Genomic DNA, 59,670 nt, shown 5'->3' with positions numbered 1-59,670 from the left:
GGAGAAAGAAGAGAAGAGAGGAGGAGAGGAGAGGAGGAGGAGGAGGAGGAGGAAGGAGGAGGAGGAGAGGAGGGGAGGGAGGAGTGCTGGGGATGTGGCTCCTCTGTGGTCGAGTGTTTGCCTGGCATGGGTGAGGTCCTGGGTTCAATCCTCAGCACTGCAAACAAAAAAAGATAACTCAGAAAGAGCCTCAGGGATTAGGGTACAGGTAGAAAACTATCACAGAGGTGGGGTTACCACAGAGAGCCCTTACTAGGGCAATGCCTGGCAAAGTTGTGAAGTCGGTGCGTCTGCAGAGTTGCTACTAGCAGGGCAATGCTTAGTGAAGCCAATGCTTAGAGCTGCAGTTAAGATCCAGAACTCTAGAGCCACCTTTCTGTACTTTTAAGTCCTAGGAGCTGCTGCTAGTCTGCCCCATGCTGTTGGTGGGACTGCCTGGGGCCTTGGGGACCCAACTTCTGCCTCAGTGTGCCTGGAAGGTGGGACATAAGGTTCAAATTACTTTCAAACCTCAAGATTTAATGTTGTTTGCCTTTTGGGAATGTTACACTATTGTTTTGGGTTTTTTCTTCTTTTTTTTTGCTACACTGGAGATTGATCTTCTTTTTTTTTTTTTTAAAGAGAGAGTGAGAGAGAGAGAGAGAATTTTTTAATATTTATTTTTTAGTTATTGGCAGACACAACATCTTTGTTTGTATGTGGTGCTGAGGATCAAACCCGGGCGGCACGCATGCCAGGCGAGCGTGCTACCGCTTGAGCCACATCCCCAGTCCTGGAGATTGATATTCTAAGGGTGCTCTACCACTGAGCTACATTCCCATCCCTTTTTATTTAATTAATTTAATTTATTTATTCTTTTTGCAGGGCCTCACATATTTTAGACAACTGCTTTTTCACTGATCTCCATTCCTGGCCCTTTTTATTTTTGCTAAGTTGTTGAGGCTGGCCTAGAACGTGTGATCTTTCTGCTTAGCCTCCAGAGTCTCTAGTATTATAGGCATGCACCACCACATCTGGCTAGACTTTAAATTTGATGCTGAATTGAGAGAAGAAAAAAATATTAAGTAGTGTTCTGGATGGGATCTTGAAGTAGAAAAGGGGAATTAGGTAAGATCTAAGGATCTGAAAATAGTATGAACTTGAGCTAATAATTTACTGGAATGAAATTAATATATTTTGTATGTGATAAGGACATGAATTTTTGGGGTCCTGGAAGAATGCTATGGTTTAAAATTTATATGTTGTGATTTAAACACTGATAAGATAGTATGAAGAGGTAGGTCATTAGTCTGGCCCACTATTTGCTTCAAGCCTCTGTATTTTTTCTAAGGAGGGGTTCCCCAAGGCCTCTTCCATTGTTCTTAGTGTTGATCTAACCTTTTCTAAAGTTCAGTGTCCTTTGCAAAGACAGCATCCTCCCCATACTTCCCCCATGAGAGATGGGGGTTAACTAAAGGCTTCCCATCTGAAAGCTTTCTGAAACCACTGTGGGCGGGATTAATTGGTTTTGAGTTTTGGGTCTTGTTCTTTTTTTTTAAGATTCCAGGATTTATACAAAGTAGAAAGAGGAAGAGAAAGCTGCTTTGTCAATCAGCAGTCACTTTGGGATTAATGTAGAAAGAGCTGTACAGAATTTAAAAGAAAAGGATATTATCCTCATCCTCTAATTGGAGACAATCCACAAATCTCATAGTTTTCTGAGGAAGACCTTGTACCACACTTGCAGTTTCCAAACTATAATTAATAGCAATTTGAACCATAGTATCAAGCTTTTTCTTTTACCTCTGAATCCTTTTTTCAGGTTTATCTAGCCCAGAAAATCAATATGCTACACAGAGAAAAGTTCTGGTGGAAAGGTGACAGACAGGTCCTTGAGGCCCAGTTCTGTTGGGCTGTGTGCTAGATCTCTCCCACATGGCCCCTGGGACACAAAATCAGGGCAGGTGATCAGTCATTCATCATTCACTTAATCATCTCCCACCATTCAGCATTTATCGAATGCCTGCTGTGTTTGGTGCTGGGTATGCTGTGCTGAACAAGACTCCTAAACTTCATTCCCTCAGTTTATGTTCTGGGGCAGGGACCATGGAGAGAGGCAATCATCATGGAAAGTCAGTGATGCTCAAACTTTAATTTTTATCAGAATCATCTAAAGGGTTTATTAAAATATGCCTCCTGCCCAGAATTTCTGATTCAGTAGATCTAGACTGGGGCTCAAGAACATGCAGTTATAACAAGTTCCTAGTGGATGCTAATACTGCTGTCCAGGACCACACCCAGTTTTTTTTTTTGTTTGTTTGTTTGTTTGTTTGTTTTTTGGTACTGGGGACTGAACCCAGGGGTGCTTTACCACTGACCTTCATCCCCAGCCCTTTTTCTTTTGTTTAGGATCTTGCTGATTTTCTGAGACTGGCCTCAAACTTGAGATCCTCCCTCCTCAACCTTCGGAGTCACCAGGATTACAAGGGTGTACCACCGTATCCGGCTGAGGATGCCATTTGATCTGAGCCCTTGATGATAAATAAGAACCAGTCATCTGAAAACCAGGAGGAGGGCTTTCCAAGAAAATGACATAGCAAGTACAAACTGAGTAGGGAACAAGCATAGCTTATCTGAGGAACAAAATAGGACATTCAAAGTGCCAGTATATCTGCAGAGCATTTTGAAGTGGGAAAAGTGACAAAAGATTTTCAAACACTTAGAAAGGAAGCAGCGCGCACCTGTAATCCCAGTGACTCAGGAGGATGAGCAAGGAGGATTACAAATTCGAGGCCATCCTCAATGACTTATTGAGGCCCTGTCTCAAAATAAAAAATAAAAAAAGAGTTGGGGATGTAGCTCAGTGACAAAGTGTCCCTGGGTTCAATCTCCAGTACTGAAATAAAATAAAATAAAAATTTATTTTTAGGCAGGTTCTTAGGCAAGGCCTTGAACTTGTGATCCTCATGCCTTAGCTTCCAGGTCTGGAGTGTGGCACTTGAGCACAAAGTGCCTCTTGCTGAGCCACCATGCCCAAGGATTATTTTATATTTTAAATACAAATTATTTGCTATGAAATATCCTTTGGTTACTATGTGATAGTTGTGGGACACAGAGTGGAGGCAGGGGACGTGGGATCAGGGACACAGGATTTGTGTGAAAGCAACTGTAGAGTCTGAGACACCAGTTAGGAGGTTCTTGCAGTGTCTTTGACAAGATTTGATAGGGAAAGGGAAATTGGCAGTGAAAATGGTAAGAAACGATAGGGCTTGCTGTGGAGAGCAATACCTAGCAAATATAATGCCTTACACCTATTCTCTACCTTTCTCAAATGTCATGATTATACTCCTTCACTTTACTGAAGTGAAGATTATTTTATTATTCCCCAAACTGGATTTCAATTTTTAGTTGGTAACAGGGGTTTTATAGAAGTGTGTGTGGGTGGATGTGCGTGCGTCACTTGAATTTTTTTGGATATCATATCCCCCTCCACTCACTAGTTCACTTTTAAATATTGCACTCCTATCCCCTGCCTTTCCCCCCAACACACACACACACACTTGGAATGCAGATTTTCAGCAGATCCCTAAGAATGATTTTTTTTTTCCTTTGTAAAGCAAATGGAGCGGAGGCGGCCTGAGAGCTTGCAGTCTCTCAGGAGATGTCAGGGGTTGGTTGGTCTCCAGGGACTCTGGTTGCTGGGAGAGGTATGTGTTCTGAGTGGTGAGCATCTCTTTCCTGGAGCACTGAGGACCATAATCAATTTCTTTCTTTTGATCTATTGCACTGACTTATTTTCATTGTTATTTCATCTCTCCTGGAACAAAGTGCAATCAACATATGGATTTAATTGACAAGGACAAAGGGCCATGAACAATTGTAAACTGTCAAAACTGTGAGCAGACAACAGCCCTGATGTCTGCAATAACAAAGATGAGCCCAGCAGCCTGTTCTTGTACATCAAAGGGAACTGTCACACTGTTCAACTGACAGTGCTTGTTAGCTGTGGAAGAAGATATCTGAAACACAACTCATTTCTTAGAAGGCCAGCAAAACGTTTAGCATTCCCTGGGGAAATAAACCACTGTTTTAGCATTGCATTTCAAGATGCTTCAATAGTAATAAAAGCAGAAAACCTGTTTTTCTTTGCAGAGATGATATTGAAGTTCTTGCACCAGCCAAGAGGATTCAAAGGTCAGTTTTAACCTGCTTTGTCTGCTAGGGCCCTTGAGGTCTGAAGTGTGGCACTTGAGCACATGGTGCCTCCTGCTGAGCTGCTTCTCAGGCTCAAGCCACTTAATTTCTCTGCACATTGCCCTTTCTCAGTGCCGCACTATGTGATGTCCTTGCGTAGCTTTCTCACATCTTTCTTTATCTCGTGTTTGCAAACTCATTTCCCTCTCTCTTTCGTAAACCTATATCTATATGTATTTATTTATTTTGACCTTTTGGGATAGGGCTTCCTAAATTGCATAGACTGACCTCAAACTTTCATCTTCTTGCCTCTGGCCTCACCACTTGTAGCCAATTTGGCTAATTTTGTATTTGGCTAGATATAGGTATAGATAAATATCGATACAAATGGCATGTGGATATGTCGGTATGATGGCGCCTACCTGTAATCACAGTGACTCAGGAGGCTGAGGCAGGAGGATCACAAGTTCAAGGCCCGCCTGGGTAATTTAGCGAGACCCTATCTCAAAACAAAAAGGACTGGGGATGTAACTCAGTGGTCAAGCATCCTTGGGTTCGATCCCAGTACTCCCCAAAATAAGAGTAGCTTTATATCTGGGTGTGGTGGTGCACACCTGCAATCCCAGTTACTTTGGAGGCTGAGGCAGGAGGATCACAGTTGTCTCCAAATAAAGATAAAAAGGGCTGGGATGCAGCTCAATGGTAAAGCAATTCTGCATTCAATCCCCAGTACCATGGGGGGTGGGGAGTGAATTTTGTCCAAACATGATAGCAGGGGCCCCTTCCCTCTGAAGATATGCTAGAGTAGCTTTGTGCCCTTGGTCCCTATCATCTCTGAATGCAATCTTTGTATTTACATGGGCAGATGGCCCCAGTTCTGGTGCTTGATGAAGGGTAGGCTCACTGTGAGTCACTCTAAATAACATAGGACTGGAACTGAAATTCTCAGAGTTCAGTGACTGTTCATTGTGATCACCTGAAGGTGCTTATTTAAAATGTAGATTTCTGGCAAATGCCTCTAACACTGATTTAAACCTGTAGGGGTTTCTCAGGATCCATTAGAAATCCAGTACACCCAGTGATACACTCAGGAGACTGAGGCAGAAAGATTGCAAGTTCGAGGCCAGCCTTAGCGATTATTAATAATGAGGCTCTCAGCAACTTAGCAAGACCCTGTCTCAAAAAATAAAAAAAGACTGGGGAGGTGGCTCAGTGGTTAAGCGCCTCCAAGGTTCAATCACCAGTACCAATAAAATAAAATAAAAAGCACTAGGGATGTAGAACAGTGGTAGAGCACTCCTAGGTTCAATCCCAACTACCAAAAAAAAAAAAAAAAGAGAGAGAGAGAGAGAGAGAGAGAGAGAGAGAGAAAAGGTAGACAGACCCAGGCTGATGTAGCAGTGCAAACCCCTTTAGGGAGCTGAGCGTCCTTGCCCTTACACACTATTAACCTTTACACCCTGTGTTGTTTCCTCAAGGTTGTGACTCGGCTGCTGCTTCTCTAACAAGCCTGACACACTCCCATTCCTTAGTTTGCATTTGTGTTTTTTCTCTGTTTTTCCTCCAGATATCTACATTGTCCACTTCCTTCTTGATCAACTTCAAATTTTTAATGAGAACTTTAAAACTGCACACATGCACCCCCACCTGCCTGGCATGGGGCACACCCACACCAGTGACCCCACTGCTAACTGCAGAAATGAGTGGTTTTAAAATAGGACCGGAGCCAAGTGCAGTGGTGCACGCCTGTAATCCCAGTGATCTGGGAGGATGGAAAGCTCAAAGCCAGCCTCAGCAATTTAGCAAGGCCCTAAGCAACTAGGGAGACCCTGTCTCAGAATAAAAAATAAAGGGCTGGGGATAAGTGCCTCTGGGTTAAATCCAAAATAAAATAAGATAAAATAGGACTGGGGCTCTGAGTTTGATCCCCAGCACTACAAAAAGAAAAAAGAGGGAAGGAAGATGGGTGTGTGGGGGGTGGGGGGAAGGAAAGGCCCATAAATTAAGGGTCTGGAGATCTGGTCTTATTCTCAACCATGTCTATGGAGACAGATGACTCTGTCCCTGGTTTTTACTACTTGTGAAACATGTAGGGGGACAATCAGTTTTCCTGAGGTACTTATGGGCTACAGAAGTAGTATGACACAAAGCAAAAAATATGGACTCTGGGGTCCAGAAGTCTAGCTTCATCACTGTGTCTTTAGCCAAATTTGTTAGTTTCCTTAATTCTTTGCTGGTAACTAGTGACTATAATTCCCACCTGGGAGGATTAAATAAGCTGTGTGTGTCAAGCACCAAACACAAAATACCTGGCAGATGCCTCCTAAGCAGCAGAATTGCCCCAGTCCTGGAACTGTTACAGCTTGGGCTCCCGCCTGGTCAGAGGCAGGAAGTCCCTCCAAGAAAGCATCAGAGCAAAACAACAGGCTCACTGTTTTGTGTTTTGCACCAGGTGAACCTCCATGCTCCCCTGGGAGTCAGGGATCAAGGCTTTGGGTTTGTTTTTTAGCAGCAACTATTTTTCATTTCCTATAAGACCAAACTATTACAGGGAGCCACTTATTTTAGTTTTTTGTTTTACAGGCTACAGATGGAACTCAGGGTCTCACACATGGAAAGTAAGGGCTCTACCACTGAGCTACACCCTCAACCTAGACTTTTAAGTTATTTGAATTCAGCATCTACCATAATAAGCCAGGCAAACCTGTGTATTTCCTGCTTTAATCCCTCTTGGCTGACAAACAGAGGAGCAGGGGGAGATGACATTAACAGCTAAACTGGACAATACCTAGGTAGTTCTGAAATCTGCTAATAGTTCAAAATTAACTGGTTAGGAACTGCTAGAACATGAATGGCTGCTGCCACAGCCCTGGTACAGACTTCCCATGAGAGCCTGGCATCCCCTCAGCTCTACTGGGCAGAAAGTTATCTTTTTTTTTTTTTTTTTTGATACTGGGGATTGAACCCAGGAATGCTTTATCACTGAGTTACATCCCCAGTCTCTTTTATTTTGGGGAATAGGGTCTCACTAAGTTGTTGGGGCTGGCCTCAAACTTGTGATCCTCCTGCAGGCATCACCTTCCAAGTCACTGGGATTACAGATGTGCCAATGCACCAGGCCAGATGTCCCCTCATTTAGTAGTCAGTGCTTTTCCAAGATGCTGATAACTGCAGCTGGGTTCCAAATACTCTTCAACACTCACAGGAAGAGAGGGAAGGAAGGAAATGAACAAGGATTAAAAGAAAAAAAAAAAAGGAAAGAGAAGCAGGCAGGTATCTCCGCAACGATACTCATTCCTTTATTGTCAACTGTTGATTTGAACAGGGCTGGGACCTGCAGGCTGCTGGCAGCACCAAGCTGCAGTGCATTTCTGCTCAACCAAGAGGCCTCCATCCTGAGCCAAGGGGACAGAGGGTAATGTTTTATATATATATTTATATATTACATATGTCCCATATAGTCATATGTATAGAGTGACAGAATTGGTCACTGCATTAACTGTTGTCCTAAATAAAGACCATAGCAACAGACATGGAAATTTGGTCCTAATCAAGTCCCTTACTTTGTCAATCAAATGTTTGATACATCAAAAGGAAAAGGAGAAAGAGAGAGACTGAGACTGAGATATAGCCACCCCAGTGGCCCTGTTCCCAGCGTATCTTACGTTGAGTGTAGTCTCCTGTACAACACACACACACACAAACACACACATACACACGTACACAAAACTGCAGGCAGGAGCTCCTCCTCCGACTACACCTTGGGCCCAGCCCACAGACTGGGGGTGGTGAGTGGGTAAATTGTGCTATAAGACTGTGAGGGACAAGTGACCAGACAATGTAGAGTCAGTGTGTCCAAGTGATGAATGGGGTGACACGTGCTGTTTCATCCACAAACAAGAAAGAGGTCAGTGGGGGAGGTCCCCTGGAAGTCCCTCGTTGCGCAGGCCACCTGGGGATATCTACACATAGCTTCTGTCCCAGCCATAGCCAGATCTCTGATCTGAATCCTGAGTCTCAAATCATCTTGGGCTCTGATGAAACTGTGATTTTCTTGAAGGACAGGAACAAATGGTAATTGAGTGGCTCAACCATCTAGTCCAGTAAATACAGCAGAAAAGACAACAATTGAGTTAAATCAAACCAAATCATCATTCAGAGAACTTAAATGGCACAAGAAGGGCTTACTTCCTGAAGGGAAGAGAATAGTCCCCACTGCCACCTGCCGCAGCACATCTGTCAGCCTCACGCTTGACTCCAGTGATGGTCAAGAGACAGGAGACTCGCACTGCAAGACTGTCTGAAATCCTAAGTTACTTGTCTGCTCTCATGATTTCCTCGTCACCCTTCCACCAATATACCAACTTCAAAGATAAATCAATGGTAGCCAGGCGTGACAGTGCATGCCTGTAATCCCAGCAGCTAGGGAGGCTGAGACAGGAGGATCATGAGTTCAAAGCCAGCCTCAGCAATGGCAAGGCGCTAAGTAACTCAGTGAGACCCTGTCTATAAAAAAAAGTCAATGTACTTGTGTTATGATCCTTAGTATTAGAGAATTTTCTATTTTTTAAACCAACATATAATTAAATAATAAACTATTAAATGTTTACAGAAAAATTACAATTTCTTCTCTAGGAAATCTTTGCATTTATCAGCATCTTTTGAGTAGATCCAAGGCTTGGAAAAAGATAGACATAGGATCATGGACATATTCCTAGAGGCATATTAGGGAAGCATAGGGAATCCAGTGACCGTTATGGAGTAGAACTTTGCAATTTTAACTCAAATGTAATTTCTCATGTAAAATAACTTTATGCAAGCAGGGCATGGTGGCAAACGCCTTTAATCCCAGCAGCTGGGGAGGCTGAGACAGGAGGAATTCAAAGCCAGCCTCAGCAAAAGCGAGGTCTAAGCAACTCAGTGAGACCCTGTCTTTAAGTAAAATACAAAATAGGGCTGGGTATGTGGCTCAGTGGTCGAGTGCCCCTGAGTTCAAACCCCAGTACCAAAAACAAAAAGAAAAGAAAAGAAAAAAAAAGTAACTCTATACAATTTTGTGGCATTGAGTATGTGCAAGGACTTTTTAAAAAATAATGAAAGTTTTATATGATTTAAAAAAGTCAATAAAAATTAACTCTTTTTTGGGGGGGGTAGGTGTAGAAATTTAGTTATTACTTGTGATACCTGGGGTCATTTTGGGCTGTCACAATGGAAGATTCCTGAGGAGGGACCAACTTGCACACACGGTAATGGACAGATCAGTTTTCAGCAAAATCGTGCCATCAAAATATGACTGAGAAACAGAAGTATTAGGCAAGGCTAGCAATGATTGCGCCTGGGTCTCCATCTCCTGGGCCAAATACAGGAGGAAAACCACAGATTTGGATACCTTCATTTAGCCAGGAGCAGATCCCTCCCACTATGAACTGAGATGGGGCAGGGAAAAATGATGGAAGCAGGAAGAAGCCAAGGTAGTTGCACCAGGCACAATGGTGCACACCTATAATCCAGTGATTCCAGAGGGTGAGGCAGGATTGCAAGATCGAGGTCAGCCCAGGCAAATTAGACCCTGTCTTAAAATTAAAATAAATAAATAAATAAACGGACTGGGTGTGTGGCACACTGGTGGAGTGTCCCTGGGCTCAATCCCCAGTACTGACTACAAACAAGAAAAAGGCGGGGAGTTGGTTGGAGAGTTCCTCAATCATAGGAACTTCTAGAGGGAGAGAAACAAAGGGACTCAGAGGAGGAACTTCCCTTGATGACAGTCCACGATGTCTCAATACTGTTCCATTTCCAGCAGGTCCTGAGTTGGCTACAACTGGTTGGTTCATAATTCCCATCCAAGGGCTGGGAAGGTGGTCAGGAAGCAGAGTTTGGGAAGCTGTGAGTTCTTGACAAAGCCGAAGAGCACAGGCTGAGTTTTGGTAAAGTCGTTTAAGTCTTTGAAAAAGAGCCCAAGAGGCCAGAAGAGGTTGTCAGAGGCCCAGAAAGTGGAGAGCAGGCTCTGTCCACCAGGAACACAGGCCCAACACTGTCAGCATGTCTCTTGTCCTCAGTGGACACCCTGTAGTTTTCTAGTCCCAGAAAGTGCTTAGGGACTGCTCACCATCAGGGTAGGAGGAGATGGGGATTATGGAATGAGGTGGGTAGAAAAAGTACTGTCTTCTCAGGCACTAGCCATCTTCCTCTCTGAGGGTGGGAGACACAGGAAGGAGCTTGAGGTCTGACCAGGGGTCTCCAGGCAGAAGAAAAGGAGACTATGCAGTGATGGCCACAGGCCCAAGCTGCTCAGGCGAGGGCACCTCCCCCACATAACTGAGCTCCACGAATAAATAACATGAATTAAATAAAGGAGGCGCAGAATAGCAGGCAGAGGCAGCATCTGCCAGATCCTCACCCCTTCACACATACACACACGCACATGCACGCACACTTACATACACACACACACAAGCGGCAGATGAGATGAGCCCAGGTTGGCTGCCCCATCCTAAAAGTCTGTTGGATGGGCAGTCTGACTGTGAAGGCTGTCACTCATGGTCCACCACTGTCGCAGGGTGCAGAGAAGCAGAGGCCAGGGAGGCATGTGCGGTGGAAGGTGGAGGCCGCTGAGGACTCTGGCACCTGCAGGGGTGGGAATGAGACAGGCAGAGTGGGAGGTTAGGGACACAGGAGATGGAACAGCGAGGCCTTTCCTTTCCTTCCCTCAACCCATTAGAGTGCAAACAAAACCCTCTTCAGCCTCAACCAGCCCATGCAGTTCCCCTGCCTCCCAAGTCCAGTGCTCAGTCTGACCATGGTGGTACTGACCAGGATCGGGACTTTCGGACTTTAGATGTGGAAGGTCTTTCTAGAAAGCTGTCCAGCCTCATGAGCCTCTCCATGTGTAGTGCACGAGGGTCTTGTTCTTGGTCATGAGAGAATTCCATCTCAAAGACGGCTGGAGGGGACACGTCCAACTCCAAAAACATGATGTTTTCAGCCTGTGGTGAATCATGTCAGATGAGAACAACAGCCTCAGTGACCAGCACTTAGTCAATCTTGAGTATTGCAAGAGTGATGGGTACTTTAAGGGAGTAGAGGTGGTCAGCATCCCCTCTCCTTGGGTTCTCCCCCACACCCCCCATTTCTGTTTCCCAGCTTCTTACCCTATACCTGGGGTGGGACCCCATTGCCATGGCAACCCGAGCATACTGGCTGATAGGCCTCTTGTAGCCCACTGCAGATGTTGGCCGCTTCTTCATTTGGCTGTTATTCCTGTAGGGAAGAGGCGATATCAGAATGAATTTCCTTTTAACACAAAGGGCAAATATCATGAGGAACTAATTATCATTCTTGGTAGCCAAGAGACCCTGCAGTTGCAGGTTTTGGAATATTCTGCTCCTACTTCTAATACAACCTGATAACTTACAATTATTATAATTTTTTTTTGGTGGGGTGGGTGAGTGAGTGGGATACTGTGGTTAGAACCCAGAGGCATTTACCACTGAACCACATCCTCAGGCCATTTTATTTTTTATTTTGAGACAGGTTCTCACTAAGTTGCTGAGGCTAGCTACGCACTGGGATCCTCCTGCTTCAGCCTCCTGAGTAAGTGGAAATACAGGAGTGTGCCACCATACCTGGTATACACAAGCACATATTTCTTCAATATTGTTGCTCTAATTTTTTTTCCACAGTAAAAAGGGCTATCCAGGTGCAGTGGTACAAGCCTTGGCAACTTCGCAAGACCCTGTCTCAAAATAAAAAATAAGAAGGGACTGAGGAGCTGGGTTGTAGCTCAGTGGTAGAGAGCTTGCCTTGTACATGTGAGGCACTGGGTTCGATCCTCAGCACCACATAAAACTAAATAAATAAAATAAAGTATTCTGTCCATCTACAACTAAAAATATTCTGTAAAAAAAGAAGGAACTGGGGATGTAGCTCAGTGGTAGAGCAACCCTGAGTTCAATCCCCAGTACTGCAGCAAAAAAAAAAAAAGGTTGAGGGCTGGAATGAAGAGGAAAATCCAGTCTCATTTTAGTTTTCAGATTTATACACTAATTTCATACACTACACAAAATTGTTGATGACTGATAGCTCTGCTTTCATTTTCCTTCACAGGATATATATAATAAAATGGTTAAAAACTAGCCAGCTGGGTAGTACACACCTATAATCCCAGCTACTTGGGAGGCTGAGGCAGGAGAATGCACACTCAAGGCCAGACTGGGCAATTTAGGGAAACTCTGCCTCAAAGTAAAATAAAAAAGGGCTGGGGTGTGGCTTTGTGGGTAGAACACTTGCCTAGCATGTTGGAGGCCCTGGGTTCAAGTCCTAGTACACCACCAAAACACACACACACACAAATATATGATGACCACATGAAAAGAAGTTCAACATCATTAGTCACTAGCAAAATGTAAATCAAAACCACATGAGATGCCATGAGGATGACTATAATTTAAAAAGAGACAATAACATGTGTTGGTGGAAATTTAACAGTTTGGTAGTTCCTCAAAAAGTTAAAACATGTGCTGGGTGCAGTAGCACAAATAATCCCAGTGATGTGGGAGGAGCAAAAATTTGAGGCCAGCCTCAGCAATTTAGCAAGGCCCTAAGCAACTTAGTGAGGATGTGTCTCAAATTTAAAAAGGGCTGGGGAGGTAGCTCAGTGGTTTAGCACTCTTGGGTTCAATCCCAATACCAAAAAAAAAAAAAAAAAAAAAATTTAAACACATAATCTAGAACTTCCACTACTAAGCATATACTCCAAAGAACTGAAAACATGTAGTTGGGCGCCATGCCACTCGCCTATGATCCCAGCAGCTCAGGAAGCTGAGACAGGAGGATGGTGGGTTCAAAGCCAGTCTCAGCAACGGTGAGATACTAAGCAACTCAGTGAGACCCTGTCTCCAAACAAAATACAAAATAGGGCTTAGTGGTTGAGTGCCCCTGAGAGTTCAATCCCTAGCCCTCCCCCTCCCCCAAAAAAACATGTACACAAATGATCATAGCAGCATTATTTCTAATAGTCCAAAAGTAAGTTTGGCACAGTGGTGCATACCTGTAATCCCAGTGACTTGGGAGGCTGATGCAGGAGACCTAGCAAGTTTGAGGCCAGCCTGGGCAACTTAGTGAGACCATGTCTTAAGTAAATAAATAGGGTCGGGAGTGTCGTTCGGTGATAGAGCGTGCCTGCATTCAGTCCCCAGGACAACAAAAATAAATACGCAAAGCAGAAATAACCCAAATACACATCAACTGATGAATGGACAAACAAAATACGGCATGCCCATAGAATGCTATATTACTCGTTGGTAAAAAAGGAACAAAGTACCGATACATGGTAGGACATGGACAAAACTTGAAGAAAACACTTTGCCAAGTGAAAGACACCAGTCAAAGACCACATATCATACAGTTCCACATCTGGAATAGGCATATCCATAGAGACAGAAGGTGGATTAGTAGTTTACTAGGACTGGGAAGGCTACATAGAATGAGTGACTGCTAATGGGTCTGGGGTTTCTTTTTGGAGTGATGAAAATGTTCTATAATTAGATAGTGGTGAGAATTGTACAATTCTGAATATACAAAAATCCACTCAATTGCATTTTTATTTATTTATTTGATATTGGTAATTGAACCCAGGGGTGCTCTAACACTGAGTTAAATCCCCAGCCCTTTAAAAAATTTTGTTTTTAATTTTGAGACAGGGTCTTGCTAAGTTGCTCAGGCTGGCCTTGAACCTCCTACTTTAGTCTTCTGAATTTCCAGGATTATAGGCATGTGCCACTATACTGGGATCAAATGTATACTTTACTTATTATTATTATTTTGTGATGCTGGGGACTGAACCCAGGGCCTTGTGCATGAGAGACAAGCACTCTACCAACTAAGCTACATTCCTGACCTAACTATATACTTTAAAATGGTTATTTTTATGATGCATGAACTATACAAAGCATTTGTTCAAAAGCAAAACAAAACAGACTTACAGTTTTTAAGCTTTTATACTTTTAAAAAGTATACTTTCTTCTACCCAAATTCCCACTCCTAGGAATTTCCCTAAGGAAATAATCAGGAATAGGGGCAAAAATTTGTATGTAGGGTTTATTATTCAGCTATATGAAGGAATATTATATAGTCTTTAAATTTTTTGTGTGTAGCCTGGTGTGGTGGTATATGCCTGTAATGTCATGCGTCAGGTGGGTGAGGATGGCGAGTCCAAGGCCAGCCTGGACAATTTATTGAGACCTATTGCAAAGCAGGAAAAAAAAATAGCTCAATTTACCTAACATGTGCAAGGCCCTGAGTTCAAACCCCAATACTGCACACACACACACACACACACACAAAATTTCTACAATATGTTAAGTAAAAAAGATTAAGTTTTTGTTTTATGCTTAGGGAATATTTAATAGAATGTTAACGTACATTATCTTTGGATTGTGTTGTTATGGGTGATTTTTATTTTCTTCATGGCTTTTTTCCTTTGCTGTTCTGGGGATCAAACTCAGAGCTACTAGTGAGCTATACTGCTAACACCTTCGTTATGCCCTTTGGCATACTTGAAAAACTTTGCAATGAATATGTATAACTTTATATCAAATAAATTATTTCAAACATTTAGAAAAATATAGGAAATAGTAGATATCTGTATGCCTACTATCCAGCTTTGTCCAATCTTAACATTCATTATATCAAATCTCTTTTAGAGAAATAAAATACAGCTATTTATTTATTTTGGTACTAAGGATTGAACCCAGGGTACTTAACCACTGAGCCACATCCCTAGCCCCCCCCGCTTTTTAAATATATTTAGAGACAGGGTCTCACTGAGTTGCTTGGGGCCTCACTAAATTGGTGAGGCTGGATTTAAATTCAGAATCCTCCCTAGCTACTGAAATCACAGATATGAGCAACTGCACCCAGCTTAAAATACAGTTTTTAAGCTTCCCATTTCCCCGCCTTCCCCAGAGTTATCACTCTCTTGAGCTGGGTGCTTATCATGGTCATGCATGGTTTTACACTTATTTTTATATGTAAGTATTCATACACAATGTGTTACTTGTATGCCTATTTCTAAATCTTGAGCTGTCTGGTGTATGAACTGCACCTCATTTGTTCTCAGTGTGCAGCTCTAGATTATCACTTTAACCACAATGCTATATTGTGCATTAAAGTTTCAGTATAGCATCTTGTGTGGGCACATATGTGTGTGTGCACCAACTCTTGTTGATGGGCACTGAGGTTGATTTTTTTTCAGCTATTAAATATGGCTTAAACACTGTGCTCCATGTACACAGTCAACATCTTCCCTGGGACATATACCCAGGAATGGAGTTGTTGCATTGTAGAATATGTGCATTTTCAATTTTACTAGATATTGCCAAATTGCTTTTCAAGTTGTTATGCCTATAAAACTTTCCATTACTCTATATTCTAACCAAGTAAGGGTATGTCAGGTATTTTACTTTCAGCAATATGATGAGTATAATGTATTACTTTTTTTGGGGGTGGGGAGTGCTAGGGATTGAACCAGGAGTGCTCTACCCCTTTTCAGGCAGGGTCTTGTTAAGTTGCCCAGGCTGGCCTTGAATTTGCAGCCCTCCTGCCTCAGTGTCCTAAGTAACTGGAATTAAAGGTGTATGCCACCATGCTACACCCAAGGCTCATGTATTACTTTTAATTATCCCAAGCAAACAAACACAAAAAAAAAAAAAACAAGAAAGTCATTTATTTCCTTTTTTAAAAAGAAAGGAGCCAAGTGCAATGGCACACGCCTATAATCCTAGCTACTTAGAAAGCTGAGGCAGGGAATCTCGAGTCTGAGGTCAGTCTGGGCAAAAAAGCAAGACCCTGTCTCAAAAGTAAAATAGATAGCCAGTGCATGCCTGTAACCCCAAGCAGCTCAGGAAGCTGAGACAGGAGGATTGTGAGTTCAAAGCCAGCTTCAGCAACAGCGAGGCACTAAGCAACTCTGTGAGTCCGTGTCTCTAAATAAAATACAAAATAGGGCTAGTAGGGCTGGGGATATAGCTCAGTGGGTAGAATGCTTGCCTTGAAGAAGGCCCAGGGTTCAATCCCCAGTACCACAAAAAAAAAAAAAAAAAAAAAAATAGGGCTGGGGATGGGATGTGGCTCAGTAGCTGAGTGCCCAAGTTCAATCCCTGGTACCAAAAAATAATAATAATAATAAATAAATAAATTTTAAAACACAGGTTTTGGAATAAGACAGACATGGGTTTAAATGCTGGCTCTGCCACATAAAGCTCTGTCACCGTGGAAAGTGGCTTATGATCTCTGAGTCTCTGATATGTCATCCTCATCATACAGAATTGCTGAGATTAAACAAGCACTTAGCACAGTTTAAGGGCAACACACACATGGTGTCTGTGACTGTTATTAATTCTCAATTCCACTTGCTAATTTCAAGTAGGGATACAAATGAAATGAAATGAGTAATAAAAAATTCAAAAGGCAGCTGGGTGTGGTGACACACATCTATAATCCCAGCAGTTCAGGAGGCTGAGACAGGTAGATCGCAAGTTAAAAGCCAGCGTCAGCAAAAGCGAGGCGCTAAGCAACTCAGTGAGACCCTGTCCTTAAATAAAATACAACATAGGGCTGGGGATGGGGCTCAGTGGTCGTGAGCCCCCAAGTTCAACATTCAGTACCAAAAAAAAAAAAAATTCAAAAGACTACCAATTGGGAGGCAGGAGAGCAGATGGGCAGAGCAATTTAGATAGGACATTCTGTCCTTGCATAAAACAAGCTGTGCAGAGAGGCTACAGAACAGTGCCTCCCTTCTGCACAGGGGCAAAAAGCAGCATTCTTCTTCTTTTTTTTTTTTTTTTCAGTAATAGATGGAAACCTTCATTTATTTTTATGTGGTGCTGAAGATCGAACCCAATGCCTCACACATGCTGGGCAAGTGCTCCACCACGGAGCCACAACCCCAGCCCAAGAAGCAGCATTCTTGTGGTTCCATTTATAAGAGTGCTGGACCCCACTTAGGAGTCCCTGCTGACCTTCTTTATAGATAAAAACCAGGTAAGGGGGCTGGGGTTGTAGCTCAGTGGTAGAGCACTTGGCTGGCACGTGGGAGGCCCTGGGTTCGATCCTCAGCACCATATAAAAATAAATAAATAAGATGAAGGTATTGTGTCCATCTACAACCTCCAAAAAAATTAAAAAAAAAAAAAACAGGTAAGGCAAGGTTCTAGAAGCCCCACTTCACTTTGCTGCTGGGAGGCTACAGGATGTGCAGAGGCTAGGCATGTGGACAGAGGCAGCATCAGTGACAGTGGCAGCAAGAAGACAGTTTTGTGATGGGTGCAGGTGGTAAGTAAGCAGCACTGACTCCATGAGGAAGAGAGTGGGAAAGTCCAGAAAATAATTTTGTCTGTCTCAAAATAAAAAGGGCTAGAGGTATTAGCTTAGTGATAGGGTGCTTGCCTAGCATGTACTAAGCCCTGAATTCAATCTCCAGTATCTCTCTCTCACTCACACACACACACACACACACACACAAAGTTTTTTTTTTTAATATTATTTTTAGTTGTAGTTGGACACAATACCTTTATTTTATTTATCTATTTTTATGTGGTGCTGAGGATCAAACCCAGGGCTTCGCATGTGCTAGGTGAACACTCTACTGCTGAACCACAACCCCAGGTGCGTCTACTCATCTCAACTGAGCTTTACAACAAGTTCCTCAGTGTGCGTAGGGCAGGCAGTGAGACAGGCTCAAAAAGATAGTGTTTTGTGTCCAAGGTCATATAATTAAGGACCCTAGGAATCTGAACCTGCTGAAGTACCCTTTTTATGATGGTGTACTGTCTTTCCGGAGTGCATTCAGGACAGTCTGGGGCCAAAGAGGGCCTTTGCAAGCCCAGGCTCTGGGAACAGGACAGAGGGGCAGAGCTGGGCAAACATTGGGTCAGTGGGAATTGGCAGTGTGACCTAATAAACATGCCAGGGCTATTCTGGGTGGCACGCAAGGAAGGAAGAGTTGGGGGAAGGGATTCCGTAATTGGGACACCAAATTTCCCATCTACTCCCTCTTCTGCCCCAGGCCTGCTTTCATGATTGATCCCTCTAGTAGGAGGGTTGTGGCTGACAGCCCAGAGCTAGGGGCCTGACACTGCATTTCCCAACAGAGACCCACAACAGTTATCACCTGCGTGGCTGATCCCAAGAGTTCTCATAGGACCCCTCTTCATAGCCCTGCGATCACAATTTTTTTCCTTTAATATTAAAAAAAAAAACAACCATCAAATCTCAGCTCTATTTCATTTTGCTGACTCTGTCTGATCACCTTTTCTCCCCTGTTCAGAAAACAAGCGTCCAACATCATTGGGTGTTTTCTCTTGTAGGTCCTCCATGTGCACCCAACACAGCAAATTTGGTTTTCTGTGATCTGGTCACTCCGTCCCTGCAGCTTACCTGTCCACCTTGCTGCAGTGCCCTGTGAGTCTGAACTCTCAGTCTCCTCTTTCCCCTTCTGCTCACTGTGCCAGCCCTGCCAGGGACAGGTGACTTCCCCTGTTTCAGATTCCCTTCAGTTCTCCCAGAAGTCTAGGAGACTCCACGCAGAGCTAAGAATGTTCTTACTAGGGCAAATGTTGCCTCTGTGATGAAACCAGTTTGACTTTCTTCCCTTCTGTTGAGAATAAGGACTGTTCTCTCTTTAACCCATTAAGTTCCAAGTTTTCAAGTCTGTGAATATGTCAATGAAATGTGACACAGGTGCATTAAAATAGGTTGAGAATCATAATTATATATATAACTTAAGATCATCAGTATTATTAATGACATCATTAATAATAGCATCAGTCATCATTTGCTCATCACTTCAAAAAAAAAAAAATAGAATCCTATGGGCTGGGATTGGGGTTGAACAGTAGAGTGCTCACCTAGCACATGAGAAGCCCTGGGTTTGATCCTCAGCACCACATAAAAATAAAATAAAAGATGTTGTGTCTGCCGAAAACTAAAAAATAAATATTAAAAAATTCTCTATTTAAAAAATATAAATAAATAAATAAAATAAAGGTATTGTGTCCAACTACAACTAAAAATAATATTAAAAAAAAAAAACTTTGTGTATGTATGTGTGTGTGTGTAATACTGGGGATTGAATTCAGGGCTTAGTACATGCTAGGCAAGCACCCTATCACTAAGCTAATACCTCCAGCCCTTTTTAAATTTTGAGACAGTTTCAATAAATTGCCCAGACTGGCCTCATACTGGATATCCTCCTGTCTCAGTCTCCTGAGTTGTTGGGATTACAGGCAGGTGTCACATACTCAGCCTTAAACACTTTCTTAAGGCCCTAAGTGGCAGAGCAGGGACTAGAATTCAGAATGTTCCAAATCCAAAGTCCAGTCCCATCCTGTACCATGGTGGATTTATAAAGAACCTAGGCTGGGGGCTGGGGGTGCAGCTCAGTGGTAGAGTGCTTGTCTGTCATGCATGAGGCCCTGGGTTCAGCACCCAGCACAAAAACAAAAACAAAACCCAGAATCTCGGGTGGATTTGGATACCAAGGCCAAAATACTCAAGTTACAATAAAATTTTGTGAACCCTAAATCATGGGCTATGGACATTATCAATCAAATATATAACTCTTAGAGGAGAACTTTATATAAATTCAATTCAAAATAAAGGCAATTATGAGAAAATAAAAATAAAAGATCATATTTGTAAAATAGCTATTGCTGGAGTTGGTTGCAAAAATGCTTTTTGAAGGCAACTTTATACAAAATTGTGATTGTGCAAGGTACCTCACCTGTGATTATGTTATCAACCAATGGCTACAGAGAGATAGTGGAGAAAAAGGAGAAATGGATTGACTTCCAAAATAAGTAGACATGGGCGTGTCTCAAGGGTTGCCTAACATTGACTCCCTGTTCCCAAGACATGGGTGGAGTCCATGCTTGTGGCTCCAGGAGGAGGAGGGAAAATGCTTTTCCAACAAAAGCTTTCTAAAGGGACAATACAACCTTAGGTAATTTCTTTCAAACAATGTCTTTTCTTCTCAGTTCAAGCAGATTTGGTGTTCTCATCCCTGGAATAGCATAGGCCCCAGGAAAGCAAAATATCCCACACTTATTGAGTGAATGGAACAATGCCCTGATTAGTTAAATATGCTTGGGGAGAAAGAGCTTTTCTGTTAGTTTTTTTTTTTTTTTTTTTTTTTTTGAGCCCTGATTTAGTTATGTTGCAAATGGTGGGAGCCAACACTGAAAGAAAGCATCTTTTTCTCTGGAAGGGGATGTACTCAGATCCCAGAGCTCCCAGAAATGAGGAAAGCCATATTCAAGGACCTTCTCTATCTTCAACCTTCCACTGGGAAATGAGGGACTTGAGGCAGATAGTCTTAGAGAACCAGGCTACCAACTCCCTGCTCCATCCCAGGCTGCCCCTCCGCCCCTCTGCTGAGTCACAATCTCAGTGGGATTGCAATTATGATGAATTGTTTTTACTTTATTCTAACCACCACTGCTTTAAAAAAAAGAGTCATTTAAAAAACTTGTTTCATATAAAAATTCCTAGCTCCATTTTTATTTGCCTTTTGATTTCATATTTTTGGTACTGGGGAATGAACCCAAGGACACTTTACCACTGAGCCACATCCCCAGGCCTTTTTTTTTTTTTTTTTTTTTGAGAAAGGGTCTAAGTCGCTGAGGCTGGCTTCAAACTTGTGATCTTCCTGTCTCAGCCTCCTAATTCACTGGGATTATAGGCATGCACCACCAAGCCCAGCTTGATAAATGTTTTCAAAGTAATTTATTTCTTTTTTTTTTTTTTTAAATATTTATTTTTTAGTTCTCAGCGGACACAACATCTTTGTTTGTATGTGGTGCTGAGGATCGAACCCGGGCCGCACGCATGCCAGGCGAGCGCGCTACCGCTTGAGCCACATCCCCAGCCCCAGTAATTTATTTCTTGAAGTTCTTTTTTAAAGTAATCTGTAATAACTATTCATTTATTTAGCTGCAGTAGAGAACACTGCTTTTATATATTTTATCCTTACCCAGATATATTTCGTATGTTTTCTGTACAAAACATATACTGTCTATTCTGAGCCAGTATATATTTGTTCTATACAAAATAGCATGGTTAGATTGTGAATATACTTATCCAGAATTATGAAAAATTGTATAATTATATCTTTAAATTATCAATACAAAAATTTCCAGGAACACAGTCCAATTGGGATTCATCTAGAAGAGTTGCCAGCACAAACCTGTAAATATAGACTTGGGAGATATGCAGATTTAAATTAAAGGGCGTCTGTTTGGTACTGGAAAACACTATAGAGGTGAACTAAAGAAAAAAGTTTTTGAGGAAAGACCAGAATTTGCAGGTTTCCCAATAGCAAAGAAAACTCCTTTCTTGCCAGGTGCTGGGTGCACACCTATAATTCCAGCAACTTGGGAGCATTGCAAGTTCAAGGCCAGCTTCAGCAACTTATCAAGGTCTAATCAATATAGTAAGACCCTGTCTCAAAATAAAAAATAAAAAAGGCTGGGATGTAGGGCTGGGGATATGGCTCAAGCGGTAACGCACTCGCCTGGCATGCGCGGGGCACTGGGTTCGATCCGATCCTCAGCACCACATAAAAATAAAATAAAGATGTTGTGTCCACCGAAAACTGAAAAATAAATATTAAAAAAAATTCTCTCTCTCACTCTCTCTCTCTCTTTAAAAAAAAACAAAAAACAAAACAAAACAAAACAAAACAAAAACCTCAAATCAAAACCCTCAGTTCCAGATTAAAAGAAACTAACAAGGCATAATAATTAAACAAAATACATAGTCTCAGGTGGAGATGGAGGAAAACCTGAAATTGGTGATTGTACTTTGGTTATGTAAGAGAATGTCCTTGTTCTTAGAAAATACAAGTAAAGGGTTAGAATGTTTGCAACTAAATCACAAATGACTAGGGTCGGGGGAGACAGAGGGAATTAAAATAAGATATGTCAAAGTGTTAAAAATTTGGTGCACAGTATAAGGGAATTCTTGGCACTCTTCTTCCAATTCTTATGTTCCAGAATAAGAAGTTAAAAAACATGCCTTCTAGGGCTTGGGTTGTGGCCTAGTGGTAGAGCACTTGCCCCGCACATGTGAGGTACTGGGTTTGATCTTCAGCACTACATAAAAATAAATAAATAAAGATATTGTGTCCATCTATAACTAGAAAAAAATATATACATTTAAAAAAAATTGCGTTCTCAAAGCTTCTCTCACCCCATCTGTAGTTGAGAACTTTGATAACATGACTACATCAAAATATTAAGAAATTCTTGCTGGACATGATGGTACAATTTGTAATCCCAGTGAGGCTGAGGCAGGAGGATTACAAATTTAAGGCCAGCTCAGCAACTTAGCAAGTTGCCTAAGCAACTTAGTGAGACCCTGTCTCAAAAAATCAAAAGGGCTGGGGATGTGGCTCAGTGGTTAAATGCCCTTGGGTTGAATCCCTGATACCAGAACAAAAATAAAAACAAAAAAAAAACCTTCCATCTGCAAACCTTCGACTCAAGAACTTCTCTAAGTACAAAATAACCTTATAAAGCAGAAGCCTCACCAGCATCTGCCTACAGAAAATAGTCCTAGAGTAATGTAATTTTTGAACCTGGCTTCATTGTAGAATCACCTGGAAACTTTAAAGGCGGGGGGCGGGAGGTGTTCTGTGATCTACTATGATCCTTTAAATTAAACTCTTTGGAGCCCAACTCACACATATTTCTATCTGTGGCCAGGTCGAGAGCCTCTGTATTAGAGGGGTACATGATCTACTTAGCAACCCACTCATGACTTTGGCATTTACAACTACACAAGTTGGACCAGCCCTTCAGAAAGCAGAGAGATCAAGTAGACATCAGATGCTCCAGTGAGAAGCTACAGACATTTGCTAACTTCCCACCCAGCTCTTAGGGAGACTCCTGCCCTTCCTGGAAGTAATATTCCTAGGATAGAGAGAGCAAATACAGGGAAGTGCTGTCCCTTCATTGCTTTACACAGATTTGCAAGGAAGGGAGGGCAGTCCAGCTTGGTCACCCTGTTAGGCTTTGATATTCAGCCTTGTTCTTCCCGGATACCAGCAGAGGGCGCTACATACCCAGCTAATGGACGCAGCTGCACCTAAGCACTAGGAGATGGAAACAGGTGGAAATGCTGAATCACCCAGCTGAGTGAGGCTGTGAAGACTGAATCATGCCTTTATCATGTCATGATCTGATTACTTCTCTATATTTCCCACTGGACTATGAGCTCAGACTGTGTCTGATTTATCTTCTGTCTGCAGTCTTGCAGGTGCAGGACACAGCAGGGCTGGGCAAATATTAACTGTTGTTGCTATTTCTGGCACCTGACAAATGAGTATTCACCATAAGTGAACAGATGTTAGTTAGCCTCACTGGGACTCTCAAGAAGCCAGAGGTCCCTCTCCCCTCCCTGCCAGGCCTCTTGCAGGTTGCTTTTGCATTTTTGCATCTCAGGCCAGGCTCATGGCTAATAAGACTTTTTTTTTTAATACCCTTCCTTCATGGAGGGAGACCCCAATAAATCAGGTTGTAAGAAATCCATGGTCCCTCTGCATCCCACTTATCCCTTCCCAAGTCCTAGAACATCTGTCACCAGCAGGTGGGGCTTCAAGCCTCTCACCACCCACAACCTAGAAAGAGCTTGCAAGGCCTTGGGCCCAGACAAACGGGCTGGAGACTCACACTCCAGCTGGCACCAGCGGCTGGAACTTCCACTGTTCCTCCTCACAGTCCAGGAAGAGCCGGTTCATGATCTTGTTCTTCTCCTCAGGGGGAATGAAGTTCTCGATTATTAGGTACCTGGGAGTGGGAGTAAGGAAGAGATGAGAAATGGGGTCAGGGAGAGTGCCCGTGGTGCTGGAAAGGCTGAAGGATTAGAAACAATAAATCAAGAGGCAGAGGGAACTGCGGTGTGTGTGCGCGTGTGTGCACACGCGCAAAACCCAAGGTGGGGGAATAGGGATCCCTCCAATCCCCCCAGAATAAAATGAAGCTTGAAAACTACCGCTTCTAATACAAAGACTGTGGGCCCAGAGACTTTAGGGTTACTCTTGACCAGCACTAGCATGCCACGCGGCTGCAGGGTGGGGGGTGTCCTCAAATTCAAACTGAGTCCTGGCATGCACGCCTGTAACCCCAACTACGAGGGAGATGGAGGCAGGAGGATCACAAGTTCAAGGTTAACCTGGGAAATTCAGGGAGACCCTGTCTCAAAATAAAAATTTTTAAAAAGGGCTAGGGATATAGCTCAATGGTAACAGGGCTCCCCACCCCCACCTCCCAAAAAAATCAAACTGAGGAAGTAGAAGAAAACTCCAGAATGATTAGGCCTGTCCTGCGTCAAACACGGTCTATTCCTGAGACATGGAATCATGGGTGAGCAGACAGTCAGACTAGGCCTTAGGGAAGAAGAGTCAGGGAGACCCTGAGGATGAGGGTGGCTGTGGAGACCTGGGGGCAGAAAAGGACCCGGCCCTACTTGAGCTTGAGTTCCCGGGTCTGCTCGTTCTGCGCCTCCTCCAGGTCCTGCCGCACGCGGATGTACTCATCATGTTGGTCCTGGATCTCCGCCTTCACCGCCTGCAGCTTGGCGTACAGCTGGTTGGGGACAGGTACAGCTCAGAAGCTGCCCAGTGTGGCAGTGAGGCCCCAGTCACACAGCCTGGCCCTGAGGGCTGCTGGCTCAGGACCCACCTGCTCAGCTGGCAGTGAGGCTGGGATCCTGGCCTGAACTTCCCGGTGCTGCCTCATTCCCGTGAATCAGACGGGCTATTTAAAGGGCCTTTGTGTTCCCTTTGCTGAGGCCTGCCGTGATTACCTGCTCTTTCTTAGCCGCTTTAAGCATCATGGAATGTTCACATTGGAAACCTGAGGGACCTTTTGGTCTAACAACCTCTTTTGAATGGAGGAGGAAGCTGAGGCACAGACTAGCAAAAAGGTCACACAATTATTCAATGGAAGAGCTAGGACCCCATCTCATTGGAGAACCAGGGTTGGGTTGGAAGCTGAGCAAGTTGGGAAGGTGACTGGTTCCCACTTTCCAGGGGTCCCCAAAAGTGGCAGCAGGATGTGGAGGTTGGCATTGGCCCTCATGTTCCATTCCTAAGCCACTGAGCATGTCCATGACAACTTCCCAGGTAGTGGTGTGGCTAGGCCTCTCCTGGCCAGCTCTGGGACAGCCACATCAAAAACCCTGGGAGCTCCCAAGTGCTTCCCAGAAGCCAAGTGGGAGTTTGCTACTTCTTGCCCTAGACCTCCATCTTATGTACACATCTTTCCCCTGCCATGAACTTTGAAAGATCCTGGTGACCAGAGATTCTTATCACTTGACTTGGTATAAAGGGCCTTGGCTCCCTTTCTAGGCTTCCACAGGCTTAATTCTTTCTCAGGTCTCTTTACGCTCTCTAGTCCTTCTCCAGATCCAGCTATCCAAACTGATTCACTGATGACATTGTAAGGGAGGATGTTACCAAGGACTCTGAGTATGGCACACTGGAGGCTAAAAGTGACAGCTTACAGCCTATGAACCCTGCCCAACAACTTGGTCCAGGAGAAAAGTATCTATTCCACCCCACACCAGACTCCTGTCTCCTCCCTGCTCCTCACTCCACTGGCCCAGGCTATACAGCTCAGGGTTCAGTAGTTCATGTAAAAGTGGGAGGACTCCTTGAAGCACCACCCCTTGGGCAGGTGACTGTCTTGGGCAGAGGCTCTTGGGCCCACAGCACTTTTTTTTTTTAATAGTTTTTTAGTTGTAGATGGACATAATATCTTTATTTATTTACTTATTGTTATGTGGTGCTGAGGATCGAACCTAGTTCCTCACACGTGCAAGGCAGGCACTCTACCACTGAGCTACAGTCCCAGCCCTCTCAGCACATCTTGATCCCATCCTGCTACAGCATCTCACCTTCTTGAGTTTCTTGGTTTTGACCTCCACCTCCTGCTGCAGGGAGGTGTAAGTACCCCGGAGCTCCATGGTCTCCTCATCTCGGAGCATCATCTCCTGCTGCATTTCGCGTTCACGACGTTTCTAGGCCAAGGAAGGGCAAGGGGACTTCAATGGGACAGCATGTACTGGGCAAGGGCCAAGGAAGCTCAGGGGACTGGCTCATTCTGTCATGGAAACTGACTTCACCATAACCCCGAGTGCCAGGAGGGAAAAGGGGACATTCTACGACCCATGTCCACTGTTCCCACCCATGGAGCAGTGGACCTCGAGGTCTCCTCAGCTGCCATGGCCATGCCTTTGCAAGCACTGCCCCCAGTGGATGGAGACCCCAGCCTTAACAGCTGGCCTACTTCAGGGGTATTACCCACATACACAGATGCCCGTCACACTGACTTCCAAGCCATCTCTCACTTGTCCTACATAGTGTCACTATTGATTGGTAACCAACAAATTGTGCTTCTTGAGGACGTAGGAAATGGTACACAGTTGGCAATGAATTCACAGCCTTGTGGAAGGTCCAGGAGTTCCTTCCAAGTTCCTTGTGGAGGCTGACATCATAGAGTCCTCCACTTCTCATCTACCAGCTAGCAGTGCCCCAAAGACCTCTGGCTGGCAGACCCATGAAACCCAGAGTGGCATGTCTTAGATTCTCAGCACTATGTTTTCCAGGGACCTTAGAGCATTACAGTTTATGAACTCACCTCCAAATCCCAGGCATTACCTCAAGGACATGTACCCCAAGGGGCCCTGAAGACGGGTCACCCTACCTGTTCAGCAATCTCCTGCCTCTTCAGTTCCAACATCTTCTGCTGCTCATTGGTGTGATCCATAATGTTTCTGCCACCGATCAGCAGCTTGCTCTCCATGGCCTGAGGACACAGAGAGGTTCAGAGATAGGCTTTGCAGGGGGCCACAGCATCCTCAGCTCAGACATTATTCTTCCCTGCTATGTAATCCTTCTAGGAGTGAACACAAGATGTGTCCAAGATAGGGCCTTGTGGACCTCAATGAGAATAGAGTTCTCCCCTCCGGCTTCTTGAGCCCTAGCACAAGGCTCCCATTGTTGACAAGACCATTAGGGAGGCAAAGAGAGGAAGCCCCTCAGGGAATACAGGGCACCTGATCTATTTGCTTTGGATACAGAATGAAGGTTGGTTCACAGAGCCTGCAAGGAGGGTGGGTAGCAACCAGGCCCCACATGGTATTCAGGAGGGGGAGATAAAAGCGAGTCACTGGGCAGCCCAGCCCTTGCACTAAATGGCTCCTGACTCAGAAAGACAGCTCTCTCCGTGGACAGGAAGAAAGGGTCTCATCTTTGATGTGGAAAGTAGAAGCAAAATCCCAGGGAGAGATTCTGCAGCAACAGGCAGCAAAATGGGACCCCAGAGGCAGGGAGCGCTTTGGAGACAGCTTGAAAGACTTGGGCTCTACCCACGAGGCTGGAAGCCATGGGCGAGTTACTCTACTGAGTTCCTGTCTATAGTGTTGGAACCACGCCACATTCATTCCAGAATGGCTCAGATGTAAGGAAAGCACTATTTGGTAGGTTCTGAACTAAGCCCTCAACAGCCGCGATCTCCATCATCTTCTAAGGGGACTGACTATTCCTCTACTTATTTAACAAGTGAAGATGTTGAGAACAACGAGCCTGAGGTAACGCAGGTGAGATTTGAACCCACATCCCAGCCTCACTGAGAGCAAAAGGTCCCAACGAGTGCTTGGCACAGGCCTACAGGAGGTATTTCTGGAACTGGAAGCTGAATTAATAATGGATTTGTATAAATCATGACTCCGTAAAATGCTCTGTCACTACTGCCAATAAGAGGGTGCTATCCCAGAGCAGCCAGCTGTCCTCTGATTTCATCGCAGGCCTTCCGGAAGGTTGAAATCACCTTGAGCCACCAGAAGAAACTGGCTGTCTACCCACTGGAATTTTTCCCAGTGGAACCAGCTGACCTCCTGAGGGCTCTCAAAGCAGAGGTTGCTGTCAGACTGAGGAAGTAGGCAGCCACCTGTGAGAGCCCCATCCCTGAGGACAGAGCAGAAGACGGGTTAAGGGATGCTTTGGGAAGGTCAGACACTTGAACTGGGCCAGTCAGAGAAGCACGAGGACACCAGCCTGCATATTCTCTGAGGCCAAGGAGAAAGGAAGGGGCTCTCGAATGCCAGCTGTCCTTACTGCCACACCACAGCCACCTGTGCCCCTGGTTAATGGTCTCACCATCTACCCATCACCACATCACTGACATAACTCATCTTGATGCCTTATTTATTTATTTATTTGTCATAGGTGGACACGATGTCTTTATTTTACTTTATGTGGTGCTGAGGATTGAACCCAGTGCTTCACGCATGCTAGGCAAGTGCTCTACCTCTAAGCCACAACCCTAGCCCTTGATGCCTTCTTTTTGTTTGTTTGTAGTACTAGGAATTGAACCCAGGAATGCTCTACTACTGAGCTATATTCCCAGTCCTTTTTTTTAATAATTTTTAAATTTTAGTTATAGATGGACATAATACCTTTATTTATTTATTTTTATGCAGTGTTGAGGATCAAATCAAATGTGTCACACGTGCTAGGCAAGCACTCTACCACTGAGCTACAACCCCAGCCTCCCAGTCCTTTTTTATTTTATTTTATTTTATTTTTTTGAGACAGGGTCTAAGTTGTTGAGGCTGGCCTGAAACTTGGCAATCCTCCTGGCTCAGCCTCCTAAGTCACTAGGATTACAGTCATGCACCACCAATGCCTGGTTTCTTGACTCCTTCTTGTTCAGGGTTGCATTTACACGACCCTGAGAGTGACTCCTGAAATTCGGCACCTTTGGCAGTTTACCTCCCTCAGCTAATCCCCACTGTGCATCTCATCCCCATCATCTGGCCAGTCGTTAAACACCATCAGATCTGTTTCTTGGTGTAGCCCATGCGACTCCTTCCTTTTGTCCTCATAACACCTGCTGACTTCCTTGCAACCCTTCTGATTCACCTAGACCACTGCTATGGGCTCCCCACTGCCTCAGTTTCCCTTTCCGTCCAGCCTCACATGATACCCTCTGGAATCCTCCGAAAACACAAGTCTGAACGGATGCTCTTCTGCTTCAAACGACTCCGTGGGTCTTCATTCCCTAGAGGAGGGCATCAAGGTCTGTAGCTGCCACAGGCCCCAGGTGTTGGCTCAGCTTCCTACTCTCCGATGACCACGGAGGCTCTGTGCTCCGGTTTGCCAAAGAATTCTAGCTCCTGCGATATGCTGTGGCTTCCCCCAAATTTCACAAGGTTCTTCCTCCCACTCCATATCCACCTGGAAAACTGCCACTTGTCCTGCAAGACTCAGCTTGAGCATCCCAGGAAACTTTCCTTGATCCCCTCAAAGCTGTTCCTTTAGGCCTCCTCAATAACCAGGACATGTTCCTACTATTTTCCCACAAGAGAACCATTATGTGTCTACATCTTGTCTCTGCTGTGATTCCTTCAAGACAGGAATCATGTATCACTCATTCCTCAAGGTCCCTGGGTCTTATCACAGATTGGCACATGGCAAGTACTCAATAGGCATTTGATGAACTGAATGGAATCCTCCATGGGGACTCAGATGGGTTCCAGGTCCTCTTTTTCTCTTTCTTCTTTTGACTTATTGAGAACAGACAGGGGCTATATCCCAGCTGCTCCTGTGATTGATCAACCTATATTCCCTATCACAGGCTCTGAGCATCCGGGAAACCTGGCAGGAGGGGTGGGGTTGTATAGGGGTGAGATAAAGGAGAGGAACTACACAGAGTAAGTCCCCTACATACTGAGGACCATGGGTAACTGCTCTAACTACAGGGAAATGGATTCCTTAGGGGCCTGGTTTGTGGTCTGATCTCCAAATTGGGGACACATGTGTCCAGTTTAGCCTGGGTTCTTGCACTTTCCTCAGCATATTATGTGACTCTATCATTCTTTACTCTTTGCTACCTAATAAAAAGACCTTAGCCAGTGGCTTGGGAGGCTGAGATAGGAGGATTGCAAGTTCAAAGCCAGCCTCAGCAATGGGGAGATGCTAAACAACTCAATAAGACCCTGTCTCTGTATGAAACTACAAAATAGGGATGGGGATGTGACTCATTGATTGACTGCCCCTAGTTCAATTCCTGGTACCAAAAAAAAAAAAAAAAGACATTAGTTTTCAAATTTTGCTGCATAGTGTAATCACCTGGGAAGCTTTTAAACCATCCAGACCTAGAGAATCAGAACATGCCTTATACCTAGATCACCAGGTGACTGTTAGTACATTAATTTTTGGCAAGGTCTACTTTAAGGGGCATACTATTTTGTGGGAGGAGGACACTGGAGGTTGAACCCAGGGATGGTCTACCACTGAGCTACATCCCCAGTTCTTCTTATTTTATTTTGAGACAGTCCCACAAAGTTGCCCAGACTGATCTTAAACTTGCAATCCTCTTGCCTCAACTCCCAGTTGCTGGGATTACAGGCAGGCACCACAGCACCCAGCAAGAGGCATACTATTACTATTTTTCCAATGAAAGCTCAAAGAAGTTAAGTAACCCATCCAAGGTCACATCATGCCATTAACCTTGAACAGAGAATCCAGTCACAGGCCCGCCTGACTCCAAAGCCCAAGTCATTCCTATGACGGTCATTTGTCGAGTGCCTGAAGAAGCAGGACCAGCTGAAGGAAAATCAACATGCTTCCAGCAAAGAGAAAAATCACATCTGACTAATGATCTCGGAAAACTGTTCTTTCAAACTGGGACAAAATAGTTTATTACAGCACATAGAAAGCCAGTGACCAGAACTCTGGATGTTAAAATGCTCCTGGCAAGGTTGTACTCAGAGGCTAAGTTACATAGGGAGTGAGGAGACCAATAAAGGAAAGTGCTTCTTCATAAAGGGACCGTGGATCAGGGAAAATAAACAAGCATTTCTCTAGACGGAAAAATGCTCAAGTGTTAGAGGATAGGACAGATCTGTCGGAAATTGTGCAAGAGAGTGCACCCAACACCACAGATGATTTGGTAAACTACCAGAGAATTTCCAGACCACGTGAGCTGACCTAAATAAATAAATAAATATAAATAAAAAGGAGGGCTGGGGATGTGGCTCAGGTGGTAGCGTGCTCGCCTAGCATGCGTGCGGCCCGAGTTCGATCCTCAGCACCACATACAAACAAAGATGTTGTGTCCGCCAATAACTAAAAAATAAATAATAAAAAAATTATAAAAAAAAAAAAAAAAGGACAGGTGAGCTTCAGTTACAGTTTTACATTTTTTGGGGAAAAAGATCCTAACTGTACTCATTAAATGATAACTGTGCACAATGAGACAGAAAAAAGGGGGGCAGGGTGAGAAGGAGGGAGTGATTCTCTGCTGTTGCCAGACCCTGGCTTAATATGCTGCCACAGTGAAGACACAGTAGCACCAGGCCGGGTGTCATCATGAAGGCTTTTCTGTGACAAGACAAAAAACATTATTCCCTTATAGAGAACAATGATACAGCTGAATCTGGAGCACTGTGTATAGTCCCTTACTGCCTCTCTAGAGAGAACATCCAGAGAAGGGCAGCGAGGTTCTCCCAGGGCTATTATAAGAGACTAAAAAACAGAACTCTGCAGCCCGCAAAGACAAAGAAAGGTTAAGAGGACAGGCCTGGAAACTCACACGTCAAAATGGGTGTGAGAAGGAAAGTTCCAGAGTTTTCCAATCAGTTTTAGTGCACAGAATAAAAACTTAATACTTTGAGTTTTGAAAGCAGCAGTTATTAGAAGAAATAAAGGGAAGTTTTACTGTTTGTTGAAGGCAACAAATGTACAAAATTTGTTATCTCAGGAGTTGGTACTAGAATAAATACTCAACAGTTTATTCAGAGATTCTAGGGACATATTTTTAATCATTTATTGTTTTGCTCTCCTTTCAGAAAAAAAATTACACAAACATCAAAATAACCCTAGAAATAAAACAAAATGAAAAACTGTTTTTTTCCTACCATGGCTGATCAGTTACTTTCATTTTTCTTGTTTTTGTTCCCCCCAGATTTTTCCTTATCCACAGATCATTTTTTCACTCCTGTAGACATGCTAAAAATACAAGCTAGGAATATGCCAAGCATTTTCTTACTTCCATAACATTTCTGATTATAATTTTATTATTACATAATAATATATAAATTAGAATATGTTTAATTATAAACACCTTTTTACATACAATTTTTTTTGTGTGTGTGTACCGAGGTATTGAACTCAGGGGTACTTTACCACTGAGCTATATACCCAGTCCTTTTTTTTTTTTTTGGTACCAGGGATTGAACTCGGGGCACTTGACCACTAAGCCACATCCTCAGCCCTATTTTGTATTTTATTTAGAGACAGGATCTCACTGAGTTGCTTAGCACCTCGCTTTTTACTGAGGCTGGCTTTCAACTTACCATCCTCCTGCCTCCGCCTCCTGAGCTGCTGGGATTACAGGCGTACGCCACCGCACCTGGCCATCCCTAGTCCTTTTTATTTTTTATTTTGAGACAGTCTTGCTATGTTGCTGCCTTGAACTTGTGATTCCCCTGCCTCAGCCTCCCAAGTCACTGGGGCTACAAGGAAGTGCCCTGGAGCCAGCTTTACCCAGTTCTCTAATCCATCTGGGCATCACTGGGCAGAATTTGAGGGGCCCATGGGCCTGCCATCTTATGCATCAGCCAAGACTGCAGGGACCCCACATCCCAGCCATCCTTCCACCTTCATTCCCATGACATGATTCTCAGTGCTGGTTCCTGATGACCTGCTTCTGCTTCCTATTAAATGTCCTTGGATCTAGAACTCTGCTTCGAGACCTTTCCTGCTGTCTGGGCCCAGAGCTCCATGAAGAAAACTCCTGGATGATGACTAACTGCCCATTATCCCCGATTCCATTTGTGCAGTGCCCCTTTGCTTCTCTGCCAGTCTCGCCAGGCCCAGCACAGACGTGAACTGAATGAAAACTGATTTTGCCTTATTGCTCCCTTGCCAAGTCTGGCCCACTTACCCAAGCCCACGCTATCATCAAGCCGGGAGGACAGGACCAGTCTTATGCTGTGAGAGGGGGCTGGCTCTGGCATGAAATCTGTGGCGAGGGCCTCAGTCCAGGTGCAAGGTCTCAGTCCCCTCCTTCTCCCCAGTCTCAACCCATGCTTTTTCACCCCACACTCTGCAATATATCACATACCAGCTTCCTTTATTTGCTTGGAAACAGGTTTGGGTTGTTTTGCTTTTTATTTCCCCCATCTTTCTGAGGATAGCAGGGGTCATCTCTTCCTTTGCCTCAGAGGTCTGTATCCTTAACCATCACTTACAGGGGGCTGTGAAAGACAGGGATGCCTACACTCTCAGCCCAATTTCGGTTGGGGTACATAAAGCCGAGGGCCTGGGAATGTGGAGTTCTGCCCCCGAGGAAAAGTTCCCTGGAGCTCTCAGCCCCTCCAGTCAATGCTTCCTTTGTGATCTTTCAGGGCAAAAGAGTATAGGTGGGTGGTGCCTGTGGACAGGACTGCATTTGGTCCTGCTGGTTCTAAATAAGTCCAGTGTGACTAAAAGGCCAGCAGAGGCTGTGGGGGGTGGAGGAGACCAGATTGGGTGCTCCAGGACACCAGCACTGACTCTCAGAGTAGCCAATGGGACCTTGGGAATTATCAACCCCAAACCCTAAGCTTTACAGATGAGGAACCAGGCCCCGAAATGGAGCCCTCTAAGCCTAGAGTCTCCCATGAAGGACTTATTTGTGTGTATCTTCTTTTATTGACTCTATATTTTCCAAATAATTTACCAGTTTGATCAGGGCCCTGGTTCCAGGTGTCAGGCAGGTCAGCTGCTGTCACAATTAATAGTCAGGACCAACACAGTGACTGTGTCAGCTTGTGCCTACAGTTGAAAGCTTCAGAGGCTCATCTTTCCCTATCCCAGGAGTAGATAGAACACAAAACCAGAGGGAGGAGAAAGGAGGCCCCAGATGTCATTAAGTGCTGACCTGGAAAGCCAGGATGGAGATAGCAGGCAGTGCCAGCCACTCTTTGGGGAAAATACCAGCCATCAAGTGTGATTTTCCAATGACAGAGGAGCTGAACAGGCTCTGCCGTGCCTCTGCTAGCCTATCTGTGACATTCTGCAGGCAACAGGAGTCTCAGGTATAAACTGCCATATACCTGTAGCTGGGCAAGTTTCCTCGTACCTTAACCATCTTATTTAATGAGCACAGAGCCTTATGTAATAAGGATTTTAATTTACATTGGACATAAAACTAAGGCAAGAAAAAAAAATTTAAAGAAAACTAAAGGTCAGACAGGTAAAGTGACTTGCTCAAGGTTGTGGAGCCAGGAACAGCCAGGGTAATGTGTGTGTGTGTGTGTGTGTGTGTGTGTGTTGGGGGGAGTGCAGAACAGGGGCTGAATCCAGTGGTGCTCTACCACAAAGCTACATCCCCAGTCCTCTTTATTTTATTTTTGAGACAGAAGCTCATTAAGTTGCCAAGGTTGGCCTCGAACTTGCAGTCCTCCTGCTTTATTCTCCCTGAGTGGCTGGGATTCCAGTTGTGTACCACCAGGCCCATTGACCAGGATAATATTTGAACACCAGCCCCTAACTCTAGGTCCAGTGTTCTTTGGCTGTTCCACAGCTTTCTACAGGTAGAAATGTGCCTTAGAGAGAAGCAGCGTTTGGTATTTGTACCTTTCCCAAGTCGGGAAAGCTCAGAGCACCATGCTTTCTCTTCCATACAGAACAGGCAGGGCTCTGCTAAAGATGATTCTGCCCATGTGTGGCTTTCACGGGGGCCTCTGTAATAAGTCAGTAAGAGCTCTTACCCATGTGCTGGAGGAAGGTTGTCAGTATCACTAGAGTCCCAGAGAGGCCAAAACCTGCAATGCTTATGGGAAGGGCCACCAAGAATGCTGGGCATGTGAATCAGAGCACCCCAGTCTTCCTATGTTCTGCCACCCTCTGATTCCTTGCAGGCTTTGGGTAAGAAGTGTGAGTTAAATGATGGAGGCAAAGGTGCTTGGTAAATGGGCAGGTACAACCAAAAGTCAGTGGTTACCCACAGATTCAGTGCCTCATTGGTAGGTGTCCCCCACTCACCACAAAGAGCAAAATACGACAGATAGCTCAACAGATCCTGCTTTTACCTCTTAGAAAATACAGCTACACAGTCTACTGTCAGTCTCAGACCTCTTTCTCCTTTTCTGGTTCCCTGACTGCAGGTCTTCAGGAATCAGCAGTAAAGGAAGAAGAAATGAGAGACCAAGGGGAGGGGACGAATAGGGCTATTTTCAGATGAATAGTGCTATTTTCAGTGATTCTCTACCCTGGGGATGTAAATCAGGACATTGCTCTGAGTTTCCTCCTTGGATGGCTCAAAACATAACAAAAATATCTGATGTTTCAAGTGCTAGGAATTCTCTCATCAGAAAAAAGAACAATTAAGAGATCAGGAGAAATATTGGCCAGAAAGTGAGGTAAGCTAGTCCCAGCTTCACAGGGAGACAAGGTCAGAGTGCACAGACCACCTTGGAGGAATGCAGAAGGAAAAATAAGCCCTTCTACTGCATAAGTAACTGTGAACACCTAGGCTCACCTCACTGTGTGTTTCTCCACTCTTCCTCATGTATTTGTGTTTTCTAGACGGTATCTCTTCAGCATCCAGGATACAATCCCAGCTAGCAATATGCTACAGTGTCAGAACCAGATGAGACCTTCAGTGTATTGACACATGAGGTTCAGGGCCCAGAGAGGTTAGGTGGTTCACCCTGGGTCATGTAGCCTCCAGGATCTCAGTCAAATCTCAGTCACTCCTCTCCATCCCTTGCTGCCACTCATTCAGAATGTCTCTGTTCCTGGGCTCCTCATCTTCTGCTTCCAAGGGGAATCTGCAAATGGCGCATGAAGCAAGGAATTGTCTACTGATGATTTCTTAAAACCCCTGGAAGCAGAAGTGACTTGTCCCTAAGTTGCAGGATTATCAATAACCGGGTACAACTTAATACTATTATCAACCCGAGATTTCTCTCAATTATTGACTCACGTTAAGCCAGTCTTCCAAATGGATATTAACACCTCTTCTATTTTTTTCCCTTTTCATTTTTTCCACATTTTTAAATTGGTATATTACAGTTGTAATGATTTGTTGTTACATATCCCATACATGCATACAATATAACAAAATAAGTTGGCCAATATCACTCTTGAGCATTTTTTTTTTGGCGGCGGGGGCGGGGTACTGTGAATTAAATCCAGAGGCACTTTACTAATGAGTGACATTCCCGCCCTTTGTATTTTTTGAAATAAGGTCTTGCTAAATTGCTGAGGCTGGCCTTGAATTTGTGATCCTCCTGCCTCAGCCTCTTGATTATACCTCAGCTGGGATTATAGGCATGCACCACAGTTGGCTTGTTCCTGCTTTTTTAAAAAAAAAATATTTTTGTAGTTATAGATGGACAATATGCCTTTATTTTAATTTTTTTTTAATGTGGTTCCTGACACATATGAGGCAAGCACTCTGCCACTGAGCTATATAGCCCCAGTCCTGGGGATTAATCTTTTATTTGTTTATTTTTTAAATCACAGAACCCCAACAAAGTTTTTTTTCTTTAAAAATTTTACATTAGGACTGGGGATATAGTTCAGTTAGTACAGTGCTTGCCTTGCATGCATAAAGCCCTGGGTTCAATCCCCAGAAACACACACACACACACACACACACACACAAATTACATTAGTTTTTGTTTAAATAAAAAAATGCTTATTGTAAAAATAAAATTTTAAAAAGGTATGAACTAAAAAATAAAAGTCCCCTTCCATATTATAATCCCTAAATATGATCCCAACACCAGTGACTTCTTTTGTGATTCCTTCCAGAAATTTAAAGAATTTAAAGATGAAGTTAACTATATCCACTGACCTATGTTCTTGGCCATGGTACATAAAAGATTTGTTGATTATATGAATGAGTGGTGCTGGGTTGAGGTCAGAGGCTGAGTATTTGCATCATAAGGAAGGACAGAGATGAGTTAAGTATCCCAGGAGATAAGAGTTCCCACTGGGGCCTATTAGCCAGGGATCTGGCACAAATCCTTCCTTTCTGATCTGGTGTTGCAATGTGGAAGATCAGGAGCTTTGGAGTCAGGCAGACGAGGTTCATAATTCTGGCCCTACCACATCCTAGGGGTATGACCTTGGATTCTTCATTCCTTAATGTGCCTTAATATTATTTGTCACAGGGATTTTTTTTTTTTCTTACAGTACTGGCAATTGAACCCAGGGGCACTCTACCACTGAGCTACATCCCCAGCCCTTTTTATTTTGAGTCAGCATATCGCTAAGTTACCCAGGCAGGCCTCAAATTTGTGATCTGCCTGCTTCAGATCCTGCCTGCCTCCCAGTTGCTGGGATTACAGGTATGCACCACTACACTCAGCTGGTAGTCGTTACCTGGGAGGAAAGAGAGACAGAAAGTAACTCTGAGGGGCTGCGATTGTGGCTCAGTGGTAGAGCATTTGCCTAGCATGTGTGAGGCACTGGTTCCAGACTCAGCGCCACATAAAAATAAATAAATAAAATAAAGGTACTATGTCCATCTACATAAAAAAAAAGAAAAAAGAAAACAAAGTAACTCTGAGTCTAATCAAGAGGTAATGCCTAGGAGTTTTCAAGATGTTAAAAATTCTAGGGGCCAGGAGTACAGCTGTGTGGTAGAGCATGTGCTTAGCATGTGCAAGTCCCCTGGCTGAGCTCCAGCATCAAAAGATGAACAAAAAATGAGTAAAAATTCAAGATATACCAAACAATAAGTGCAGGTAACCTAGAAGCTAGGCACAGAGGTCTGCCTTGTACAGTTTCCACAGCCACAGAGCTGGATCTGTGGGAAGAGGGACCATTTTCTTCTCCTCTTAGACATGCCATCTGGTTCAGCAGCTTCTGGAAAGATGTCTTGCTCAGACTGGCTAGGTACAGGGCTAGCAAGCCCATAGGAAAAAGGTGTCCTTCTTGATCTGAAGTTCTGGCCTTTCTTCCTGGTCCTCAGGGCACAATGAGAACATTATGTCAGCCAGCCACTTCATCCAATCCTCTCCCAACCAGGGGCTGGGAATGACTAAGGGCAATATGATAACACAATCCTCTAGCTGATAAACAGAATGAGAAACCCAACACTGACAAAAAGGTGCTGAGCCTCACCAAAATCTGAAGCCCAGGACTCAGAAATGCATTAACCTTATATGCTTCCCACTGATCAAGTCTTTATGTTACAAATGCCCCTGGCACAGGACCATTCTGTTAACTGACCACAGCTATCAGGGATGGAAAGAAATATAGGAACATGGGTACTGCTCCCTCTGATACCAAGAAGCCTTGGGCTTTGACCTAGATGCCAGACTCAGCCTGGAATGTGTGTCACATGTCATCTCCAGTCTTCTCTCAAGGGTTTGATGGTGGAGGACTCACCTGTGATGGAGGTGGGGGTGTCCAAAGTCCCTTGGTCACCCAGCCCAAAAATCTCCAAGTATATACATGGGGCTGGTGCCCCCTTGGGGACATGCAGATGAAACAAGATGGGAAAGAAGATGCTCCTAGGTTATTGGGCAGTCCTTAAAGAAGGTGACCACCCCTATTTGGAGATTAACACCAAGGTCAGGACAGTGGAATGATACCGAGGATTCAACTGTCTACAGAACTTCATCTCCCAGTTGAAGTTGCTTTTCCCCAAAAACTCTGTTGTCCACCCCACCACCCACTTTCTTCTTTCTCCTTGCCTCTGTGACCCTATTTCTCTCTCCCCTCTTCAATGTCCCCCTCTAGTTCTCTCTTGCCTCCCCCATTTTCTTTCTTCCTCTCTTCTTCTCATTGTCCTTGATTCTTTAACTCATCATGATAGAGAACTGAAAATGATCTTTTATTATTAGTTGAATCCATGCAATTTAAACTTTAAGCCCTCTTTTAATTTTCAAAAAAAAAAAAAATGAAAAAAAAAATGAACTGAACCTTTTGTATTTTGCTATAAAAGATGCTATTTGAGGACAGATGTAAGCAGGTCCTGTGACCCCACCTCCTCACTATCACACCTTGTGTAACCCCTCCCCTTGTTCCTGAGCAAGACCTGTGACTTAACTTCTCACCAAGAGAGGATTGCACGTACAGGATCAAGATGGAGTATGACACCTCTCTTGCCAGAGCCTCTGCCTCTGTCACAGCCTTTGAAGAAGCAGGCTGCCATGAATTATATAACTGCAAGGGCATGAGTGCTGTCAACAACCAAAGAGTTTGAAAATACAGTCTTCCCCACTCAAGTCTCCAGATGAGAACTCAGCCCTGGCCAGCATCTTGATTGTCATCTTAGAAAGGTCCTCAAGAAGCCATGAGTAGACTCCTGATCCATAACAACTGAATAATAATAAATATGTGTTGTTTAAAAAAAAAAAAAAAAAGATGCTATTTGAAACAATTAAGAACTCTTAAGAGAAGGGGATTTATTTATTTACTTATTTGGTACCAGGGGCACTCAACTACTGAGCCACATCCCCAGCCTCATCCCCCACTTTTTTAAAATTTTGAGACAGGGTCTGGCTAAATTGCTGAGGGTTTCGCTAAGTGGCTGAGGATGGCTTTGAACTTGTGATCCTCCTGCCTCAGCCTCCCAAGCCACTGGGATTATAGACAAGAAGGACATTTTAAAAATCATGTAGTTCTATGGTTTTTCTGATCCATCAGTTCCTTAGAGCACTACATCTAATCCCTTAGACTGACATTCAGTCTCTCCTTAAACATTCACAGGAATGGAGACCCATACTTGATTGAAGCATGATTGACATGTAAAAAATTGTATAATTTGTACATATTTAATGGATTCAGCTCCAGGAGTTTGGGGATAATTATACACCCATGAAATCTTCACCACTACCAAGGCTACTCATTACTTCTTAAAACAACCCAATGGACACAATACCTTTACTTTATTTATTTATTTTTATGTGGTGCTAGGGATTGAACCTCGTACATTACACATGCCAGGCAAGCACTCTACCTCTGAGCCTCAACCCCAGCCCATTGAAGCAACCCAATTTTAACTATTAAAAAATTCTTTATATTGAGCTTAATGTGATTCCATAATTCCCTCTCCCTGGTTACCAGGGACAATCCAGTTTACAAAAACAGTGTAACCAGCAGGACAGGGAGGACATATTGGGGTGAAAGGATGGGGTAGACCAGCCAGTTGTGAAGTCTCCTATTGGATAACTTGCATAGGCAGCAAGATTGAAAAGAAACATTACAGTTAGACTGTTCGGCTTTGCCATTGCTAAAACATGATATGCTTGATATGTCAGGAAGTTGGCCAAGTGAAAACCTCCATTCAGCTGTTGGAGATAATTACTTACATTCATGTGCCAGGAATTGTTCAAAGAGCTTTACACGGATTATCTCATTTAATTCTATTAGTAGCACTATAACATAGCTATTATTATTATTACCCCGTTTTAAAGATGAGGAAACTGGACCTCAGAGGTCTCAGAACTAGTAAGTCACTAAACCCAGAATTGTCTGATTCTGATGCCCAGATCCTGAACCCAGCAATCTGTAGCATCAGAACACCAGAGAGGCCAAATCAGAAGACCTCAGTCTGGGAGGGTCAAGAACAGAGAGCTGGGGGTCTCATCTGAGTCTTCTTCTAAAGATGAGCCCCCCCAATCTCCATTCCTAGACTTGTGCTAGCTTCTAACCATCCCCAGCAGCCCACCTGTTTCTGCCACCTCAAATCTGAAACATCTACAATAGCTACTATCATTTTTAACACCTTCCCTGCAACCAATATAAATACTAATACCTGATAAATACTAATTCTTTAAACAGAAAAGGGCATCAAATTTTATGTCAAGCTGGGTGCAGTGGCTATAATCCAGTGTCTGTAATTCCAGTGGCTCAGGAGGCTGAGGCAGGAGGATTCTGAGTTCAAAGCCAGCCTCAGTAATAGCAAGGCACTAAGCAACTCAGTGAGACCCTGTCTCTAAATAAAATACAAAAAAAAACAAAAGGCTGCAAATGTGGTTCAGTGGTGAGTGCCGCTGAGTTCAATCCCTGGTACCAAAAAAAAAAAAAAATTATGTCAAACAAACCTGAGTTTGAATAATTCTGCTCCATACAACATTTTTCTTGGAGGGTGCTTGCATAGGTTAAGTAAGATGATTTGTATATGATATAGCAATTGGCAGAAGTGAAGTGTTTAGTAAACTTCATTATTACTGCCATTACTGTTATTTCTCAGGCCTAAAACTCCCTCTCTTATACCCCCATCTATGGTTACCCCCATGCATAAAGGTAGGAGAAAGAAAAGCAATCGACAAAGGGATAGTAAAATTTCAGTGTAGTTTGTGCTCCCTGTGGTGATAGCATCCCTCTGGCTTTGGGGTCTCCTTCTGCAGGGTTTCTTCTTTACATTCGCCATGACAGAGCTGGGCTCTGGCCAAGACCCCAGCTTTCTCCCTGCAGACCTACTTACTGTGATCACATCCTAATGTGGTTGTTTCAACCTCTCTTCAATTTGAGCCTGTGTTTGGTGTCCTCTGCAGTCTATGTCTCCCCCCAAACACTCTTCTTTTCCTCTGAGTAGCTAGAATCAAAGTTTTAGAAATCACCTCATCTAGCCCCTCAAAAATTTTAATTTCAAAATTAAAGCAGTCATTTAAAAAAAAAAATATTGGGCTGGGGATGTAGCTCAGTGGTACAGCACTTGCCTAGCATGTGAGAGGCCCTGGGCTTGATCTCAAGCACTATAAATACATACATAAATAAATAAATATGCATAACTAAATTGAGTAAAGTGGGACTTTCCCCAACCAATCTACACAAATTCATCAGTCATCATGTCAGTATGTGCATTGTGCAAAAACATTTGAGTTTTCTCTGCATTGTGGGTCTGTGATGTTACTTATTTCTATTTCATAAGCCTTGACTGCTATTAAGTCTCCCAACTAACTCTCTAGAGATCCACAATCTAAGTATGGATCAGTATTGATTAATGGGAAACAGAACACTGATAGCAATCACAAACTCTCACACCTCTGTCCACACTAACATCCCTCTGAGGCCCACAGTATAAACATAGTAAATATGGTAAATGCAAAAACAGCTTACAGTAAATATAGCAAATAAGAGAGATGAAAGGAGATTCCAAGGAGACAGCCCTGGTGCTTGTACACAGCAAGGGGAGAACAAAGAGAACTGGGAGCCTTGGAGGTGGCAGGCAGGGAAGCAGGCGAGACAGACGATGAAATGAGTCAGAGAGTGAATGAGGGCACTGGGTCGCCTCAACGGTGGCTTAGCTGCCCCCAGAGAGTGGTATGAACTGGAGGAAGGGACTGGGGGGTGATGAGAACTGGAGATGATGCCATAACTCAGAATGTGGGGCCAGGAGTGAGTTGAAGATGGGAAGCAAAAGCTTGGCTAATTTCTAGGCGGGACCCTTGCTCCTGATTTCGGAGGTCTCTGAGATCTCTTCTGCTTGGCTCTGCTCCCTGCCTTGGCAGGGTTATGGCAAGGCAGCTGGGATGGCAGGGTAAGGAAGGAGTTAAGCAGACAACAAAGATGTCAGTGCTTGAGATCACTGGACCCCTGCTTGGCAGCCAGAAGCCACCCTGTGGCTGCTAATGCCCTCCATTTATTTGGTGCTTGATCTCATTTAATCTTCAGCACAACCATCTCCACTGCACTCCCTTAGGAACCCTCAAAGTGTTTCTACCATCCCAGAAACATACCATGCTGGACCAGCTGGTGCCTTAGGGGCTGCCACCAGGGAGGCTGGGCCCATTCTGGGCTTGCTCCCTACTGATTTTCCTGGACTGGATGTGACAAGAAGTCACAGGATGTGGAATCATTCTCCTCCTGGAATTTCCCCTTGCTTAGATCTGAAAGCCAGCACATAATGACCATTTCACCCACTCCCCAGGGAGCTATGTCAGCCTTCTCCTCCTCATTAGGCAAATGAAAATTCAAGGCCTAGAGAGGCAGAGTCCTTTGCCCTGAGTCACACCATGAACAAACAAGGAGGAATCTGACTGGAGCAAGTGCAGATTTGGGGGCATCAGAAAACCTGGGTTCCACTACTGGCTTTGCCACTAACAGCCAAGGTCACTGACCAGGCTCCATTTCCACAGCCCTGCTTTTCATAACTGTCAAGTGGAAACAGCAACACCCATCTCTTGTGCTTGTTAGGAGGATTAAATGAGATTAAGATGGCAAAGTGCTATGTAAAAACAAATTACTGATTGTCAAGGAGCACAGGTAACCTGATGACCTTGGAACAATGGAAAGTTCTGGACCAAGTATGAAAATTCTGGGCTCTGCTCAGTTCACCTGTGTGGCCCTGGGCAAGTTCCAGGCCTCAAGTTTCTCAAGGCCCCCACCAGCTATAAAACTGTGGTGTTACATGAGCTATATCTCTAGTGAAAGAATTCCAGCACTGGCCACCCTGATAGCATGCTCTCTCTTTCTGTTTCTTTTTTTTTTTCCCTCTTTCTCTCTGTCTCTCTCTTTCTCCCACTCCCCCTTCCCCTTCATCCCCTCTGTTTACTAAGACAAGGCTGACCATTAATTACCAGGCTCAAGCAATCCTCCTGCCTCAGCCTTTTAAATAGTTGGGACTACAGGTATATGCCATCCTGCCCAGCTACACCCTGATCTCTCTTTTATCTGTAGCTCATGTTGCCTTAGATCCAAGAATTTTATTGAGGTAAGGGAGTCAGTTCTACGTAATAAGAACCTTTGCTCTATCCCTTCCACCTGCTTCCTCAGGCAACTTGAGTGTCTGCACTCTCCTCCCTTCTTAGTCTTTGTTCCTCCCATTGCCTCCCAATTTTGATGGGGTGGGAGATTTCTTTTGTAGTGTAACAAATAACAAACGTTATTTGTTATGGCTCAGCACTAGCGCACTTGCCTGGCATGTGTGAGGCACTGGGTTCGATTCTCAGCACCACATATAAATACATAAAATAAGGACTGGGTATATAGCTCAGTTGGTAGAGTGCTTGCCTTGTATGCACAAGGCCCTGGGTTCTATCCCCAACACCAAAAATAAAAAGTAAAATAAAAATAATTAAATGAAATAAAAGGTCTATCAACAACTAAAAAAAAAAAAAAAAAAAGGACCAGGTAAGATTTCCCAGTTGAAAACACCAACTTGCCTAGATTCCCTCCCTGTTAGGGAGGACTTGGCTAACTGCCCCAACTTAATATCCTGCTTTTCCCAGGATAGCCCAAAGGGTGCAAAGGCTCTGATCCTTCTTCTGAGGAAGCAGCTCAGCATAACCCTGGCTGAGCTCTCAGAGGTGAATTAAATATTAAACACATAAGGCCAGAGCCCCTCGAGCAGCAGCACATTTCCAGCACACAGACAATGCCTATAGCTTGGCTATCATTCTTCCAGTGGCTGTGGGCTGGCCTTTCCTGCTCCCAGCCCACACTCCTAAGAAGGAAGAAGAAATGGCAATGTTTTGCTCTTCTCAGCAAGCTCAATGTTCCCTGTGTCCTTCCTCCAACCCCCAGTACTGAAAGCTTCAAGGAGCTAGAGATGCCTAGAACACTGAGTTGTGGCATCTGCAGCATTGAAATTTAACAGGTTTGTGACTGGCTAGGCAGGGGCCTCATAGCTCAGCCTCACTTAGGAGCTGGAGGCTCCCATGGGAAGGGAACAGCTCAGGAAGGACACTGAGGTCCTGATATCTCTCAGGGCAATGGGAAATTGGAGACTACTAAGATGAAGCCTGGGTGTGCAGGCCATTTGGTTTTTTTCCTTAGATTAATACAGGTCACAGAATTGTCAGATTGGTAGAACCTCAGAGATCACCAGGCTAATGTTATATTTTACAAAAAAAAAGAGAAACTGAGGCATGAAGAAAGGGGAAAACAATGTACACAAGGTTATTCAATGGGCTGGAGAAGAGCTAGGCCTAGACTCTAAGGCTCTGGTATACAGCCCACCATACATCCTGCTTGATTCCCTGAATCTTCTTCTTAATGACACCAAACAAGGGGCCTGGCACTAAATGGACCTAGCACTGCATGGCCTAATGGACAATTTTCATAGGGAACAGAATCCACTCAGGTTCCTGCCTTGACATTGAAGAAATAAAAAGCATAAGGTCCATGGGTTCCAGCTCAGTTTTGCCACTTTGTAGGATAAAATCTTGGTCTTTTCACTTCTCTGAGCCTGAGTTCCTCATCTAGAAAATGGGGATTTAAAGGTTAGGGGTGTAACTCAATAGTAGAGCATTTGTCTAGCATGTGCAAGGCCCTAGGTTTGGTCCTCAGCACCATTAAAAAAAAAGGGAGGAGGGCTGGCTAGTATTAAGGATCAAGTAAGATCATGTGTGAGGCATTTTGTAAACTGTGAATTACTATCTGAATGGTAGAGATAATATGATGTGAGAGGTCTGAAGATGCTGCAGAGGGGAAAAGCATGGTGTGGGAGAGGCTGTGCAGAAGCAAAAAACCACACTCCCATGGGGTGGGGCCCTGTATGGCCATCCACAGACCTGACTGATCCTGGAGCCACCAGAAGAGACTAACACTCACAGGTCAAACTGCCCCAAGTTCACTGTCTTGACAACCCCAGCCACTTTGCTTCGTGTGCATGCATGTGCCCAACTGTCAATTGCAGCGATTTGCCTGGCTGCTCCGGGGCAGTGGGTGGGGCATGGTGCTGAGGAAGGATACCCCACTTTGGGCCAGCTCACAGACCCTCAGAGAAGAGCTGGGCAGCCAAGACCCTTGCAGGGACTTCTCTCATGCTGGGGCTCCTCTGGGGCCCTTACCTTGTACTTGGCTGCAAGCAGCTCTGTGGCCTGCTGCTCCCGCCGCAGGTCCTCCAGCATCTTCTCCTTCTCCTCCAGCAGCTTCTGCTTCTCCTCACTCACCAGGCTGCGGTCATCCTGAATGGCCGCCTTCTCTTCCTCCAGCCGTTCCTTCTGTTCCTGAAGGTAATTCTCCATGTTCTTCTCCAAGGCTGACTCCAGGATGGGCTGGGGCGGGCGGTGGTTGTTGTTGTTGTCATCCTCCTCTTCAGCCACCCAGGCCTCAATCACTGGCCCTTCAGGGTACCCAGCTGGGGCCGATACAGCCTTCTTCCTGCGGCTACTCTTCCTCCGGGGCCTCTTCCCCAGCATCCCCCTCTTCTCCAGCTGGGCCTTCAGGCGGGCAATCTCCTCCTGGAATTCCCGCAGCAGCGTGTCCTTGGGATCCTCATTCACCCGAGGCTTGTTCTTGATGTTCTTGGCTCGATTGGCAAAGCGAAGGGTGGAGAGGCTCTCATCATAGCTGTGAGAAGCTGGCCCCAGTGTGGCCACCATGATGGTCTTGGCATTCCCGCCCAGAGAGTCCTGGAGCAGCCGGGTCAGCTTAGAGTCCCGGTAGGGGATATGGGTGCTCCTGTTACCGGCCAGAGCAGCAATCACGTTACCCAGGGCAGACAGAGAGAGGTTGATTTTGGAGGCTTCCTTAGGTCTCTCTCCACCGCTGCCACCACCACCTCCATTGCCACTGCCACCACCACCCGTAGACTGTGTGGCTGTCCCTCCAGCTGTGTTAGGGCCTGCCTTGTTCTGCCTCTCACTACCAGCCAGGTCCACCAGGTTGAGCTTCCCCACACGGATGTGGTCCTGGCCATCAGAGCCATGCTCACTGCACTCCACAGTGATCACGAAGATTGCGTGGGAGCGGGAGCTGACCTCATTCATGTGGGTGCTGCCCACCGCACGAGTCTGGTTCCCCAGGTTCATCACATGTTCGATCTCTTTGACATTCTTGGTGACAAAGGAAGAAAGGTCCTTGATGTAGACCCCTGTCTCAGGATTTTCCTTCAGCTCTAGCCTCTTGCCTGGCTCCTTGGAGAGAAGGTCTCGAATCTCCTCCTGGTAGATCTCCAAGTAAGAGGCTCGGACTAGGTACTGCTGGTTCTGGGAGCGGGAGATGTGGGTGAAGATGTGTTCAAAGGCGTTGGGGATGACCCCGCGCAGCTCAGGCTCCACCCAGGTTCCCTGCATCGTGTAGGTCTTGCCAGTGCCTGTCTGGCCATAGGCAAACACTGTGCCATTGAAACCCTGAAGCACTGAGTCTATCAGGGGCCTCACGGTTTCATCATACAGGTCTGCCTGCTTGGAGCTGGCATCGTACACGGCGTCAAAAGTGAAGGTCTTGGGCAGCTCTCCAGGGGCTGCACGGGGGTTCCGCAGGGTCACCTGGCCCAGTTTCACGTCCATGGTCAGGATCTGCTCGTGACCAGCTGCCTCCTCCTTCCTGCTGAGGGGGCGGCACCGGGCCACCACCTTCAGGGCCTCACTGGTCTTGGTCTTACTGGCCATCTTGCTGCTCTGTCCTTTCCTCTGCTCCCCTCGGCAGCCTTGGCGGTCCTGCTGTCCTGTTCCTTAGGTCGGGATCGGCGGGGCCGGCCCAGCCCCCAGGCGCCGCTCTTCAATCCGCATGCAGCCTCCTAGGGTGGGGATGCTGGGAAGTGGCCCCGCCGCTGCTGCAGTCCGGGCCTCCACTGCTTTCAGATCCTCGGTGTACCGGCCGGGGAGGTAGAATTAGGCAGAATCTCCGGGCAGCCGCGGGAGCAGCGCCTGCCGAAGGGCAGTGCCGGGAGCCCGCCCCATGCTGGGGCAGAGGGAGCGCTGCTGTAAACAGCTCCGGCAACAATGAGATAAAGGAAGAGGAAAATGGGATGGGGGTGGGTGGCAGGGCTGTCTTCGCCTCCTCCTCCTCCTCCCTCTAGGGATCCATGGCGGGGGCTGCCGTGCGGGGCGGCCGGGGGTCCCGGCCCTCCCGAGGGCAGAGGCTCACCTGGAGTCCTGTCCCCCAGCTGGGGGATCATTCATTGCAGCCAGCGCGGCTGCTGCTGCCTCTGCCTCCGCCTTCCCCACCGCCGCCACCAGAGAATGAGAGAAAAACAGAAGGGGATGGGGCGGAGCAGCGGCGGCGAGAGTGATGTTGCCGCCGCCGCGCTGCGGCCCCAGCTAAGTCTCCCGGCTGGGGTGGGGCAAGGGGCGGGGCCGTGGGGCGGGGGCCGCAAGCTGGGCGCGGCCCGTAGGCGGGGGACCCGGGTGCATTGCCGCCTGCACCCCGCCGACCCCTCCCGGATGACAGGCTCGGGTGCCGATCCAGGTCCTGAGCCCACCAGTCGGATGCAGCGCAGCCACCGCCCGCCGTCACCCCACCGAGCTCGAGCATGCTGGGAGATGTAGTCCTGCCTTTGTTAACCGGGTTCTGGCAGGTTGCTAATGTCTTCTCCAGTCCTCCAGTCCCGGAGCCCCTCCCTTTCCCGCGTGAAAACCTCGAGTGACTGCTGAGGTTGCACCATCCACGCTTGTTCCCTCCGCAGGTACCTCCCTGCGTCTCCCGCTGCTCCTGCCTTTCTGTCCGCAGATGGGTACATGCCACCAGTTTCCCTTCTGGGTGTCGCCAGGCCTCAAGGAGCCTAACTCCTAAATGTTTCTGGAAGTTATCCTTTCCGCTCCCTAACCTGGTTTACTTCTGGCCTTCCTTTTATCTCTGCTGGAACCGATGATTCCTCACCTCAGGTCCACGAAGGCACCCTAGCTCCTTCTGCAACTCCTCCAACTCTTTCCACATGCTACAAGAGCCTATCCCTCTTCTGACCTCCCAGCCTCATCTCCAATACTCTCCTCTGGAGTATCTGCCTCCAAACATTTTATCTAGCACTTGCTGAGCACCGGCCCATTGGAGGAGCTGCGTTATTCTCATCCTCAAGGAGCACAGATTCTAGGAACCATGTTTTGTTTCCTTAACTGGCTCTTTGTTGCACCCTTGTACCTTTACCCAGAGATCCAATCACTCTTCTGCACGTGGTTCCGTGCCACTTGGGCAGAAGGAGTACTTCCTCCTTCATGAAGCCTTCCCTAACCAGTTCCCCCCTCCCCTGAAAGAGAGAATTTGCATAAAGCAAAACCTGATTCCAGTTCCAATCTGATCTCCATCCAACAGTGTGCCTTTGAGCAATTACTTACTTTGCTCAAAGTTTCCTCATCTGCTCAAAAGAATTGGAGATGGAGAAAAATAATATCTGTATCACAGAGTGGATGGAATACTCAAATGAAACAATGGATCATGAGGTATCTTACCAATGAGAAACCCTTAATATGGGTACATGGTCTGGCTTCAATTGTCTGACAGTATCTTCTTCCTTGAGTCTCCTAGATAGACCAAGTGGGTGCTTGGTGTTCCTCTTTGAGGTCTTCATATTTTATGCCTCTAGAATACAAAGGAAGTGTAATTAGTGTAGTTCCACAAATCCACGGATCAATGTTCCACTCTGCAAGGGGAGGTGAATCATGGACTGAGCTGTCCTTATTTTTCTCCACATGAGATTCAGATGAAGGATAGGCTATTACCTGAAACTTCAAAGTCCTTCTTCCATTTGCAATAATGCTATTCTGTAGATGCCAAATTGTTGAGTTCTTCAAATCTGAAGAACTTATCTCCTGACTTCTTCCCCATTTCAAAGTCTCTAGGACTTGAATGTCAACTAGGATAGAGGCTTGGTTTGCACACTTCTGAAGTTTCTGGGCCTTCCTCTCCCTTCTCATGATTAAGCTCCACTGCTTGTGATGATCTTGGCTTTGGGGTCAATTACTGGGTGAGATTTTGACCTTATAAACTAACATCTCTTGGCTCAAGCAACAGACTTTTGGATGCACCATTTGTTTCTTAAACTATATTCTTGTTTAACTTGGCTTTGGTTTTTTTTTAAATTTTTTTTAATATTTATTTTTTAGTTTTCAGCCGGCACAACATCTTTGTTTGTATGTGGTGCTGAGGATCAAACCCGGGCCGCACGCATGCCAGGCGAGCGCGCTACCGCTTGAGCCACATCCCCAGCCCCTTCCTTGGCTTTGGTTTTTGAACACCCTTTCTCTATTTTGGCTAACACATCTGCCACTACAGTGCTGGATAAAATGGATCTTTACCCTGTTCTCACCACCTGATGTTACCACCTGGCAAGGCACCAACCCAGATCCTTCTGTATGGAAGATTGAAACGCCTTTGCTTACAAGATGTGTGACCCCCCAGGAAATTATTTAACTTCTCTGAACAATTATTTTCTCAGTGGGATAAGTAAAGATAAGAATGCTTACCTTACTCACAGGGCTTACATAAAATTAAGTCAGATAACATATGTAAAAACTTGAAGGCTATAAAAAGAACTCAAGAAATCATAGTTTTCTTTCCTTTTGTCCTTTGCATTCAAAGCTATTCATGTTATGAGTTTCCCTTTCAGTACTGGTTTCAACCATTCTTCCTCCCTCTTATATTCTTGAGTCTCTAGCCACTCTGACTTGCTTGAGGTCCCCTAAACATTCCATGGTTGGGTTTTTTTGTTTGTTTGTTTGTTTTTTGTGTTTTTTTTTTTTTTTTTAGTAAAATGGATCCTCATCCTGTTCTCACCACCTGATGTTACCACCTGGCAAGGCACCAGCCATATCCTTCTATATGGAAGATTGAAACCAGTCCAGACTTCCCTTCTGAGTTCCAGACCTATATACCCATTTCTCTAATGGATATAGCCACTTGATTGGTTCTCCAAGAGCTTGAAATTCTATTGTTCACATTGAATTCATCATTTTTCCCTCTAAACTAGCTCCTCTAAATATGGTCGTTAGCCCTATAAACAGCACATCCCTCACCCCTAATATATCCATTCAAACCCCAAATACTGTCAACTCAACTTCCTAAGTATTTCTCAAATCCATCGACTTCTTCTCCAACTTCCATAGCCATTATCATGGCCAACCCATCATCTTCTCTGGTCTGGTCTCCCACAATATCTTCCAATCTGGTCTCCCTTGATCCCTACTCATCTATTCTCTACAAATTAATCTTTTACAGACATATGTCTGATCATGTCACTCTAGGTGGAAAACCTTCCAAAGCTTTTCATTGCTTTTTTTTTTTTGGTATTGGGAATTGAACTCAGGGGTGCCACATCCCTAGCACTTTATTTATTTATTTATTTTTATTTTTTTATTTATAGACGGACACAATATCTTTATTTATTTATTTTTATATGGTACTGAGGATCGAATCCAGTGCCTCACACGTACGAGGCAAGCGCTCAACCACTGAGCTATAGCCCCAGCCCTCCTAGCCCTTTATTTTGAGGCAGGGTATAGCTAATTGCTTATGGCCTCACTCAGTTGCTGAGACTGGTCTTGAACTTTCCATCCTCTTGCTTCAGCCTCCTGAGTCACTGGGATTACAGGCATGAGCCACCATGCCTGTCCTCATAGCTCTTAAGGTAAGGTCCAAATCATTAATGCAGCCCACAGGGCCACCTACTTACTGCCACAGGGCTTTCATATACTCTGTTTCTGCTACTGGGATACTTATCTTCACCATCTGTATCCAAATTCCTCCTCTTCGTGCTTCAGGTCTCCACCTAAATGTCACTTTCTAAAGGAATTCTTGTTCTCATCCTTCCCTGTTCTTTCCTTGGCAGAACTAAGCATAATTATCATTAATTACTTGTCCACCTCCCTGTTGCTCAATGAAAACAATAAAGATGTAGCATGTCTGTTTTGTTTTTTGGTACCAGGGATTGAACCCGAGCACTTAACCACTGAGCCACATCCCCACCCCCTTTTTTTTATATTTTATTTAGATACAGGATCTCGCTAATTTCTTCAGAGCCTGGCTAAATTGCTGAGAATAGCTTTGAACTTGCAATCCTCCTGCCTCAGCCTCCCAAGTTTCTGGGATTACAGATGTGCACCACCACACCTGGCTCAATGAGTATTTTTTTAAAAAAAGTTGTAGATGGACACAATATCTTTATTTTAATTATTTATTTTTTATGTGGTGCTGAGGATTGAACACAGTGCCTCATACATTTAAGGCAAGTGCTCGACAACTGAGCCACAACCCCAGTCCTCAATGAGTATTTTAAAAATAAATTAAAGCCTTGTATGACCATCACTCTTCTGAGAGATTCCTTTGACACTCCTGACTCTACCATCAGAATTAATCTTTCCTCACCTTATGATTCTATAGCTTTGCCTTTTTTTCCAGTGCTAGAGACCAAACCCAGGTCTTCTAACTAGTATTATAGTCACCATAGTTAGACCTATACTGTGGTTAACTGATTCTGTCTCCATCACCATAATGTATGCCCCCTGCAGACAGGGGCTGTGAATTTTGTATTTGTGTCTTCTTTCCCCATACCCAACATGTAGCTACACACTGTTCATGATTGTATATACTTTAGGTAATCAATATTGGGTATTAAACAAGCGAATGGATGGTCAAAGAAATTTGGAGCAAGAAAATGATGAAATGAGACCAAACAGTGACAATAATAGGCCCTTATGTGCACAGAATGATCTTTTTAGTTCATAAAGTATCATTGTTTTTATTATCTACTTGGCCCTCATATTAATCTCCAAAAAAAGGGAAAATATGAATATCTCTTCAGATTGATGAAGTGACTAGGGAAGAAAACCCAGCTATTAGGACTCCAATCTGGTAGTCTTTCTATGGGGTAAACTCACTGAGGGGGCAAGTTCCAGTTCAGTTGCTTCTTAGTCCTGGTTTGACTGATAGCTTCATGGGGCACAGGCCCATCCTTGACTTAGTGGGAGGAGGAAGAACCTTTGCTTCATTTTCTTTGATAACAAATTTCTTTTTCCTCCAATGGGATTCCCATACCAGCATCTCTTGGTCCCTCTGACAGCCAGAGTATGACTATACAATTCTACCAGGAAGACAGAATTTTTTTAAATTTTTATTTTTTTTTATTTTTTTGAGAGAGAGAGAGAGAGAGAGAGAGAGAGAGAGAGAGAGAGAGAGAGAGAATTTCAATATCTATTTTCTAGTTATCAGCGGATACAACATCTTTGTTGGTATGTGGTGCTGGGGATCGAACCCGGGCCACACACATGCCAGGCGGGCGCGCTACTGCTTGAGCCACATCCCCAGCCCAGGAAGACAGAATTCACTCTTTAATAATCCTGGGGCCCACAAATTGATGTTCAAATGCAATTAATAATTTAGGATTTGGATTTACCCTGCAAAACTAAGTGATGCCACCAGAGGGAGATATGACCATGTGACAAAATTACTGGATGAGCTCTATTTCTACACTATCAATTGCTAAAAGGTTATCTAATAATAGACTTTCCAATGTGTCCAAGACTATATTTTAAAATTATGTGTGTATGTATGTATGTATATGTGTGGTGCTAGGGATTTTTGTTTTGTTTTGTTTGCTTGTCTGTACTGAGAATTAAACCTGGTGCTGGGGAAATGAACAGTTTATTTTCTATGATCTCTATTGTAATATCTGGTGAATGGAATTTGTCAATCAAAAAAAAATTTTTTTTAAATCCAGGTAAAGGGCTGGGGATATAGCTTAGTTGGTACAGTGCTTGCCCTTGCATACACAAGGTCGTGGGTTCAATCTCCAGCAACACACACACACACACACACACACACAGAGAAGCCAGGTAAAGTGCACATCTGTAATCCCAGTGACTCAGGAGACTGAGTCAGGAGGATTGCAAGTTTGAGGCCAGCCTTAGTAATTTATCAAGACTCTATTTCAAAATAAGAAAGGGTTGGGGATATAGCTCTGTGGTAGAGTGCCCTTGTGTTCAATCCCCAGTACGTCAATAAGTAAATAAATAACATAAAAGAAATTTAAACCTGAAAAATTTTTCTAAATCAAAATATTAAAAAGGAGTGATTCAGGGCTGGGGTTGTGGCTTAGTGGTAGAGCGCTTGCCTAGCATGTGCGAGGCACCAGGTTCGATTCTCAGCACTGCGTATAAATAAATGAATAAAGATCCATCAACATCTAAAAAAGTGTTTTAAAAAATTTTAAGGGCTGGGGATGTGGCTCAAGCGGTAGTGTGCTCGCCTTGCACGCGTGGGGTGCTGGGTTCGATCCTCAGCACCACATAAAAATATAATAAAGATGTTGTGTCCACCGAAAACTAAAAAATAAATTTAAAAAAATAAAATAAAAGAGTGGTTCATAGAAGCTACCCTTTATTGTGAATCTAACAGGTGGATTTCAGATGCTTTATTTGATCTTCACATTCATTCAGCTGGTAAGTGGAGGCTCTGGAACTTGAGCTTAGTTTCTCCCACTCCAAAGACAGCAGCATTTTTTCCCCAGGATCCAGGACTGAGCCCTGAGGCTTGGTTCTCAATCTACCCGCTGCCTGGACTAACTCCCTCTTCTTCCTTTAACCATCCATTCCTACTCTTGCTTCCTCAGTTAAATGTGCTTGTCTACTCTCCTTACCTTTATGGCAGATTGTGCCAGTGGTAGAGAGGTAGGCACGAAGCCCTGGGTTCCATCCCCAGCAGCACCCCCCGCCAAAAAGAAAAAGATTTCTTCTACTTTGCCACATTTAAGTTTCTTATAACCAAAATAATTTAAGAACATTTTTTTAAAGCGTGCTGATCATACTACAAATAGATTTTTTTTTTAATTTGTAGTTTTGGGGTTAATGGTTCCAAACAAGGTAGAAAGCAGTGGCAATTGAGATTTCAGGTAGTGGGTGAAGAGGAGACAGCAGGCTTGGCCAGTTGGGCCACTGCCAAATGGGAACCCAGGGATGGAAGTGGCCTGGAGAGGAGGGGGACTAGGGCCAGCCTATAGAATTTTATTTTATTTGTACTGGGGATTGAACCCTGGATGCTTTATCACTGAGCTACATCGCTGGACCTTTTTTTTTTTTTAAAAAAAATTGAGGCAGAGTCTCACTAAGTTGCCAAGGAGGGCCTCAAACTTGTGATTCTCCTACCTCAATCTCCTGAGTCACTGGGATTACAGGTGTGCACCGCCACCCCTGGCCTATTTCTTTCTTTCTTTTTTTATTTTTTTAGCATGCTACACATTATTGTCTTCTCTTAGCTTGCACACAACCCATCAACAAATCCTACTGGGTTCTACCTACAAAATCTATTGATTTTGACTCCAAAGTATTTTTTAATTTTTTTTTTTTAGTCGTAGATGGACACAGCATCTTTATTTATTTTTATGTGGTGTTGAGGATCAAACCCAGTGCCTCACACATGCTAGGCGAGCGCTCTACCACTGAGCCACAACCCCAGCCCCTTGACTCCAAAGTATTTTGTGCCACCTACCTGCCTTAGTCCATGTCACCTTCATCTCTCACTTGGACACTGGAAGAAAATTCTAACAGGAATCCTCCTCACTCCCCTATCTCCCTCTGCCACAGAACAGCCAGTGCCTTCTTTCAAAACTATAAGTCAGATCACCCCACTTCCTGCTCTCAGTCCTCCAGTGACATCTTATAACTCTCCAAATGAAGTCCAAAGTCCTTGCTGGGAGGGCACACAGGCCTTCTGTGATCAAGTCCCTGGTTACTTCTCCTATTTCACCTCTCCATGTTCTCTCCTTACCTCACCTTGCTCCAGTGACAGGAACCTTGTTTCTCAATCCTGTGGAGTACATTCCAGCGCGGGGCCTGGGCGCTTGCTCTTATTTCTGCCGGTGAGCTTTTCCTTCATTACTATACCTGGCGTCCTTCCCTCACTCCTTTCCACTCTGTTTCCAGATGTCACCTCCTCACAGAAACTCTTATCACCACACTTGCTATCACACTTTTATCTCTCTTAAAAAAAAAAAAAAAAACAACTTTTTTTAAAAAATATTTATCAATTTTTTTTTTTAGCTTTCGGCGGACACAACATCTTTGTTTGTATATGGTGATGAGGCTCGAACCTGGGGCCCACGCATGCCAGGCGAGCGCGCTACCGCTTGAGCCACATCCCGAGCCCACACTTTAATCCCTTCATCATACTATATCCTAAATCTGTTTTTGTTTTCTCTTCCAACACTTAACCACAATATGACATCTAGATATTTCTTTACCTGTTTGTGGGTTATCTACCCATTAGATTCCAAGCACCATGGGGACACTCGCCTAGAAACCCAGATACTCAGGAGGCTGAGGCAGGAGTATTCAAAGTTTGAGGGCAGATGGGGCACCTTAGAAGGGACTAGGTGTGTAGCTCAGTGGTAGAGCACCTCTGGGTTCAACTAGAACCTCTAGTACTAGGAAAAAAAAAGGGGGGCTGGGATTGTGGCTCAGCGGTAGAGCGCTGGCCTAGCCTGGGTGGGACACGAGTTCGATCCTCAGCACCACATAAAAATAAAGGCATTGTGTTGTGTCCATCTACACCTAAAAAAATAAAAAAACTAAAAATAATAATACTTAAAAAAAAAAGATTGCAAACACCATGAGAGAATTTCAGTCTGTATCCTATCCCTGTGCCTAGAAATATGATTGGTTAATAAGCTCCCAGGAAATAGGAATGAATGACAAATGAATAATGAATAAATGGAGGATGAAGCTATTAGCAGGCTTCACAACCCTCATTTTGAATGGCCACTTAACTTGATGTATTTTTTGTTGTGAAACATCAAATTGAATCACATGAATTGATATTTTGTAGGGTCTCACGAAATTGCCCAAGCTAGCCCAGAACTTGTGATCCTCCTATCTCAGTCTCCCAAATGGCTGGGATTTTAATAGGTATACACCACTGTAGCTGGCTTGCACCTGGCTATTTTTAAATTCTATATAAACTCAGTATGTATTCCTTTGTGCACAATTTTTTTCCTTTTATTTTATTTTATTTTTTTTTTTATGGTGGTGCTGGGGATTGAACCCAGGGCTTTATGCATGCCATGCAAGCACTCCACCAACTGAGCTACATCCCTAGCCCCCCTTCCCATTTCTTTTGAAAGATTCTTCCATGCTGTTGTGTTGAGCTGCACTCCATCATTATTACTACATAAGATTTCTTCATATGAGTTTACTGTACATGATCTACTCCTGCTAGACACATGTATGGTTTCCAGATTGGAAATCATGATGCTGTAAGCAATATTCTCTTGTGCACATTGAACACCTTTCTGTTGGGTATTGTTTTAGTCAGTCTGGGCTGCTTTAATAAGTCTGGATAACTTATAAACAGTAGACATTTCCTCACAGTTCCACAGGCTGGAAAATTCAAGATCAGGCAGATTCTAGGGCTAATAAGGGCCAGCTACCCTTACAGACTACACTTTCTCACTGCATCCTTACATAATAAAGAGGACAAACAAGCTCCCTTGGACTCTCTTTTAAGGATCCTAATACCATTCATGAAGACCCTGACCTCATGATGCGATCACCTTCCTAAAGCCCCCTTCCTTTTTCTCCTTTTTTTTTCTTCCTTTTGGTGCTGGGATCAAATCTAGGTCCTTGAACATGATAGCAAGTGCTCTTTACTGAGCTACATCCCCAATTATCTTTTTTCTTTTTCTTTTCTTTTCTTTTTTTTGAGACAGGGTATCACTATGTTGCACATGCTGACCTCAAATTTCTGGACTCAAGCCATCCTCTTCCTCAGTCTCCAGAGTAGCTGCAACTACAATCATGCACCATATCAGCCAGACTGACTTTTTTTTAATATTTATTTTTTAGTTATAGGTGGAAACAATATCTTTATTTGTATGTGGTGCTGAGGATTGAACCCAGTGCCTCATGCATGCTAGGGGAGCGTTCTACCTCTGAGCCACAACTCCAGCCCCAGCCTGACTTCTTGGGGACTAGAATTTCTTTTCTTTCTTTCTTTCCTTTCTTTCTTTCTTTTTTCTTTTTCTTTTCTCTCTCTCTCTCTCTCTCTCTTTTTTTTTTTTCTTGTGATGTTGGGGACTGAACCCAGGGCCTTGTGCATTTGAGGCAAGCACTCTACCAACTGGGTTCTGGCCCCAGCCCTGGGGCTATAATTTTAATATTAATTGGGGGGGACAGAAACATTCAAATAATACCAAATTTCAACCATGATTACCAACTTGAAAGAGAGAGCAGCTACAGCAGAAAGTCAGAAGACCTAGGTTGGCGCCAAACTCTGATCTCTGAAGCATTTGACCTTGACAAGAAAAGCACCTGCATCTCTGCTTCATTTGGCTCCTGTGCAGAAAAGGGCAGGGTCTTGCACCTCTTGACTGCCTGTCCAGTGCCCTGCCCCCTGACTCACCATCAATCAGCTGTCAGACCAATGTTTTGGTATGGCTTGGATATGAAGTGTCTCCCAAAGGCTCATGTGTTGAAGACTTAATCCTCAACGCAGCAATGTTCAAAAGTGGGAATTTAGGGGAGTGATTGGATCATGAGGGCTGTCATGTCATCAATGCATTCATCCACTGAGAGATTCATAGCTGAATGTATTTTTTGTTTTGTTTTGTTTTGGGGGTTTTGTTTTGTTTTAGTGGGGATGGAACCCAGGGTGCTTAACCATTAAGCAACACTTCCAGCTCTTCTTAGTTTTCATTTTAAGACAGGTTCTCACTAACTTGCCCAGGTTGCTCTTATACTTGTGTCCTCCGGCCTCAGCCGGAGGATTACAGGCGTGTATTATCATGCCCAACCTGAAGAGATTTTTGGAAGTGACAAAACTGTACAAGTGTGCCTTGGGGACCACGTCTTGTCTCCAGCCCCTTCCTCTCTCTGCTTCCTGGCTGCCAAGAGGTAAGAAGCTTCTGCCATGATGTTCTGCATCACCACAGGCCCTCGCCGATGGAGCCAGCTGACCATGGGCTGAAACTTCTGAAACTGTGAACCAAAATAAAACTTTCCTCCTTTAAGTTGTTTTTCTCAGGTATTTTGTCTCAGTGACGAAAAATTGACTAACACATCCTGGATCTTGCATCCTGGTATTTCAGGGATGGTTTCCTGGTGTGGTTCATAAACAGCAAGAATGTTTCAGTCTGACACTGAAACAAAATTGGGAGGTTAGGGATACCCTCAGCCAGGAAGCTCCCTCAGAACCTCCCAGCCTGCAGAGATCTCTGCCTTTCTGAACCTAAAGTATCTCTCATTCCAAGAGCTTACTCACCATCTTTGCTGTTATTTTTAGGCTTGACGCCATTTCTTCAACTCCGGGCCAGGGAACATGTGTGTTTCTTTGCCCGGCTCTAACCAGGGATGCTGGATACCAGATAACTTTCAGTGCTGTGACACCGAGCCAGCCATCCCTCCGTGTGTGTGGAGTGCTTAGGCCACACGATGTGATTAGAATCTACCTGGAAAGCTGGGCATGCTGGTGTGCACCTGTTCTCCCAGCTATTCGGGAGGCTGAGACAGAAGGATACCAAGTTTGAGGTTAGCCTGTGTCAGTTAGCAAAACCCACTCTCAAAATAAAAATTAAAAAAGGGTCAAGGATCTAGCTCAGTGATAGAGTGCTTGCTGGCATGTGTTAGGCCCTGGGTATAATTCCCAGTACCACAAGAAAAAAAAAATCACACCTGGAGGGTGTCTTATTTCCATGTGATTCCTTACCTGGGTCTCTGCCAGCAAGATCAGCACTGGGTATGGCACCACATCACCAGAACCATGAGCCAAAATAAATGTCTTTTCCTTATTGAAAGAAGAAAGGAAAGGAAAGAACAGAAGAGGAGGAAAGGGGGGGG

The 59,670-nt window shown here is 44.6% G+C and overlaps 1 protein-coding gene across 1 annotated transcript; it reads right to left on the bottom strand.

The window, feature by feature from the left end:
- Window positions 1–7,451: 7,451 nt before the first annotated feature.
- Kif3c (kinesin family member 3C) lies at window positions 7,452–48,365 on the bottom strand. Its single transcript, XM_015479903.2, has 8 exons — window positions 45,982–48,365; window positions 26,937–27,038; window positions 26,128–26,250; window positions 24,697–24,815; window positions 23,901–24,017; window positions 11,325–11,433; window positions 10,987–11,159; window positions 7,452–10,800 (listed from the first exon to the last, which is right to left on the bottom strand). The coding sequence occupies exons 1-8, from the start codon at window positions 47,524–47,526 to the stop codon at window positions 10,707–10,709; spliced, it is 2,382 nt and encodes a 793-aa protein (XP_015335389.1). The 5' UTR covers window positions 47,527–48,365; the 3' UTR covers window positions 7,452–10,706.
- Window positions 48,366–59,670: the final 11,305 nt, after the last annotated feature.

The sequence above is a fragment of the Marmota marmota genome, unplaced genomic scaffold, assembly GCF_001458135.2.
Source record: "Marmota marmota marmota unplaced genomic scaffold, marMar, whole genome shotgun sequence".
Taxonomy (NCBI): Eukaryota; Metazoa; Chordata; class Mammalia; order Rodentia; family Sciuridae; genus Marmota; species Marmota marmota.
Note: the sequence above shows the minus strand (reverse complement) of the source record. Positions and strands in the feature narration are given on the sequence as shown.

What these genes read in the sequence shown, in the direction of transcription:
- Kif3c (XM_015479903.2), bottom strand. Translation starts at nt 47,526, where the DNA reads ATGGCCAGTAAGACCAAGACCAGTGAGGCCCTGAAGGTGGTGGCCCGG. An exon ending in GGCAGGAGATTGCTGAACAG is followed by an intron (nt 26,251 to 26,936) that starts GTAGGGTGACCC and finishes TCCTTGGCCTAG; the next exon opens with AAACGTCGTGAACGCGAAAT. An exon ending in GTCCGAAAGTCCCGATCCTG is followed by an intron (nt 10,801 to 10,986) that starts GTCAGTACCACC and finishes CCACCCCTGCAG; the next exon opens with GTGCCAGAGTCCTCAGCGGC.